The 72,089-nt window shown below is 40.5% G+C and overlaps 2 protein-coding genes across 3 annotated transcripts; one reads left to right on the top strand and one right to left on the bottom strand.

Annotated features, from left to right (window-relative positions):
* The first annotated feature begins 27,581 nt into the window (after nucleotides 1–27,581).
* On the top strand, nucleotides 27,582–50,347 carry adgrl4 (adhesion G protein-coupled receptor L4). The gene is made up of 16 exons (XM_023998212.2): nucleotides 27,582–27,679; nucleotides 28,200–28,349; nucleotides 32,799–32,948; nucleotides 35,677–35,823; nucleotides 36,088–36,158; nucleotides 36,476–36,655; nucleotides 36,890–37,073; nucleotides 46,421–46,534; nucleotides 46,782–46,981; nucleotides 47,322–47,501; nucleotides 48,321–48,524; nucleotides 48,753–48,973; nucleotides 49,061–49,127; nucleotides 49,394–49,485; nucleotides 49,775–49,943; nucleotides 50,213–50,347. The coding sequence occupies exons 1-16, from the start codon at nucleotides 27,634–27,636 to the stop codon at nucleotides 50,273–50,275; spliced, it is 2,238 nt and encodes a 745-aa protein (XP_023853980.1). The 5' UTR covers nucleotides 27,582–27,633; the 3' UTR covers nucleotides 50,276–50,347.
* A 6,241-nt stretch (nucleotides 50,348–56,588) lies between these two features.
* Nucleotides 56,589–71,692, bottom strand: zranb2 (zinc finger, RAN-binding domain containing 2). 2 transcript variants are annotated; one of them, XM_070446256.1, is made up of 11 exons: nucleotides 71,561–71,640; nucleotides 69,190–69,335; nucleotides 63,181–63,233; nucleotides 62,751–62,859; nucleotides 62,552–62,634; nucleotides 62,366–62,442; nucleotides 62,078–62,230; nucleotides 61,552–61,712; nucleotides 59,343–59,423; nucleotides 57,458–57,607; nucleotides 56,589–57,240 (listed from the first exon to the last, which is right to left on the bottom strand). In XM_070446256.1, coding segments are annotated over exons 2-11 (927 nt in total). In that variant the 5' UTR covers nucleotides 69,192–69,335; nucleotides 71,561–71,640; the 3' UTR covers nucleotides 56,589–57,182. The 2 variants fall into 2 exon arrangements, with proteins under 2 accessions (XP_070302357.1, XP_023853979.1); XM_023998211.2 differs by lacking the exon at nucleotides 69,190–69,335 and having other exon boundaries at nucleotides 71,561–71,692.
* Between the last annotated feature and the right edge of the window lie 397 nt (nucleotides 71,693–72,089).

Below are 72,089 nucleotides of genomic sequence, written 5' to 3'. Positions count from 1 at the left end.
ATAAGTCTATCCTGATCCCTGCTTACAAGCAAACGCTAAAGCAGGAAGTACCTGTGACTCGCTCAATACGGAAGTGGTCAGATGACGCGGATGCTACGCTACAGGACTGTTTTGCTAGCACAGACTGGAATATGTTCCGGGATTCATAATATGGCATTGAGGAGTATACCACCTCAGTCATCGGCTTCATCAATAAGTGCATCAAAGACGTCGTCCCCACAGTGACCGTACGTACATATCCCAACCAGAAGCCATGGATTACAGGCAACATCCGCATCGAGCTAAAGGCTAGAGCTGCCACCTTCAAGGAGTGGGAAACTAATATGGATGCTTACAAGAAATCCCACTATGCCCTTAGACAAACCATCAAACAAGCACAGCATCAATACAGGATTAAGATTGAATCCTACTACACCGGCTCTGACACTCGTCGGATGTGCCAGGGCTTTAAAACTATTACGGACTACAAAGGGAAACACAGACGCGAGCTGCCCAGTGACACAAGCCTACGAGATGAGCTAAATAAATGTTATGCTCGCTTCAAAGCAAGCAACACTGAAGCATGCTCGAGACCACCAGCTGTTCTGGACAACTGTGTGAAAACGCTCTCGGTAGCCGATGTGAGCAAGACTTTTAAACAGCTCAACATTCACAAAGCAGCGGGGCCAGACGGATTACCAGGACATGTACTCAAAACATCTGGAAAGTGTCTTCACTGACGTTTCGCATACCGCCCCAATTCGCATACTGCCCCAACAGATCCACAGATGAAGCAATCTCAATCACACTCCACACTGCCCTTTCCCACCTGGACAAAAGGAAGACCTATGTGAGAATGCTGTTCACTGACTACAGCTCAGCGTTCAACACCATAGTGCCCACGAAGCTCATCACTTAGCTATGGACCCTGGAACTAAAAATCTCACTCTGCAACTGGATCCTGGACTTCCTGATGGGCCACCCCCAGGTAGTAAGGGTAGGCAACAGCACATTTGCCATGCTGATCCCCAACACTGGGGACCCTCATGGGTGTGTACTTAGTCCCCTCCTGTACTCCCTGTACTCCCTTAGTCCCCTCCTGTACTCACCTACGACTGCGTGGCCAAACACGACTCCAACACCATCATTAAGTTTGCTGATGACACAACAGTGGTAGGCCTGATCACCGACAATGATGAGACAGCCTATAGGGAGGAGGTCCTGCCAGTGTGGTGCCAGGACAACAACCTCTCCCTCAATGTGAGCAAGACAAAGGCTCCCATGAAGAGGGCACGACAACACCTTTTCCCCCTCAGGAGACTGAAAAGATTTGGCATGGGTCCCCAGATCCTCAAAAAGGTCTACAGCTGCACCATCGAGAGCATCCTGACCCGTTGCATCGCCGCCTGCTATGGCAACTGCTCGGCATCTGACCATAAGGTGCTACAGAGTGTAGTGCATACGGCCCAGTACATCACTGGGGCAAAGCTTCCTGCCATCCAGGACCTTTATAATAGGCGGTGTCACAGGAAAGCCCCAAAAATTGTCAGAGATTCCAGTTACCCAAATCATAGACTGTTTTCTCTGCTACCGCACGGCAAGCGGTACCAGAGCGCCAAGTCTAGGACCAAAAGGCTCCTAATAGCTTCTACCCCCAAGCCATAAGACTGCTGAACAATGAATCAATTGGATACCGAACTATTTACATTGACATCACCCCCCCTCCATTTATTTTGTACACTGCTGTTACTCGCTGTTTAATATCTATACATGGTCACTTCACCCTTACCTACATGTACAAATTACCTCAAGTAACCTGTACCCCCGCACATTGACTCAGTATCGGTACCCCTGTATATAGCCTCGTTATTGTTATTTTATTGTGTTACTTTTTATTATTTTTCACTTTAGTTTATTTGGTAAATATTTTCTTAACTCTTCTTGAACTGCACTGTTGGTTAAAAACGTTGGTGTCTCTTCCACAGGACGGTTGAGCTAATGTAGGCTAATGCGATTAGAATGAGGTTGTAAGAAACAGGAACATTTCCCAGGACATAGACATATCTGATATTGGCAGAAAGTTTAAATTCTTGCTAATCTAACTGCACAGTCTAATTTTCGGTAGCTATTACAGTAAAAGAATGTCATGTTATTGTTTGAGGAGAGTGCACAATTTTGAACATGAAAAGTTATTAATAAAAAAAAATGCACATTTGGGAAGTCTTGGTACAACATTTTGAACAGAAATGCAATGGATGCAATTCATTGGATGCAAGGAATGCAATTCATTGGATCAGTCTAAAACATTGCCCATGTATACTTATGTATATGGACAACGTTTTAGACTGATCCAATGAACCATTGCATTTCTGTCCACTGCCATCTAGTGGACAAAATCTAAATTGCACCTGGGCTGGAATAATACATTATGGCCTTTCTCTTGCATTTCAAAGATGAAGGTACAAAAAAATACAAAATAACGGTTGTTTTTTTTCTTTGTATTATCTTTTGCCAGATCTATTGTGTTATATTCTTCTACATTCCTTTCACATTTCCASAAACTTCAAAGTGTTTCCTTTAAAATGGTACCAAGAATATGCATATCCTTGCTTCAGTGCCTGAGCTACAGGCAGTTAGATTTGGGTATGTCATTTTAGGCAAAAAAAAAATAATTAAGGGCGGATCCTTAAGAGGTTTCAAGGGCTTGTAAGTAAGCATTTCACGGTAAGGTTGTCTTGTTGTATTCGGCGAATGTGACAAATCATCAGGCATAATTATACATGGCCTTTTTTTACACCTGGAGTTGTCACAAAGTGCATTTACAGTAGCCCAGCCTATACTAGAGAAACACTTGACATACAGGGCACAATTGATGCTGCCATCTTTTCTCCCTGTGTAATGCCATATCCTCTTCCTGTTTAGGCAGTTGGATCTCATTTATAACCATTGCGTACATTTTTAAGTAAATATCTGCGTGCGAAATTTCTGAAAAGACTACACGTACAAAAATATTTCGCTAAGCTGTGCATGTGTGAACGTGCATTAAAACTCTGCCTGAATTACGCCCATCATTCACCTTTTATGGTGACGATAACGCCGTTATTTGCTATATTGTTTGGAAGTATTGGAATTAGGCTAAGACAATATATCTGAAGGAAATATCAATGGCGCAGTTGATCAAATGTCTGGAGATGTTGGCAGAATGTTTTTTTTTTCAAGTGACATTTGCTGTATCTGATGTTCCTGAAATACAAAACCAATTGCAAGTTTTTGTGGACCTGTAAACAGATCGTTTGAATTCAATTTTACATTTATTTCTCCCGAACCTAAATATGCTGCACTGCCCACGAATTCTGAAACATTGTCTACTCTGAAAAAATGAAAACAGTATGCCTACTTACAGTGGTAGCCTGTAAGTTTTTATTTAACTAGGCAAGTCAGTTAAGAACAAATTCTCATTTAAAATTGCGGCCTACCCCGGGCCAAACCCACACAACGCTGGGCAAATTGTCCGCCGCCCTATGGGACTCCCAATCATGGCCAGTTGTGATACAGCCTGGATTCAAACCAGGGACTGTAGTGACACCTCTTGCACTAAGATGCAGTGCCTTAGAGCGCTGCGCCACTTGGGAGCCGTTGCATAGAGCAAAAAACGTGAATAATAATAGCCTATATAATAGGCCCAATTAAACAAGAGATGTGCATGGCAATTTGTTGTATGGCTACTCATCATGGCCAGAAAAGGTGGTTATGATACACTATAAATACAAAAGTATGTGGGGACCCCTTCAAATTAGTGCATTCAGCTATTTCAGGGACACCCGTTGCTGACAGGTGTATAAAATCAAGCACACCACCATGCAATCTCCATAGACAAACATTGGCAGTAGAATGGCTTTACTCAGTGACTTTCAACGTTGCACCGTCAGAGGATGTCACCTTTCCAACAAGTCAGTTTGTAAAATTTCTGCTCTGTAAGTGCTGTTATTGTGAAGTGGAAACGTCTATGAGCAACAACGGCCCAGCCACGAAGTGGTAGGCCACACAAGCTCACAGAACGGGACCGCCGAGTGCTGAAGCGCGTAGTCCCCGCAGCAATGTTCCAACATCTAGTAGAAAGAATTCCCAGAAGAATGGAGGCTGTTATAGCAGCAAAGGGAGGGACCAACTCCATATTAACGCCGATGATTTTGGAAGGAGATGTTCGACGAGCATACTTTTGATCATGTAGTGTATGTATGATGTTTATAAATGAAATATTGTCTAGGCTACTCGAGAAATTTGACATTAGACGACAGTAGGCAATTCAGGCATAGCCTAAAAACGTCAGTGGATAAGGTGAACTGCATGTTCTACCTTTAAACTGAGCTTCGGATCAGATCACATAGAGCAAAATACTTTAAATAGCGGTAGCTTATCTATTTACTACTGTGAAGTGAGTCCAATTCAATGAGAGTTGTGAAAATGGCAGCCTATCCTAACTTGTTGTAGGCCTATAGGCGATTTAGTGAGTATGAACCCATCACAGTCAGAAAAGTTGAGAAATGTATTCCTCAATGATCATGGAAAATAAATAAATAAATAATCGAAAATAGATTGAATGAAGATGAAAATTAATTGATTTTCGCTTTTCTCACTAATGATTGCATTTTGTTATAATATTTAGCTACCAGTTTTTTTGTTATGAATAAGTCATCATATATCAATCCAATTTATTTAGAAAGCCCTTCTTARATCAGCTGATGTCACAAAGTGCTGTACAGAAATCCAACCTAAAACCCCAAACAGCAAGCAATGCAGGTGTAGAAGCACYGTGGCTAGGAAAAACTCCTTAGAAAGGCCAGAACCTAGGAAGAAACCTAGAGAGGAACCAGGCTATGAGGGGTGGCCAGTCCTCTTCTGGCTGTGCCGGGTGGAGATTATAACAGAACATGGCCAAGATGTTCAAATGTTCATAAATGACCAGCATGGTCAAATAATAATAATCACAGTAGTTATCGAGGGTGCAACAGGTCAGCACCTCAGGAGTAAATGTCAATTGGCTTTTCATAGCCGATCATTGAGAGTATCTCTACCGCTCCTGCTGTCTTTAGAGAGTTGAAAACAGCAGGTCTGGGACTGGTAGCAAGTCCAGTGAACAGGTCAGGGTTCCATAGCCGCAGGCAGAACAGTTGAAACTGGAGCAGCAGCATGGCCAGGTGGACTGGGGACAGCAAGGAGTCATCAGGCCAGGTAGTCCTGAGGCATGGTCCTAGGTCTCAGGTCCACTGAGAGAGATGGAGAGAGAGACAACAAGAAAGAAAGAAAGAAAGAAAGAAAGAAAGAAAGAAAGAAAGAAAGAAAGAAAGAAAGAAAGAAAGAAAGAAAGAAAGAAAGAAAGGAAGAAAGAAAGAAAGAAACAAAGAAACAAACAAACAAACAAACAAAGAAACAAAAAGAGAAAAAGAGAGAGAATTAGAGAGAGCATACTTAAATTCACACAGGACACCAGATAGACAGGAGAAATACTCCAGATATAACAGATTGAGCCTAGCCCCCTGGCACAGGGCCAAACAGGCAGGATATAACCCCACCCACTTTGCCAAAGCACAGCCCCCACACCACTAGAGGGATATCTTCAACCACCAACTTACCATCCTGAGACAAGGCCGAGTATAGCCCACAAAGATATCCCCCACGGCACAACCCAAGGGGGGGCGCCTACCCTGACAGAAAGACCACGTCAGTGACTCAACCCACTCAAGTGACGCACCCCTTCAGGGATGGCATGGAAGAAAACCAGTAAGCTAGTGACTCAGGCCCTGTAATAGGGTTTGAGACAGATAATCCCAGTGGAGAGAGGGGAACCGGCCAGGCAGAGACTGCAAGGGAGGTTCGTTGCTCCAGTGCCTTTRCGTTCACCTTCACACTCCTGGGCCAGACTACACTCAATCATAGGACCTACTGAAGAGATGAGTCTTCAAAAAAGACTTAAAGGTTGAGACCGAGTCTGCGTCTCTCACATGGATAGGCAGACCATTCCATAAAAATGGAGCTCTATAGGAGAAAGCCCTGCCTCCAGCTGTTTGCTTAGAAATTCTAGGGACAGTAAGGAGGCCTGCGTCTTGTGACCGTAGCGTACGTGTAGGTATGTACGGCAGTACCAAATCAGAAAGATAGGTAGGAGCAAGCCCATGTAATGCTTTGTAGGTTAGCAGTAAAACCTTGAAATCAGCCCTTGCTTTAACAGGAAGCCAGTGTAGAGAGGCTAGCACTGGAGTAATATGATATTTTCTTTTGGTTCTAGTCAAGATTCTAGCAGCCATGTTTAGCACTAACTGAAGTTTATTTAGTGCTTTATCCGGATAGTCGGAAAGTAGAGCATTGCAGTAGTCTAACCTGGAAGTGACAAAAGCATGGATTATTTTTCTGCATAATTTTTTGGACAGAAAGTTTCTGATTTTTGCAATGTTACGTAGATGGAATAAAAAGCTGTCCTTGAAACAGTCTTGATATGTTCATCAAAAGAGAGATCAGGGTCCAGAGTAACCGCCGAGGTCCTTCATAGTTTTATTTGAGACGACTGTACAACCATCAAGACTAATTGTCAGATTCAACAGAAGATCTCTTTGTTTCTTGGGACCTAGAARTAGCATCTCTGTTCTGTCCGAGTTTAAAAGTAGAACATTTGCCGCCATCCACTTCRTTATGTCTGAAACACAGACTTCCAGGGAMGGCAATTTTGGGGCTTCACCATGTTTCATRGAAATGTACAGCTGTGTGTCGTCCGCATAGCAGTGAAAGATAACATTATGTTTCCGAATGACATCACCAAGAGGTAAATATATAGTGAAAACAATAGTGGTCCTAAAACGGAGCCTTGAGGAACACTGAAATTTACAGTTGATTTTTCAGAGGACAAACCATCCACAGAGACAAACTGATATCTTTCTGACAGATAAGATCTAAACCAGGCCAGAACTTGTCCGTGTAGACCAATTTGGGTTTCCAATCTCTCCAAAAGAATGTGGTGATCGATGGTATCAAAAGCAGCACTAAGGCCTAGGAGCACGAGGACAGATGCAGAGCCTCGGTCTGACTCCATTAAAAGGTAATTTACCACAAGTGCAGTCTCAGTGCTATGATGGGGTCTAAAACCTGTCTGAAGCGTTTCGTATAAWTTTTTTGTCTTCAGGAAGGCGGTGAGTTAGCACTAACACTAAGTTAGCACTGCATCACTGACTGATATGGCAATTGCTCGGCCTTCGACCGCAAGGCACTACAGAGGGTAATGCGTACGGCCCAGTACATCACTGGGGCTAAGCTGCTTGCCATCCAGGTCCTCTCCACCAGGCGGTGTCAGAGGAAGGCCCTAAAAATTGTCAAAGACCCCAGCCACCCCAGTCATAGACTGTTCTCTCCACTACCGCATGGCAAGCGGTACCGGAGTACCAAGTCTAGGACAAAAAAGCTTCTCAACAGTTTTTACCCCCAAGCCATAAGACTCCTGAACAGGTAATCAAAATGGCTACCCGGACTATTTGAACTGTGTGCCCCCCCAACCCCTCTTTTACGCTGCTGTTATTCTCTGTTTATCATATATGCATAGTCACTTTAACTATACATTAATGTACACACTACCTCAATCGGCCCGACCAACCAGTGCTCCCGCACATTGGCTAACCGGGCTATCTGAATTGTGTCCTGCCACCCACCACCCGCCAACCCCTCTTTTACGCTACTGCTACTCTCTGTTCATCATATTTGCATAGTCACTTTAACTAGATCTACATGTACATACTACCTCAATCAGCCCGACTAACCGGTGTCTGTATGTAGCCTCGCTACTTTTATAACCTCGCTACTGTATATAGCCTAGCTACTGTTATTTTTCACTGTCTTTTTACTGTTGTTTTTATTTATTTACTTCCCTACTGTTCACCTAATACCTTTTTTGCACTATTGGTTAGAGCCTGTAAGTAAGCATTTCACTGTAAGGTCTACCTGTTGTATTCGGCGCACGTGACAAATAAACTTTGATTTGATTTGAGTTGCTGAGCAACAGCTTTTTCAAACAAGTAGTTTAGTTGGAATAGGGTCCAGTATGCAGCTTGAAGGTTTAGAGGCCATGATTATTTTCATCAATGTGTCAAGAGATATAGTATTAAATAAAAAAACTTGAGTTTCTCCGATAACGGTAACGGACCAGTTTCTCCGATAACGGACCACTTTTGTGCACGGACATGCATGGGTGTGTATATGTGCAGAAATTGTTCAGTAAATCCCCTGAAACTACCACACACATCCACCCACGTACGAAGACACATCTTGAAATTCCAGAGCACGTTTGCATGTCAGTTAATGCCTGTGCACTTTTTCAAGGCTGTGCATGCTTATTCGCCCCACTGAATGCTAATGCTAGTCATTGCTAGCTTGCCTTAGTGGCTGTCACTGGTATATTAAAAACACAATTTATTATTACATTAATTCATTACAGTGAATTATGAATGAATGAATACATTTTTTATTAATTTGTTATTAATATCAATATCACAAATCTGGGTTCCTACACCTTTTCAGAAATCAAATTTGACCACCACTATCAAGGTTTTCCCAGCACTCCGACGTAGCTATACTAATCGATAAACATCTCTTAGATCCTTGAATAAAACACACAAATCCACTTAATCACTCCTTGAAGGATGATAATTCATTTCAGATGAGCAGGAAAATACAGGTAATAGTATTATAATAGTATTTGCATTTTTGCTAAGCAGGGCCGAAACTAAAGTAACTCCCATGGAGGCTCGACCTGGGTCAAGCTGGATGACTCCTGCCAGTGCTCTGCTTAATTATTCTTTCATTAAACTTTGCATTTCGAATGTGGTGCTTACCTGCTTACATGGGTGGCAACAGGTAAGCCCAGATGAAAAATATACAGTTGAAGTCGCAAGTTTACATACACTTAGGTTGGAGTCATTAAAACTAATTTTTCAACCACTCCACAGATTTCTTGTTAACAAACTATAGTTTTGGCAAGTCGGTTAAGACATCTACTTTGTGCATGACACAAGTAATTTTTCCAACAATTGTACACAGACAGATTACTTCACTTATAATTCACTGTATCACAATTCCAGTGAGTTAGAAGTTTACATACACTAAGTTGACTGTGCCTTTAAACAGCTTAGAAAATTCCAGGAAATTATGTCATGGCTTTAGAAGCTTTTGATAGGCTAATTGACATAATTTGAGTCAATTGGGGGTGTACCTGTGGATGTATTTCAAGGCCTACCTTCAAATTCAGCGCCTCTTTGCTTTGATATCATTGGGAAAATGAAAAGAAATCAGCCAAGATCTCAGAATTGTTTTTTTAGACCTCCACAAGTCTGGTTCATCCTTGGGAGCAATAGTACGCAAGTATAAACACCATGGGACCACGCAGCCGTCATACTGGTCAGGAAGGAGACTCGTTCTGTCTCCTAGAGATGAACGTACTTTGGTGCAAAAAGTGCAAATCAATCCCAGAACAACAGCAAAGGACCTTGTGAAGATGCTGGAGGAATCAGGTACAAAAGTATCTATATCCACAGTAAAATGAGTCCTATATCGACATAACCTGAAAGGCCGCTCAGCAAGGAAGAAGCCACTGATCCAAAACCGCCAATAAAAAAGAAAGACTACGGTTTGCAACTGCACATAGTAACAAAGATAGTTCTTTTTGGAGAAATGTCCTCTGGTCTGATGAAACAAAAATACAACTGTTTGGCAATAATGACCATCGTTATGCTTGGAGGAAAAAGGGGGAGGCTTGCAAGCCGAAGAACACCATCCCAACCGTGAAGCACGGGGGTGGCAGCATCATGTTGTGGGGGTGCTTTGCTGCAGGAGAGACTAGTGCACTTCACAAAATAGATGACATCATGAGGCAGGAAAATTATGTGGATATTGTGGTAAACCGTGGGGTGTTGGGTTGAGTGTGCAGAAACTGACACAGAGACAGGGAGGCTTTAGTCCGCAAAAACAACTTTGCTAAGACAGAAAAAAAACAAAAGAAAATCACTGAGGTTTGGCTCGGTCCTTCTTCTCTCCGTTCACTTGGTGTCAGTCTTTCCACGTTCTCTCTCGCGGTGTGCCACCGTGCTCCTTTTATTTGGCCTCCACAGCTGGTTGGCACTTTCCTCTAATTACCTCCACTTAGAGCTGTCTGGGTGCCCAGCTCCCGTATTCCCAGCAGAGGGAGCCAACGTCGCCTCACGTACCTCCCCTCTATTACCATCCCCTGGGGTAGACCTCCTGGGATACCACAATATATTGAAGCAAAATCTCAAGACATCAGTCAGGAAGTTAAAGCCTGGCGGACCATGCACAAGCTCCACCACAGTCTGGATCTTCACTTCCTGATCACAGACCACACCAAGTTTGCCCCCAACTGGTGCTTCGGCCTCATCAAGCAGCGCTTCTGAAAAAACAGAATGAACACTTTGTCTGAGATTGCTGGTGTTACGAAGGACATCACTGTGACAGGGGTCAACATCCCACAGCTGGTTGGACTGGAGGATGATACGGTGCTGGTGAAAGCTATGGCTGGCAACAACACCTGACTCCGTATTTCAGGCCGCTGCCACAGATCAAGCAGTACCAGCACTTCAGGTGAAAATAATTTTCCTTGCATTGTATGAGGTTATTTTTCTTATATAAACTTGGGAGGTGAATTGATGTTGTGCAAGATTGTAATGTCTTCTGATTTTTGTTGTTGTTGTTATTCTCTGTTTTATAGCTGCGATGCTCTGGAGCCTGGTGTTGTTTTCACCAAGGAGCGTTCGGGCTGCTGACATCCTTCCTCCAATTGATGGTCTGCCTGTACAAGCACCACCTGGACTGGACACAGCTTGACAAACTTATCTTTTTGAGAAGATCAGGGAGTTTTACGATGAAGACATCACATGCCCTGCACCAAAGTCAAGGGCAGGACAGAAACAGGCTCTCCGAATGTAGATTCCCTTGTTCATGCGTGGTTTGGACAGACCACTCATCAGCATTATCTGCAGTGCCTCTATTCAAATGACTCTCTCCTAACACAAATGCCATATGTTGCTGCTACAATTTATTTTATGTATCCTGCTGCTCAGCCACTTTACCCCTGATTGTATGCATATAACTACCTCCTCTATCATTGATATTGATATTGTTCTTGTACATACTATATATTTTATTTATATGACACTATCTACTTCTGATATTGCTACTATGCAAGTAACCATTTGGCTGTACCGTTTACACCTTKCGTAGAGACCCATCCACTTAGAAAGACTTAGCTAAATATTTATACATAAAATTAATATTGATATGTGTGGTCGTAACATAATTTTGTGACATACCACAACAATATCATGTGACCGTATCAAGTGTCCACCACATAAATATATGGTGCATGCATCTGTTTATGCACTGTACATGTGCACCTCACTCAGGTTTCAACTCAGGTTGCATGGCCTTAACTTATGTATGGAATACTATGTGATACGTGCGTATGTAACAGTATATAAAGTATGCTAATGTACTGGTGTGAAGGCATTTGGGCAGTGGTGTAAAGTACTTCAGTAAAAATACTTTAAAGTACTATGTACGTTTTTTTGGGGGGGGGTATATGTACATTACTTAACTATTTATATTTTTGGAAACTTTTACTTTTACTTCACTACATTCCGGAAGAAAATAACATACTTTATACTCCATATGTTTTCCCTGACACCCAAAATTACTTGTTACGCTTGTTTGCACACACTGTATATAGACTTCTTCTATTGTGTTATTGACTGTACGTTTGTTTATTCCATGTGTAACTCTGTGTTGTTGTTTGTGTCGCACTGCTTTGCTTTATCTTGGCCAGGTCGCAGTTGTAAATGAGAACTTGTTCTCAACTGGCCTACCTGGTTAAATAAAGGTGAAATAAAAAAAATAAAACATTTTGACAGGAAATTTGTCCAACTCATTAAACAGCATATATATATATTTATTCACTATAAATCATTATAGTCTATAAATTGCGCATATAGGCTGTGACTTAGTTAGAATTAAATACAAATTAAAATGGCCTATTGTATAGATAAGAGAACGAAAATGAAACGTTTAAGAGATCAGATTTTTTGTTTATAAATACTTTGCTACAATGACACACTAGTTACAGTATCTACCCACCTCGTTCCTTTATTTTAGCATGTGCACGTAGTAAGCATACCACCATGCTTTTGGGATACGTGTCCTTTCAGATTTCAAAATTATTTTTACATCACCGGACTCCCTCTCTTGCTCTAAGTCACCTTGATTTAGCACCTGTGTGTTTTATACGTTTCTTTATGAAAATATTTAGCGAACTCCATGACAGTAGCTGAAGGAATGTCGCTCCACACTCCAGTCAAATTGGGCACGCTCTGCTCCTCGCTCCGCTCACATATTCTGACACAAACACACTTTTCCACTCATCATTTGCTGCTCTGTTTGTTATTTACCCATATTATCATCTATCCTGATACCTAGTCACTTTACCCTGCCTCCATGAACATACCTCAAATACCATGTACCTCTGCATATTGATATGGTACCTCTGCATATTGATATGGTACTGGTCTCCCTGTATATAGCTCCGTTCTTGTGCATACTTGTATATTTCTTGTGTTACTATTTTATTATTAAACTCTGCATTGTTGGGAAGGGCTTGTAAGAAAGCATTTCACTGTAAAGTCTACACCAGTTGTATTCGGTGAATGTGACAAATACAATTTTATTTCATTGATTTGATACAAAACTAGTTATTGGTTTATGGCCACAGCGTGAGGCTCTTTCAGGCCAGATAGGAAATGTCCCAACTGCTCCCCTCCCATTGTCTGGAGCCTTAAGGAAGCAGGCCCTGCCCTAACTCCTGACCATTTTAAATAAGTCATGAGATGAGCCAACTGCAGAGCACAGAGCCAATCTTTCCTTTTTCCATAGTACCACTGAACCAATAGGGACAATGTAGTGTGGGTGGAGAAGAAAAACTGTTGACAAAATGTAATTATATTTCATGAGTCATTTTGCTAATTTTGCTGTAGTCAGACCTCATGCTGTATTTCTCTCAACAGAAAATTTGAGTCATGCATAACACATTCAAGGCCATTCTGTTTCTCTGTAAAACATTGGGACAGACCAAATCAACGCCATTTTGTTTCTCTGTAAAACATTGGGACAGACCAAATCAACGCCATTTTGTTTCTCTGTAAAACATTGGAACAGACCAAATAAGGTGTTCCATTTCTTGTAACAAAGAAACATAATGTGGGCCAACTATAGCTGAAGTCGGAAGTTTACATACACTTAGAGTCATTAAAACTCATTTTTCAACCACTCCACAAATTTCTTGTTAACAAACTATAGTTTTGGCAAGTCGGTTAGGACATCTACTGTGTGCATGACACAAGTCATTTTTCCAACAATTGTTTACAGACAGATTATTTCACTTATAAGTCACTGCATCACAATTCCAGTGGGTCAGAAGCTTACATACACTAAGCTGACTTTGCCTTTAAACAGCTTGGAAAATTCCAGAAAATGATGTCATGGCTTTAGAAGCTTCTGATAGGCCTAATTTACATAATTTGAGTCAATTGGAGGTGTACCTGTTGATGTATTTCAAGGCCTACCTTCAAACTCAGTGCCTCTTGCTTGACATCATGGGAAAATCAAAAGAAATCAGCTAAAACCTCAGAATTTTTTTTTGGACCTCCAATAGACAAGTCCGGTTCATCCTTGGGAGCAATTTCCAAAATGCATGAAGGTACCACCTTCATCTGTACAAACAATAGTACGCAAGTATAAACACCATGGGACCACGCAGCCGTCATACCGCTCAGGAAGGAGACGCGCTCTGTCTTCTAGAGATGAACGTACTTCGGTGCGAAAAGTGCAAATCAATCCCAGAACAACAGCAAAGGACCATCGAAGATGCTGGAGGAAACAGAACAAGTACAAAAGTATCTATATCCACAGTCAAACGAGTCGTATATCAACATAACCTGAAAGGCGCCTCAGCAAGGAAGAAGCCACTGCTCCAAAACCGCCATAAAAAAGCCTGACTACGGTTTGCAACTGCACATGGTGACAAAGATAGTACTTTTTGGAGAAATATCCTCTGGTCTGATGAAACAAAAATAGAACTGTTTGTCCATAATGACCATCGTTATGTTTGAGGAAAAATGGGGAGGCCTGCAAGCCGAAGAAACACCACCCCAACCATGAGGCACGGGGTGGCAGTATCATGTTGTGGGGTGCTTTGCTGCAGGAGGAACTGGTGTACTTCACAAAATAGATGGGATCATGAGTGACGAAAATTATGTGGATATATTGAAGCAACATCTCAAAACATCAGTCAGGAAGTTAAAGCTTGGTCGCAAATGGTCTTCCAAATGGACAATGACCCCAAACATACTTCCAAAGTTGTGGCAAAATGGCTTAAGGACAACAAAGTCAAGGTATTGGAGTGGCCATCACAAAGCCCTGACCTGAATCCTATAGATAATTTGTGGGCAGAACTGAAAAAGCGTGTGCGAGCAAGGAGGGCTACAAAACCTGTCAGGCTCTGTCAGGCGGAATGGCCAAAATTCACCCAACTTATTGTGGGAAGTTTGTGGAAGGCTGCCCAAAACTTTTGACCCAAGTGAAACAATTTAAAGGCAATGCTACTGTCACGCCCTAACCTTAGATATCCTTATTATTCTCTATGTTTGGTTAGGTCAGGGTGTGACTCGGGTGGGAAAGTCTATGTTTTCTATTTCTTTGTTTTTGGCCGAGTGTGGTTCCCAATCAGAGGCAGCTGTCTATCGTTGTCTCTGATTGGGGATCATATATAAGTTGTCATTTTCCTTTTGGGTTTTGTGGGATCTTGTTTTCTGCTTAGTGTCTGTACCTGACAAAACTGTTCACTTTCATTTTTTGTCTTTGTTATTTTGTTTTGGTGTCATCAATAAAAATGACGATGTACGCATACCACGCTGCGCCTTGGTCCACTCTTCATTCTACAAACGAGAGCCGTTACAGAAGATCCCACCAAAAATGGACCAAGCAGCATGGCCAGGATGAGTGGACATGGGAGGAAATCCTGAATCGAGAAGGGCCCTGGACGCGGGTCGGAGAGTATCGCCGTCAAAGGGAGCAGATGGAGGCAGCGAGAGCGGAACAGCGATGATATGAGGAGTTAGATCAACAACGGAAGCCCAAGAGGCAGCTCCAAAAAACATTTGGGGGGGGGGGCACACGGGGAGATTGCCGGAGTCAGGGTTTAGACCTGAGCCAACTCCCTGTGCTTACCGTGGGGAGCGTGTGACCGGTCAGGCACCGTGTTATGCGGTGATGCGCACTGTGTCTCCAGTAAGCAGCCACAGCCCGGTGTGCTCTGTGCAAGCTCCCCGCAGTTGCCGTGCTAGAGTGGGCATTCAGCCAGGATGGATTGTGCCGGCTCAGCGCTCCTGGTCTTCGGTGCGCCTTCACAGCCCAGTGCGTCCTGTGCCAGCGCCCCGCATTTGCCGGGCGAAAGTAAGCATCCAGCCAGGACAGGTTGTGCCAGCTCTACACTTGAGACCGCCAGTGCACCTCCATGGTCCAGTGTATCCAGTGCCTGCTCCACGCACCAAACTTCCAGTACGTCTCCTCAGTCCGGTGAGACCTGTTCCGGCTCCACGTACGAAGCCTCCAGCGACGGTCCCCAGTCCGGAGCCTCCAGCGACGGCTCCCCAGTCCGGAGCCTGCAGCAACGGTTCCCAGTCCAGAGCCTCCAGCGACGGTCCCCGGTCCAGAGCCTCCAGCGACGGTCCCCGGTCCGGAGCCTGCAGCAACGATCTACGGTCCGGAGGTCCCGGCGACAATCCCCGCACCAGAGGCGCCACCGAAGTGGGGGAAGTTCAAAGTGGAGTGGGGTCTGCGTCCCGCACCGGAGCCCCCACCGAGAGTAGATGTCCACCCGGACCCTCCCCTATAGGTTCAGGGTTGCGGCCGGAGTCCGCACCTTTGGGGGGGGGGGTACTGTCCCGATTCTGCAAAAAGATATGTCTCACAATACATGATGCCTCAGTGAATACATTGCATTCAATGGGGGGGAAGATTAGCCTCACACTATTGATGCCTAGAGAAATGCATCAAGGATATGATGCATAAGTGAATACATTGCGTTCAATGGGAGGAAATAATCATTGCACTGTGGATGCCTAGGGCAGGCAGGAAGACAGACATAAACTAATCCCACTAACTCCTCTATTTCTTCTTTCTCTCCCTCCCTTTGCCTCCCTCTGTCTCTCTACCTCTTTATCCCCCCTCCTTCTTTTCTCTCTCCCTCCCCCTTCTTTCACCCCTCCAACCTCTAACCCCTCTCTCACTTCCTTCCTCCATCCTGCCCTCCATCTCGCCCTTTCTCCCTCCTCTCTATCTCTCAATCTCATGCATGTAAATTATGCACATGATGCCTTTCTCTAGGAATCCATATTGTGATGCTACTCTCACCCCCATTGAATGCAATGTTTAATGTCTTGTGAAGCCTATCTTTTTGTTAATTGTACCACTTTGGTGCTTTTTAATGATTTCATCATATCCATGTGGAGAAATGGAAAGAAGCTAAACATTTCAGAGCTTTATCTCCCAATGAGTTTTTACAATGTCATTGTGTATCAAGCACCTCCAAGAGGTTTTAGCATTTACAATTAGTGAGAGATTTCCTGACTTCAATGGACTGAAGAGGAAGGGAGCAAACAACATTGGTTTGTTCTAGACAACATCTCTTCCTTCCTCTCCGTTAGCACAGTGTCAGCGTGAGGCATTCAGATGTATTTTCCTTCAAAAATTTGACCCAGAACCAGACCTGGGATGACTATAGTTTTAACTATGCTTTGTGGAAATTAACTATTTTTCCGGGGGAACAAATAGTTACTTTAGGGGTGACTTCAACTATTTGAAAACAGATCCCAAAAAATGACTACTTTTGAAAACTATTTGAATACAGATCTCAGGAAGTGACAACTTTTCTGAAACTATTGGATTGGCTGTATCTGGAACTGCATGTTGAAGATAGAAATAMAATTAATAGAGCACACACAATCTCCTACACTATTCCAATCTATCTGAACATCATATTTGAACTACACAATACATTTCTATTTTTGTGAATGTCAATTTTCCTGAATGTCCATTGCCTCAGGTGTACATGATCAAATCAAACCAATGATATGTTGTACGCATTAGTATAAATAAGTTGTGACCCTCAACTACTGTATGACTCTTTAAACATGCCATTGAAAAGGTTGAAAGCTGCAACTCATTTTATGATACCTGAAAATACTGCAGAGTAATTCAAAGCCATTTGCAAACATTGCAAATAGCAAGTTGGATGCTTAGCAAAAACAACTTTGAACCTCTTTGTCCATTTGAGGGTAAGTGTTCTTGTTTTAAACACACACTATATCATTTTAAAAGGGGTAGTTTATTCAGAATACAAACTAACATYATTGCCCACCTAACTTGGCTGTAGTTGATTGAAGAATGGGATATTTAGTTTCCTTTAGACACATAATAGACATATTTTGTTACTGTTAGTATTCTCAACAACTCATAACATTCAACTGTTATTGTGCCTGTGTAATACAACTGTAATTACTTCTGGAGCAACATTTTATTAGCATACATACTACTTTGGTAATTGCATAGCAATGAGCTGAGAGTTTGTGTAACTACTGCACACAAGAGGAATGGTGACTGTTCCTTATTCCAATTGTAATAACTCCATTATTATGCAATTAAAAAGCCATTTCCAAAGTCCTATGTAACAACAATGTTGCTATTGTAATAATCACACATTTACTACACATGTATAAGAACGTGATGTCAAGTGTTACTGTATTACTCATTATGAAAATAKATTTCTTWGTCATTTTGAAGCTGCAAAAGTGGTCTACTCTAATGTTGAGGTGGTTCCATGTCCCTAATTTATTTCATACTCYGCTATATGCTATATTAAGATTCATATCTACGTAAATGTAGTTGTTGCACCACTAAATTACATTTTCTCTGGTAAACACAATAGATTTGTTCCCACATTTAAGTCACCAGTTCATATTCCTTATCTCATCATTTTGTTTTGTGTGACTCAGATGTTTGGCATGAGACTTTCTCCTCACCGCCCAAAATCCACCCATGTCTGTTTCCCACACAAAGAATAGGGTAATTTCGACATTAACAGTGTCAAATAACCATAAATAAAACCACCAAACTGAGTGTTATTTCATGCCTTATCTTCAAATGCACACTAGGTATAGAAACATGAGACAAAAGGCTTTATCGTTTTGCATGTATGGCTGTTTTTTAACACAACTAGTATTTAGACTCTGTTGATAGAAATATGCTATCATTCTAGGGCATAGCGGTGGCTTAAAAAAAATMAACAATGGCAAATTGACCGATATTTCAACACATGGCACATGACTACTCAATATGACAGTGCATTGTGATGTGTGTAATGTCTGACAAGAAACAGTGAAACACCATTCCATACAATGACATTTGGTATCACTAGAAAATGTGGTGTTATGGAGACGGTTTAGACGGTTTAACCTCAGCAGGCATTTCTCCCAAAGCCCTTCCTTGTTTTCTTGATTTCATTTAATCTYATTTAATTTTCATAATGTTTCTTTTGTTTGTGTTGCGGCCACTCTATCCTGTTGTATTGTTTGGTTTGGAATTAGGCCTATACAATGCTAATTAGCGAATATATTGTTATTACTCATGAGTACTCAAAAGTATATATGCTAAAATCCTAGTCAATGTCTGCTTTAGAAATGGTTATGAGCATTATGTATGAAGGTGTTTTGCCTGTGTTTATAAACTGGGTAGTTTGGATACTGATGCTGATTGGCTAAAACAGCATTCCTGCCGTGTGTATCTCAGACAATACACCATGGGTACGACACAAATATACTTCTTTACTGTTCTGAGTGTTACGTTCCCCAYCAAGAAACCAAAATGTMTGACTCAAACAGAAAGGAGAACTAACAAGGAGTCATTAACAACCAAAATGAAACAGGTGGGGTTCTAGAAGGGGTTCTGAAACACACTCATGGGAGTGTCCACTGAAAGTTGACTACCAACAACAACTGGAACCTAAAAGACACCCACCATGAGTGCCCACTAAATAAAGGATAGTTTTTTTTTWATCAAATAGGGAGAGCAAACTAAAAGGTGTTAACCCTCTACATCTCTCAAGGGTCAGTCTGTCTTAAATATAATCTGTGCCGGCACAGTTGTAACAAATATTGACTAATYAGGTGACACCAACCGGTGCGCCAAACGTGCTAACGTCAAACCTCAAAACATGAATGGAATAACCAATGCATGTAACACTATGATATTTGTGTTTCTATTTGTATTTATTATATTATGCTTCCAAGGCAGSAGCTACTCTTCCTGGGGTCGAGCAAAAATAATTWGTTTTTTAATGGCYTAMAATGCCCAGCYTGCTTTCRCTCTCAGTTTATTCACTGCCTCATGTTGGTGTCCAGTTGAGCTTYTTTTTAAACCAGTACATGTTTTCTACCAATTGAGAACTTTGGTCTAATACCGTGAGATCTGGATCTTCTCTGGAAAATTATTATTTGTGTATTTTTGGGGTATACTGCCAGGGCCTAGGTCTGTCAGTACTGCTCTAGCAGGCCTTGTGCTGTGGGTGATAGCAGACAGAGGTCATCTGCGAAGAGCAGGCATTTAACCTGAATTGTGGAGACTAACACKAGGGGCTGAGGATTTCTCTAGAATAGTGGCCAATTTGTTGTTGTAAATATTGAAGCGTGSAGGGCTCAGATTGCAACCCTGGCGAAGATCCAGCCCCTGGTTAAAGAATTCAGTTATTTTCTTGACAATTTTGATGCTGKACMTATTTGTATTTATTATGGATCCCCATTACTCTTCCTGGGGTCCAGCAAAAAAAAAGGCAGTTTATACAATTTTAAAAACATTGRAATACAATCAGAAATTTCACACCACACTGTGTGCCCTCAGGCCCCTACTCCACCACTACCACATATCTAAAGTACAAAATCCATGTGTATGTGTGTGTATAGTGCGTATGTTTTCGTGTGTGTGTATGCATGTGTCTGTGCCTATGTTTGTGTTGCTTCATAGTCCGCTATGTTCCATAAGGTGTAMTTTTATCTGMTTTTAAAATCAAATTTTACTGCTTGCATCAATTACTTCATGTGGAATAGAGTTCCATGTAGTCAAGGCTCTCTGTAGTACTGTCTGATGATATAAAAGCAATAAGGCCTTTATTAACACATTATTTCACCTAGCATTTGGTTTGCAACAGCGGGGTTTTTGTATGAACCTTGTTGTCTCCCGCTGCGACCCTCTGCAAGAATGTTGCAATTTAGAAACGCGATCTCCCATGTACCATAGAGAGTGAATGGTGTCCTGATGAGACAGCAATTTTTCTGAGACGTGAAATTATGCATCAGCATTATTATTATGGATACATCTGAATAAATGTCAATAGAAAACAGCTAAAACAAAATGAAATGCAGTCATTCCAGCTGCAGAGTTTGACATGGTTTTGTTAGCTGTAGATGGCTAGCTAGCAGTGGAGAAGAAAGTTAGCTAGCCTGTATAGCAACATTTCTTTGTTTGCATAGCAGAGATGGAAAAAGAACTAGCAACCAGATTTTTGTCCGGACTATATCCTTTGGTGGAAGGATTAAAAGTATGATTTTATTTGTCAAAATAAGGTTTTAATGAAAATATGCAATATATATTTTTTATGTAGGTAACCAGTTTATAAAAGTAGGAGCAGAAGCACTTTGGGGGTGTGTGGTATGCYCAATATATCACAGTTAACGGCTGTATCCAGGCACTCCTCTTCACTTCGTGCATAAGAACAGCCCTTACAAAATGACATTGGTTTCCTTACCCTGTAAGCAGTCTATGGACAAGGTATTGCAGCAATCCATACTTTGGCTGTGTTTCCCCTACCACGGTTTCCAAATACTCATGTTTTTGCATTTGTGGCACKAATCCCATGCAAGTTATGTTTCACTGGATGGATCACTCCAATATATTGGTACAGTTGAAGTCGAAAGTTTACATACASCTTAGTCAAATAWWTTCAAACTAAGTTTCTCACAATTCCAGACATTTAATCCTAGTTAAAATTCCCTGTCTTAGGTCAGTTAGAATCACCACTTTATTTTAAGAATGTGAAATGTCAGAATAATAGGAGAGAGAATGATTTATTTCAGCTTTTATTTCTTTCATCACATTCCCAGTGGGGTCAGAGGTTTACATACACTCAATTCGTATTTGGTAGCATTGCCTTTAAATTGTTTAACTTGGGTCAAACGTTTCGGGTAGACTTCCACAAGCTTCCCACAATATGTTGGGTGAATTGTGGCCCATTCCTCCTGACAGAGCTGGTGTGTCAGGTTTGTAGGCCTCCTTGCTTACACACGCTTTTTCAGTTCTGCCCACAAATTTTCTATAGGATTGAGGTCAGGGCTTTGTGATGGCCACTCCAATACCTTGCKTTTGTTGTCCTTAAGCCATTTTGCCACAACTTTGGAAGTATGCTTGGAGTCATTGTCCATTTGGAAGACCCATTTGCGACCAAGCTTTAACTTCCGGACTGATGTCTTCAAATGTTGCTTCAATATATCCACATAATTTTCCTCCCTCATGATGCCATCTATTTTGTGAAGTGCACCAGTCCCTCCTGCAGCAAAGCACCCCCACAACATGATGCTGCCACCCCCATGCTTCACGAATGGGATGGTGTTCTTCGGCTTGCAAGTCTCCCTGTTTTTCCTCCAAGCATAACGATGGTCATTAAGGCCAAACAGTTCTATTTTTGTTTAATCATTTTTGTTTCATTTCTCTAAAAAGTACTATCTTTGTCACCATGTGCAGTTGCAAACCGTAGTCAGGCTTTTTTTATGGCAGTTTTGGAGCAGTGGCTTCTTCCTTGCCGAGTGGCCTTTCAGGTCATGTCGATATAGGACTTGTTTTACTGTACCTGTTTCCTCCAGCATCTTCACAGTGTCCTTTGCGGTTGTTCTGGGATTGATTTGCACTTTTCGCACCAAAGTACGTTGAGCGGTATGYCGGCTGGTCCRATGGTGTTTATACTTGCGTACTATTGTTCGTACATCATCGTCATCATCATCGTCATCATTTTCTAGAATTTTCCAAGCTGTTTATAGGCACAGTCAACTTAGTGTATGTGAACTTCTGACCCAAAGGAATTGTGATACATTGAATTATAAGTGAAATAATCTGTCTGTAAACAATTGTTGGAAAAATGACTTGTGTCATGCACAACGTAGATGTCCTAACCGACTTGCCAAAACTATAGTTTGTTAACAAGAAATTTGTGGAGCGGTCGAAAAACGACTTTTAATGACTCCAACCTAAGTGAATGTAAACTTCCGACAACTGTATCGGAAGCATACATCCGAGGTGAGGATTTACAGATTTACTCCGGTGTACATCTGTGTCACGGCTGGGGTCCGCCCCTATATATAGACCCCATGCCCGCGACACATGTTCTCTTTCATTTTCTCAGCGGATGTCCATATGGTTTGAGGTACAACTTTTCTAAAGTTCACTTGGTAGGTCACTGGTAAGTGTAATATCTTAACYGAGTTACTACATCATATGGTGCTGTTTTCACTGCTTGGATATTAAACCGACTAGGTAATATTGCAGTTGGCGTAAAACAAAAACAAAAAATAATAAATCAAATCCATTACCTGGTTGCTGTTTCTTTGTCTGCCTGCTTTTCCCACACAGGTCTTCCCCATTTTTTTGCAGAGGTACTGGGTAATTTATTCCTCACCCGGTTCCTATTCCTCCAAGCGGGTCACGACATAAGCTCTCCCAGGGCGTCGGACCCCTGCTCCGTGGCCTTGTTGGCTTGGCTGAGCTTATGGCTTCCCTTTATGACMTGTGTATGCCCTGCCTGGGTTTGAGCCACAGCAAGCTGTTAGTCCCTCTACTGGGCCTAGTTTCCCTCCCAGGAAGCGTGGCCGGAGCCACCGCAGGCAGAGCCCATCTGCTGCCAGTCCTGGACGGGGGCAGGAGTCGGACCGCTGAGACAACCTTGAATGGAGGGCGTTTGCCCAGCGTCATGAGGTTGATAGCTTCGATGGCTATTCCCTGTTGGCCAGTGATAGGCTGTTCCTGGGGGACGATGCTGGCACTGTTTACCACCGTGAGCAGGTCTACCAGGCTGACAGGCAATCAGAAGCCAGCAACAGGGCTTCATTGCCCCCAGTGGCTTGAGAGGCTATGAGGAGCCTACTCACTCAGGTAGCCACTGCATTGGACATCAAACTGGTGGACAGTGATGACTCTCCATCTGTCCCCATCTCTGCTGAGTTCCGCAAGGCCTTGCAGGAGAMTACAAGGGGGTATATCTGTAAATCCTCACCTCGGATGTATCCCTCCGCCGCGGAGTGATACCAATATATTGGAGTGATCCATATAGCTTACATAACCGTGGTTACATACGTAACCTTCGCTATGGTACCTATTCTATTAGCATTTTTTGCACATAATGTCCAAATCATCCTGAAGTATCTACATTTGATTGTGTATCTCAACAAAGTCACTTATAGACAATTTGGACATGATGCGCGGAGATACTAATATAAGTACCATAACTTTCATGGGAGTTGTGCTACAAATTATAAAAGGTTAGCATWCGGAAACCGTGCCTGGGAAACTAAACCAAAGCATGGATTTCTGTCATACCTTGTCCAAGATATAAAGTGGTACCAATAATCCTTGTAATTTTGGACTTGCAGCAGTGTGTTTTGTTTGTTTTTTCAATCTTTCTGAGCATTTTCCTAAACAATTTTGCCAACCTTAAAACCTCTACCACTTCTCTCTCCCGGATCCGGGATCCTCCTCATCAAAAAAGCTGACTAGCATAGCCTAGCCTAACGGGACAGGGATATCATATAATATAATTTTCATGAAATCACAAGTCCAATACAGCAAATGAAAGATAAACAMCTTGTGAATCSAGCCATKATTTCCGATTTTTAAAATGTTTTACAGCGAAAACACAATATGTATTTCTATTAGCTAACCACAATAYCCAAACACACAACCGCATATTTTCCCCATGTTTCTACCGCATAGGTAGCTTTCACAAAACCGACAAAATAGAGATAGAATTAGTCACTAACCAAGAGACAACTTCATCAGATGACAGTCTTATAACATGTTATACAATAAATMTATGTTTTGTTCGAAAATGTGKATATTTGAGGTATAAATCATAGTTTTACATTGCAGCTACCATCAAAAATATCACCAAAGCAGCCAGAATAATTACAGAGAGCAACGTGAAATACCTAAATACTCATCATAAAACATTTATGAAAAATACATGGTGTACAGCAAATGAAAGATAAACATCTTGTGAATCCAGCCAATATTTCCGATTTTTTAAGTGTTTTACAGCGAAAACACAATATAGAATTATATTAGCTTACCACAATAGCCAAACACACAAATGCATTTATTCACCGCAAAGATAGCATTCGCAAAAACCAGCAAAAGATATAAAATTAATCACTAACCTTGAACAACTTCATCAGATGACAGTCTTATAACATCAAGTTATACAATACATTTATGTTTTGTTCGAAAATGTGCATATTTATAGCTACAAATCTTGGTTATACATTGTGAATACGTAGCATCGATTCCCCAGAATGTCCGGAGATATTTTGGACACTCACCTAATCTGACCAAAGAACTCATCATAAACTTTACATAAAAAMACTTGTTGTATGGCAAATGAAAGATACACTGGTTCTTAATGCAACCGCCGTGTTAGATTTTTAAAAATAACTTTACTATAACAAACAGCTTGCGTTATTGCGAGACAGCGCTCGCCAAAACGGCGGAGAATAGGAATCAACATTTTCCACAGAAATACGAAATAACATCATAAATTGTTCTTACTTTTGCTGAGCTTCCATCAGAATCTTGTACAAGGAGTCCTTGGTCCAGAATAAATTGTTGTTTGGTTTTAGAATGTCCTTTTCTTCTGTCGAATTCGCGCCACAATGCTAGCCAATGTTGATAACGTTCCCATTTTCTCTCGACGCAAAGAACGGAAAACTCCAAAAGTCCCAATAAACGTTGAATAATCTGATAAAACTCGGTTGAAAAAACCTACTTTACGATGTTATTATCACATGTATCAAATAAAATCAGAGCCGGAGATATTCGCCGTGTAAACCGAACGCTTATCAGAAGACAATATCGAGGNGTCTAGGGGGATTTGTTAGAGTGTATGGGTTTGTGTTGAGTGAATGTTTCTAGAGAAGTCTATGGTTGAGTGATGTGTCTAGGTATGTCTATGGTTGCCTGAGTGGTTCTCAATCAGAGACAGATGTTTTTCATTTGTCTCTGATTGGGAGCCATATTTTAGGCAGCCATAGGCATCATGTATTTGTGGGTAATTGTCTATGTTGAACGTTTGTTGCTTGTCCATGCACTTACGTCATTTAGCTTCACGGTCGTTTGTTGTTTTGGTTTGTTTTGTGTATAGTGTTCATTTTCGTGTTTTTCCTTTCTTCTAATAAAAGAAGATGTATTTTGCACACGCTGCGCCTTGGTCATCTCTTTCTCCACAAGACGATCGTGACATACTTTACGATGTTATTATCACATGTATCAAATAAAATCAGAGCCGGAGATATTCGCCGTGTAAACCGAACGCTTATCAGAAGACAATATCGAGGTGCTTCGCYCGCCTTGGTAGACAAAGGAAATTCCTGACCTGCCACTCCAAAAGCTCTTGTTCGACCTCAGATRAAGCTAGACACCCCATTCCACCTTCCACTGCCTGTTGACATCTAGTGGAAGGCGTATGAAGTGCATGCATATCMATAAATATAAGGCAATTGAATAGGCAGGCCCTGAAACAGAGCCTCGTTTTCAGATTTTTCACTTCCTGCATGGAAGTTTACTGCAAAATGAGTTCTGTTTTACTCACAGACATAATTCAAACAGTTTTAGAAACTTCTGAGTGTRTTCTATTCAATAGTAATAATAATATGCATATTGTTTGATCTAGAAAAGAGTACGAGGCCGTTTCATTTGGGCACAATTTTTTCCAAAGTGAAAACAGCGCCCCCCCCTATTGACAAGAAGTTAATTGTATATCACCCATCATTTAATGAACATACAACGAATTTTGCCGGCTAAAGTGTTGACACGATCGTCTTGATATGAGAGAGAGGACCAAGGCGCAGCGCGTGAAAAATACATCTTCTTTTAATGAAGGAAAAAACAAACACTTACAAAATGAACAAAACAAACGATCGTGAAGCCAAACCGAACTAAGTGCACACATGCAACATAGAACATAGACATAGACAATTACCCACATTAACCTAGTGCCTATGGCTGCCTTAAATATGGCTCCCAATCAGAGACAATTAATGACATCTGTCTCTGATTGAGAACCATTCAGGCAACCATAGACACAGCTAGACACCTATACTAAACACAAACCCATCTACTCTATTTAACCCCCTAAACCATACAACCACCCTAGACACTACAAAAACACATACATTCCCCATGTCACACCCTGACCTAACTAAAATAATAAAGAAAACAAAGAATACTAAGGCCAGGGTGTGACAAGTGTAGGGTACGTTACTTACATTTTCCACAAAATTTGTTTGGAAGACCCTTTACCCCAAAAGTCCTAATTTAATTCTACATGCATGTAAATGAAATGATAATGTGACAGGRGAATATAATACAATGAATCAGTCCAACTTGGCCAATTTCACTTTCCATGCAACTCAGCCAGTGAAATGGTCCACCATTGGGATCTTATCAAAGGGATGAAAAGTGAATTAATAGCATGCAGGAAACCATTACTTTCGTTTTCCATATTAAAACATTTACAGTATAAGATATTCATATTTCTTAATTAAATTACTTGGCAGCTTCAGAGTGGCTTAGTGGCTATCARCCTCTTGAGTACTAGTCTGGAGATCATCTGAATAAAATGAATGAAAAGATGCMTAAATACTGATGCAAGTTAGTCGAGTTCATTGAAATCAGTGTTACATCTGTAGGAAGCCATCTCTGGAATGTGTTCATTTTTGCACAGTGTCCTAGAAAGAGAGGGTGTTGTCCTTCGCTGAAGTCAATGTTGTTCAGCTAGTGTTTACACAGTGTGMGTTTCTGTTGAGAACAATGTCCTTGTGGTTTTGTAAAATGGCCACCCCAGATGCACAATAACATTACTACTTAAAAAACAGTATTGAGATGGAGTTGAAAGAAAAAGCCACCAAATTGCAAATCAAAAATTGTAAGAATGTATACTCTGTACTACAGCTACAATAACTTTAATTAGGAAACCAGACTATACTGGTTTATAAGCATTCTCTTATGCTGTTGATTAGACTCCATTGTCATGGGAAGGTGGCGTGTCCTCAGTTTAATGTTTGTGAAAGCTGATTAAAGATCAGGACAGGAAGGGTCAGGTTTAGGGAAACAGGAAAACTGATGCAAGGAAATGGACCACGTCACCAGCCACAGAGTTTCAGCTAAAAGTGTTTCTGTCCCAACGCAAGTATGGAGTCTTTGCTCAAGTCCCAGATGAAACTTGTACTTTTAGCAGGTAAGTGAGTCTATCCATTCTTCTGTCATATAGTATGCACTGTAGCATAGCAGACCCCTTGAACATGGTACAAATACACATATGTTCTTTGCCATTTCCATTATGTGTATGTGGGATTTACCAGAGAAAATAATCAGGATGCATGGCGGGATATTTTTTATCCCAAACTCCAGGTCTCCTGGCCTTTAGTGATCATAGTTGCATAGWTATAATTAGGAACTTTGCAGTTGTGCGAGTCCATTTCAATATCAGTCTAACATTACTTCTGAGTAGTTTATTGATGTTGAGTGGGCTTACATATGATTTTTGTCTTTCTGTTATTATATTACCATTTGCTGAAAACGTAAACATTCTTAGTCATAATAGCATAATATGATTGTATGCAACATTCAATACATACCATAGTTCGTGGTACCATTGTTCCTTCCATATTGATGAGTTAATGCTGATCTGGTAGTACATTTTTTTCACATATTTTATTCAATTCACAAAGCAAATGTATTCTATTTTTATCTCATAGCATGCCTTTCCAGTGTTATAGACCCATGCAGATTTTATGACAATTGTGGTACATGCCATCGACTTGCCACGTGTAAAGCCCTGAATGGATCCAATAATGCCTGTTACTGCAAGCTTGGATATACTGGCGATGGAACCAACTTTTGTAATGGTAAATATAAGTTCTAGATTTTTTACAAACCTATACAGAACATGGTTATGTAGGCCTGTGGAATACAGGTTTAGACCTGATAGGTAGTCTAATGCGTCAACCCCCAAATAAATGAAAAAAAATAAGCACTATTTTAAGCTAAATTGGGTGATTATCCTTGTATTAATTCAGGGTTAAAAGGGTGTATATTACTGGTCTGTAAAGTAAAGTTGCATGATGATGTCTGCGGCTAAAGGCACAATCCTTCATTTGTGTTTTAGTCAAACAACAGCCACCTGGTTGGCTGTAAAGCTGAGGGGGATGTAGGATTTTAACCATAATTCATAGAGGATGCTCTGGATGCAAGGACTGAGCGAGTCCATACGATCAACATGATTTTGCATAGTGTATTTTTGAGGCTATTCTTTATTTACAAAGACTCAAATGGACACCATTAATTTAACAATGGAAAAGTTATATTGAGTTATGATTGGGATAAGACGGTTGTACTAAGCTCATTTGGGATTTAGAAGTTATATTATTCAAGCATATATATTATTAAATGAGATAACCATTGAAACTTTTAAATCAACACGTTTAACACCAACACAAGAAGTATTAGCTTTTAACACTGAGTTTTTGTAACTCTAGATGAAAATATTCATGGCCAACACTGGTTATTGTTGCATTCAATCTACACTGGTGTAAAGTGTGAAAAACACTCCAACATTTGACTACCTTTTAACACTAGGAGTAAACTTGAATCATAATCAGCTGATTGTACTTGGATCCTTACTGCATACATGTATGTACTGCTTCACATGTATGGAAAATGTTCAGCCGGTGGTARCCATTTGTCTTATATCTTTCAATAGCAGGCGTACAACCATCATCAGGTCTGCAGGTTTGCAAAAATAAACACTCTCTCTGTCCTGTTTTACAATGTTAAGGCTGGATTTTAATTTACACACTGTCTTTGTTTACAAATTACTGCCTGAGAACACTTGCTATTCTTAAAATTTGAAGAATCTACAGTACCTGTGAGAGGAGTCCACTTGGTGGTAATTCAACGTTTACCCAAAACCAATGAGCCAAAACCAATCTGTAATTGAATTTGCGTAAGTACAGCAATGCAGGTTCAATTGAATTGAATTGAATTGAATTGAACCCGGGGTTCATCTGTCCATGTGGACTGGAAGTTACCCAAATCGAATTGGAAATATACACTTAGTATACAAAACATTAGAAACACCTTCCTAATATTGAGTTGCACCCCCTTTTGCCCTCAGAACAGCCTCAATTTGATGGGGCATGGACTACAAGGTGTCGAAAGCGTTCCACAGGGATGCTGGCCCATGGCGACTAATGCTTCCCACTGTTGTGTCAAGTTGGCTGGATGTCCTTTGGGTGGTACACCATTCTTGATACACACAGGAAACTGTTGAGCGTGAAATACCCAGCAGTGGTGCAGTTCTTCACACACTCAAACTGGTGTGCCTGGCACCTACTACCATTCCCCATTCAAAGGCACTTTCATCTTTTGTCTTACCATTTCACACTCAATGGCACACATACACAATCCATGTCTCAATTGCCTCAAGGATTAAAACTCCTTCTTTAGCTACACACCCAGTGAAAATACATTAGGACATTAATTAAATCAAAAAGGACCTATTTTTCGACAGCATCGCTTTTAATTAGAACAACACTTGACATACATGTATTCCCATGGTAGATATGGTCAGATTGAGAATTGAGAAGGGAGAAGAAAAGTATATCAACAAACTTAGCTGTTTTTGTGGCAAAAACAAAATCTAGACATGTTAGCAAAGGAAGTTAGCTAACAAATAATAATATTCTTAGCAGTGAACACAGCTTTTTAACAGTGTCACTAAAAATAACGGTCTCACTAATTCCTTATTATGTACTTAGTATTTTTATGCTGCATTTTGTGAATCAGGGCTTCCTTGTAAAAGGGACATTGGTCTCAATGGGACTTCCCTGAATAAATTAAGGTTTAATGACATGCTGAAGAAAGCTAAGACAGCTAACATATTGTTAGTGTAACAAACTAGTTGGCCAGTTTGTTTAGCTCCAATATTGACTTAACTTTATTACATACACTGATTGTACAAAATATTAGGAACACCACTTCTTTCCATGACATAGACTGACCTATGATCCCTTATTGATGTCACCTGTTAAATCCACTTAAATCAGAGTAGATGAAGGGGAGGAGACAGGTTAATTTTAAGGATAGGACCCTTTTTTTCAATTTTCGCCTAAAATGACATACCCAAATCTAACTGCCTGTAGCTCAGGACCTGAAGCAAGGATATGCATATTATTGATACCATTTGAAAGGAAACACATTGAAGTGTGTGGAAATGTGAAGTTAATGTAGGAGAATATAACACATTAGATCTGGTAAAAGATAATACAAAGAAAAAAACATGCATATTTTTTTTTGTACCGACATCTTTGAAATGCAGGAGAAATGCCATAATGTATTATTCCAGCCCAGGCGCAATTTAGATTTTGGCCACTAGAAGGCAGCAGTGTATGTGCAAAGTTTTAGACTGAACCAATGAACCATTGCATATCTGTTTAAACTGTTGTATCAAGACTGCCCAAATGTGCGTAATTGGTATATTAATACATTTTCAAGATCATAATTTTGCACTCTCTTCAAACAATAGCATGGTATTATTTTACTGTAAATTGGACAGTCCAGTTAGATTAACAAGAATGTAAGCGTTCTGCCCATATCAGATATGTCTACATCCTGGGAAGAGTTCTTGTTACTTACAACCTCATGCTAATCACATTAGCCTATGTTAGATCAACCGTCCCATGTGGTGGACACCGATCCCATAGAGGTTAATTAGCACCTTATGGGCACCATCCTCTCAGGCAACTAGCACAGTTATTGTAAACCTGGTTCAATCATGAATCATTCCTAGTGTTTCTTTCCCCCAACCTATCTACCCTATTGAAATTGTAAACCTCAAAGTGTGTTAATCATAACAAAAGGACTGAAATGTGAAAAATTATTGCTCCTGTTGAAAGTGGTCAAATTGTTTTATTGCTCAAGTTCGTCTGTCAGCCAACATTGTTGCATTTAGGTTTGTGGGGCACTTTTGCTTAGTATTCATATTTCCTTATCTGATCATAATCATGGGGGTTTACATATTCAAGAGCCAAATGTAAATTAAACTGTGGTAATATAAACATACAGTAAATGGCTTCTACACAGAAATACAGTACAAATATGGGTTTTTGAGAATTAAAAAAATTATTTTGAACAATATGTCACTTCATTAATATAGAGCAAAATTGATGGCCCCATTAAATAAAATATTCCTACTCTAAATTTAAAGATAGTCCATAATTTTAAGGTACATTATCATTTTTGCTCCACCAATGAAATGTTCTTAGATTCTCTAAATCAGACCCCATTCATTTTATTCTAGAGAATAGATATGATTGGGGAACTATCCCTTTAAGACAGTCAACTTGAGTACGTAATTTTGTTCATATCCCTAATGCATATTCATTTTGCTACCATTGTACTGTGAAATCCTATTGAGCTACCCATAGGCTACTCAGAGAAAATGGAAGCCAGTCATTTTCATTATGGAACCATTTCCTACACAGTGTTTGTGTTAACAATGGCGGTTCAGAGGTCTGGAATCTTATGGTCATATTTCCTGCTGAATATTGTCACCTCCCTTTCTCAGCGCTAAGGATATCCCTTCCCGGACAGTCTTTGTACACAAGGTACAGTGGGGAGGAAGACCAGTATATTCATCACATCTAGACAGATGAACACAACAATTAAAAGTCCTATCGGATCACTTCCAATAAACACTGTGAATATCTCATGCAGGTGTGTTTTGATGTGAACTGGCATGGTGAATATCTGCTGGTTGCCAGAATTGGCAAACCAGTCACAACCAGTATGAACTGTGTGCACAACAAGCTATATCATTGTAGTTAACTTGTATGGGGTCGTAGTAATGTTCATTGTAAATCTGACTATGACTTGTCTCAGTAATGTTTGAATAATAACCCCTTGTTGACACAGTTGATACTGATAAACAGCTCCTATCCCAAGGCCATCAGACTGTTAAACAGCCACCACCCTTCCCTCTGCCCAGTACCCTACTCTGCCCCTCAGTAACAATCACTAGCCAGCTACGATCGGGTATTCTACCCAGAACCGTAGGGACTGCTGCACTATGTACATAGTCAATGATCACTGGCCACGTTACTATACCTACCACTGTAAAAAAAWATATATATTTTAATTTTGTATTATTGTGTGCTTGTTGACATTTACTACATTGATTGATAGGTTCTAGGAACATAAGCATTTCGATGCACCCGCCATAACACCTGCTAAACTGTGTACGCAGCATCTACAATTTTAATTTATTTAGTTTCTGTGTCCTTCTTCCATCATGACAGATGACAATGAATGCCAAAAGGTCACTAATATCTGTGGAAACAACAGCAACTGTACCAATACAGAGGGCAGCTACAACTGCACCTGTGCCTCAGGATACACTTCAACCGGGGTGATTCCCTTTCAACCAAATGACGGGACAGAATGCACTGGTATTATATATATATATTTATATAGTACCAGTCAAAAGTTTGGACACACCAACTCATTCAAGGGTTTTTCTTTATTTTACTATTTTCTACACAGTAGAATAATAGTGAGGACATCAAAACTATGAAATAACACATATGGAATCATGTAGTAACCAAAAAAAGTGTTAAATAAATAAAAATATATTTTAGATTTTAGATTCTTCAAAGTAGCCACCCTTTGCCTTGATGACAGCTTTGCACACTCCTGGCCTTCTCTCGACCAGCTTCATGAGGAATGCTTTTCCAACAGTCTTGAAGGAGTTCCCACATATGCTGAGCACGTGTTGGCTGCTTTTCCTTCACTCTGCGGTCCAATTTATCCCAAACCATCTCAAAATGGGTTGAGGTTGGGTGATTGTGTCTTTTACCAAATAGGGCTATGTTCTGTATACCAACCACATCTTGTCACAACACAGCTGATTGGCTCAAAAGCATTAAGTAGGAAAGAAATTCCACAAATTAACTTTTAACAAGGCACACCTGTTAATTTAAATGCATTCCAGGTGAATACCTCATGAAGCGGGTTGAGAGAATGCCAAGTGTGTGCAAAGCTGTCATCAAGGCAAAGGTGGCTAATTTGAAGAATCTAAAATCTAAAATACATTTTGATTTGTTTAACACTTTTTTGGTTAGTACATGATTCCATATGTGTTATTTCTACAATGTAGAAAATAGAAGAAAAAAAACTGAGTAGGGGTGTACGAAATTTTGACTGGTACATTCCATTCGGAAAGTACTCAGACCACTTGACTTTTTACACATTTTGTTACGTTACAGCGTTATTCTAAAATTTATTAAATTGTTTTTTTCCCTCTCATCAATATACACACAACACCCCATAACAACAAAGCAAAAACTGTTTTTGCAATTTAAAAAATATAAAAATACAGAAATATTACATTTACATAGGTTTTCAGACCCGTTACTCAATACCATGTTGAAGCACCTTTGGCAGCGATTACAGCCTTGAGTCTTCTTGGGTATGACACTACAAGTATGGCACARCTGTATTTGGGGAGTTTGTCCCATTCTTCTCTGCAGATCCTCTCAAGCTCTGTTAGCTTGGATGGGGAGCGTTGCTGCACAGCTATTTTCAGGTTCAATTTCGGGCTCTGGCTGGGCCACTCAAGGACATTCAGAGACTTGTGTRGAAGRCACCCCTGCGTTGTCTTGGCTGTGTGCTTGTCCTGTTGGAAGGTGAACCTTCAGCCCAGTCTGAAGTCTCGAGCAGGTTTTCATCAAGGATTTCTCTGTACTTTGCTCCGTTCATCTTTCCCTTGTTCCTGACTAGTCTCCCAGTCCCTGCCACTGAAAAACACCAACACAGCATGATGCTGTCACCACCATTCTTCACCGTAGGGATGGTGCCAGGTTTCCTCAAGACGTGACGCTTGGTATTCAGGCCAAAGAGTTTAATCTTGGTTTCATCAGACCAGAGAATCTTGTTTCTCATGGTCTGAGAGTCTTTAGGTACCTTTTGGCAAACTCCAAGTGGGCTGTCATGTGCGTTTTAATGAGGAGAACTTCCGTCTGGCCAGTCTACCATGAAGGCCTGATTGGTAGAGTGCTGCAGAGATGGTTGTCCTTCTGGAAGGTTCTCCCATCTCCACAGAGGCACTCTGGAACTCTGAGTGACCATTGGATTCTTGGTCACTTCCCTGACCAAGGCCCTTCTCCCCCGATTGCGTAGTTTGGCCAAGCTCTAGGACGAGCCTTGGTGGTTCCAAACTTCTTCCATTTAAGAATGATGGAGGCCACTGTGTTCTTGGGGACCTTCAAAGCTGCAGAAATTTTTTGGTACCCTTCCCCAGATCTGTGCCTCGACACAATCCTGTCTCGGCGCTCTACGGACAATTCCTTCAACCTCATGGCTTAGTTTTTGCTCTGACATGCACTGTCAACTGTGGGACCTTATATAGACAGGTGTGTGCCTTTCCAAATTACATTTACATTTACATTTAAGTCATTTAGCAGACGCTCTTATCCAGAGCGACTTACAAATTGGTGCATTCATCTTATGATATCCAGTGGAACAACCACTTTACAATAGTGCATCTAACTCTTTTAAAGGGGGGGGTTAGAAGGATTACTTTATCCTATCCTAGGTATTCCTTAAAGAGGTGGGGTTTCAGGTGTCTCCGGAAGGTGGTGATTGACTCCGCTGACCTGGCGTCGTGAGGGAGTTTGTTCCACCATTGGGGTGCCAGAGCAAAAATCATGTCCAATCAATTTAATTTACCACAGGTGGACTCCAATCAAGTTGTAGAAACATCTCAACAATGATCAATGGCAATAGGATGCACCTGAGCTCAATTTTGAGTTTCATACCAAAGGGTCTGAATACTTATGTGAATAAGGTATTTCTGTTTTCTATTTGTACGAAAATGTGCAAACATTTCTAAAAACCTGTTTTTGCTTTGTCATTATGGGGTATTGTGTGTACATTGATGAGGAAAAAAAGATTAAATCCATTTTAGAATAAGGCTGTAACGTAACAAAATGTGGAAAAAGTCAAGGGGTCTGAAAACTTTCCTAATGCACTGTATATATCAGTTTTTTCTCAACATTACAACACATATTTAAGAAACTGATATCCTAAAAAAAAATCTGTTTGAAATTGTCATTCATCAGGGCCTATTTTATGTCTTTCATTCAGAAAAAATTACCCTGTTATTCTTTTTACTATTAGATATTGATGAATGCAAGAACGACCAAATCTGTGGACCATTCTCACATTGCACAAACACAAATGGATCTTTCTTTTGCACCTGCCAAAGAGATTACATTTCTACTTCAGGCACTAAGCGATTTCATACAAAGAATGGAATATGTCGAGGTAAGCCTATCAATTCACCCTCTAAATTTTGAAACRAAAGTTTTGAGGGAATTGGGAGGATACATTATTCAAATTATGTGAGGTTACCATATTATATAAAATCTTAATAAACAAATTGTGTTTATTAATTATCTTTTCAAAATTAAATATGTAACAATTTTGGTATGTCCTGGTGATATCATAGTTTAAACAAACAAGCAGTTTTGAGGTTAATCTAGCAGACTGTTACATTAATATGATGATTTTCCATATGTTGTATTCCAGAGCATCCCGAGAAAAATTGTCATGACAACGTTGTGTGCCTAACACAAAGTGTCAACAGAACACTTGAATATGTAAGTACTCCAACAAATGATCTAGGAAAGTAGTACCACTTATAATATATAATAGGACACCGCCCTCTGTTGGTCACTATATAGATATTTAATTGGTACATGTGTTTATCAATCAGGATCTCCTATTAGGAATATATGTTAATATCCATGTGTAGAAATGTGCATAGGTCTGAACACTTTTTGTGGGAATAACTTAGTTTAATTGTCTGCTTTGCTTTAAGATTTAGTAGACATTATTAAATTGACCATCCTATTTCTCCTATTTGGAGAGGAGGCATCCATTGGAGCTTACTTAATCTTGTCTCTTCCATTTGTAGATCAGAAATCTTACAGATCTTCAGAGCCTGCTGGTGGAGATTGAAAAACAGACGTCGGGAGAGCTGACGTCGGTGGATGTGATCTCCTATGTGGAGGCCCTCTCTCAATCGGCCTCGCTGTTGAGCACTGGGGAGAAGAATCAAACCGCCAAACCAACCGGGACCAAAGCAACTCTCAGAGTAATCTTTATTTCCACTAGCTCTGCTATTGCTTTTTTTAGAAGTAGGATACTAAATGTTCTTGGCCTAAGTTATATATATGGTTTCTGTCATAATTTGTAAGGCTGCTTAAACCTTGCTGCATATACATTAAAACAGAGAAGGGGTTGTTCAATCCATGAAAATAAACAGTATGATTTGTCTTGTTTCTTGATATTCATAAATATGTTGTTTGCCTTCCTTTCTATTCCACAGACATTTTTAAATGTGGTGAACAATTTGGTTGAGAAGGATGAGTTGGTGGCCTGGAACAGAATCAAAGAGGAGCACCGGGACCACACCATAACCAAACTCTTACACACAGTGGAGGAGAGTACTTTGACACTGGCCAGGAAATATAAAGCGACAACTGAGATTGAGATCAAAGAGAGTGAAATAGGTAAGAAGAACACCACAATCATGTCTCTTAGCACGGACACACCTGTAGCAGTTGTCGGCCGAGAGCAGGGGCATTTCTAGGATTTAAGGACATTGGGGGCTTAGCCCAAAGCCAGAGATAGAACACTAGTAGGGTCAACAACAAAAAATGAATTTGAACAACTAAATGCATCAATCTGGTGCACTTTGAGATGAAAATTGAGAGATTAGATATATATTAAGAATTTGTACAAAAAAAACTAATTATTATAATAAATAATAACTAGAAAAGTACATTTCCTGAAGAGAACGTTTCAAGAGTTACCAATGGTGGGTTATTTTATGCAAATCTATGCAAATGTATGTAGTTATAGTTTATAAAAGTGTTTAACAATTTGAAGTCAGGATAGCCTTAACATCTGAATGTTGGTTTGGGGTCTCTAGCTTGAACAGTTCAAGAGTTACTGTTGGTGAGTTATTTTATGCTAATTTAATACACATTTTTATAGTTTCAGTTGATACGTTTTTTATGAATCGTAAGTTAGGATAGCCTGAACATGTGAAAGTTGGTTTGGTGTCTCTAGCTTGAACATTTCAAGAGTTACTAATGGTGGGTTATTTTATGCAAATCTATGTAGTTATAGTTTATAAAAGTGTTTAAGAATTTGAAGTCAGGATAGCCTTAACATCTGAATGTTGGTTTGGTGTCTCTAGCTTGAACAGTTCAAGAGTTACTGTTGGTGAGTTATTTTATGCTAATTTAATTTAAAAAATTATAGTTTCAGTTGATARGTTTTTTTATGAATCGTAAGTTAGGATAGCCTTAACATGTGAAAGTTGTTTTGGTGTCTCTAGCTTGAACGGTTCAACAGTTACTGTTAGGGAATTATTTCATATAAATGTATGCAAATGTATAGAATTATAGTTAATTTACATAATTATAGTTGAATTTAACGTTAGGATAGCCTGAACATGTGAAAGTTGGTTTGGTGTCTCTAGCTTGAACGGTTCAAGAGTTACTGTTGGTGAGTTATTTTATGCTCATTTATATAGTTATAGTTGATAAAGATCTTAAAGAATTTGAAGTTAGGATAGCCTGAATGTTTTAAAGTTGATCTTACCAAGCCTACCTACATGAATGCCTACAAAAAGGCATAGCCTCTTGTAATTTATTTTCAAAAACACAGGTAGGCATATTGGATTTAGACATTAGATTTCAGGCAATAAGATACACCAGACAAATTGGGAAGAAATGTAATAATAAAAGAAGTATAATGAATGACACTACTGTTCTTTCTGACAAGCATATCCTATAATAGAATTTCTCAAATGACTTACATCAACTAGTGTGAAATAAATATATGAAACAGACAATCTCCTGAAGACAACATGGCATAACATAAATCTACCCAGGGCTACACCCAAATTAGGCTGTCTATCTATTTTCCCCACTCCCCCATAGGATAAAACATATACTTCTGGGTTCACAATCTCTTTGTCAATGTGCCATCTTAAACCAAATGTGTGCCTGTCCAGTTACCTGGGGGCTATTCCAAAAAGATGGTTTAACAAATTCAGGATTCCCTGAACATATCCAGCTTACCTTAACCAGATGAGGGAGTCTGTGATTTCTTGGTTCCAGAATGGTTGCCTCTCCTTGAAGTAATTAGACAAACCGTAGTGCAGATTGGTCGATCTGACAATTGGCGTGTGCACACGACATTCAAAAAGGTCCTCATGTCGATGACATAAAAAGATATAGATATGGAGTCAAAAGACAGAGCCCAATAAGTCTACAACAAGAAACACTTGTAACAACATACAACAAATATGTTCACTAATTTACCCCAAAATAGTAATACAGCCGCCACCGCAAAAGCCAGAGGGGGAGCCTGACAAAAAATTGCAAACAGAATAAATGTGATAGATATTGGAATTGTGCCGCTTCACTAATGGGCCTAATTTACACATATGGGTGATTAGTAATATGGCTTTCACTTTATAGAGCACTTTTATTGCAACGTTGGTGATATTACATGTGAAGGCTATAGCCTAATATATAAATTGTGGTAGCCTATGTCACAATTCCATTGGTGGGCCCCATATGATGAATAAGAATTGATTGAATTCAGAGTGCTTTTCATGACAACACGGGCAACAATATCTTCTACGTTTAGTTTTAACACCAGTGACCTTGGGAAAATCTGCGGGATTAGGCAAAAAATATATATCATGTTGCCTAGTGTTATTAATTTGAGTTTAGCGAAGCATCGCTGGCAGTCAATTGACCACAGCCTACAGTGCCTGCAATTCTGTAAAAGTCCTCCTTGATTATATGGACAGGTTGATGGCCAAAAAAGTATTCAATGCGAAGCAGACTCTTCTTATTGCTCTACACACAGTTGCCTTTCCAAATCGTTCTGCATCACCCAAATTGTACAGGAAACCTTGTGGGGGGGAAAAATCAAAAAGTAATGCACAGAGTTTGTAGGGCAGTCAAAGCAAAACTGTATTGGGTTACATTGGCTATGTAGGGGTTGAGTAAATTGGCCAGATATATTATTGTGTGGAAAAACTATAACGTTCCAAAAGAAAATCTTCTGAATGACCTAAAGGATCTATTCGAGATCCAATAATTCCTTCCATTTGTAATACACGGCGAACAATGCAGGCTCGGATGTCAATTGTATTTTCCGCAAAGGGACATGCCATTGTGACGGACAAGAATCTGATTGGCGGAGAAGCCCCGTCTTTATTCAACATTAAAGGCTAAGATCAACTTAACCTAGTAGGTAGCAGGTTTGCTTCAGAGTATTCGTTACCATTGCTAAAATTTTTGTTTGACTGGAATACCCCTCAGGTTCTTAGCTGATGAGGTAACATGACTTAACCAGCTTGTTTGTTATCAAACAAATAGGCTACAGTCCGTGAGTAGCATAGTTTTAAAACAGCCCACGACATGGTTTATTTATCTAATGTTCCCCTCAAATTTGCAATAGAAAAAAACAACAGCCTATCTCTGGTAAAATGAACCATATCTTTTGAACGGCTTGAGCACACGGTTTTCAGTAAAGTATTGAGGAAATCATGACAGTCACAAAGCTGTGCTTATTTTATCTCTATGGCATTCAGGTTGCACTAGGCAGGCACACATATTTTAAAAGATAGTTTATGACCTTTGAGAAAGTGGACTGCTGAAAATGAGTCAATGAACGTGAGTTGATGGGTCCAGAGTGGTCCACTGCGTTGTGGAATCTCGACCAATCACTGCAGGCACCGCTAGCTGTGCTTCATTCCAGGTGCTTCTTGCAGTGCCTACTCTTCTACTTATACCACAAGTGATGCAGGTTTATGGAAACTCATATTAGAGTACAGCTAGCCAGCAGATCTTCTTGTTGCAGATCGGACAGGCTTCCTGTGTAGATTACACACAGCGGAGCTGGTGCGAGATATGTCTCGGAAAACATACCTCAATCCAGGGATGATAAATGCGTTGTACTCCGAATTGTCCCATTATCCCAACTGTTACACTGAGGTGACAGCTCATTTTTCCGGAAAACTGTTATTTTTGTCCTCATGCTAGGTGGCAGAAGCCACAGCAACCATTTTTGGAATGGCAGTGTCAGCCAATCAGATCCTTTGCCAGTATGCCAAAAATGCCCACCCGCTTGCTATTTTCTGCATTCCCACATCCAAGGATATAAATTCCTACCACCAGCGGGTAAACGGGTTTGCTGTTCAAGACATAATTTGCATCTCTGGCGGGTAGCGCCCACTCATAGGACCGCAAATTATATATATTTTTTTATTGAACCTTTATTTAATTAGGCAAGTCAGTTAAGAACAAATGCTTATTTACAATGACAGCCTACCTGGGAACAGTGGGTTAACTTCCTTGTTCAGGGACAGAACAACAGATTTGTACCTTGTCAGCTCGGGGATTTAATCCAGCAACCTTTCGGTTACTGACCCAACTCTTTAACCACTAGGCTACCTTCCGCCCCTTGCCAGGCTGGTGTTGCATCTCTGGCATTTAGCCTGAGAGGACAGCTATAAACCTGTGGCAAGCCATCCAGCCATGAGTTAAATTTGAAAGACAATAGCAAGGAATATCTCATCTCAAATTCGGCCTGTCGCCTTCAAGCTAACCCCAGCCAACCAGAGGCTGCAAGCTGTTTTTGTTGTTTCTTTTAAGTACCTTACATTTGTTGTGATTTTAATTTGTTTCGATTTATTTGCCAATTTTAAAACACAATACAACTACACGTGGACATAATTAATTTAAAATCATCTAGGATGACACAAAAAGGGATACACCTAATAATTTACAGTTTAAGTAGAAGATATTGATTATGCCCAAAGATACCCTACATTTTTTCCATTGATTTAATATACTATATTTTCGGGGCAATCCAAACTGCTCCTTTTAATAAATGCCACTCCCTAAACCACCTCACTCACTTGAAGAAAGGTGTTTATCACTACGTTACAGTAGGTGGCAGCACCTCTTAAACCCCACAGAAGAAGCCAAAAAGCCTTCAACAGGAAGTTACCATCCATCCTTCGTATGCTAGCTTGGTAGCTAGCTCAGGCTGGCTAACATTAGCCACACCTCATGCTCTTTACAGACATTGTGGCCGTGTTGTGGGCTCAAAACAAAAGAGAAAATCATACATGTAGATGTGTAGTACTTCATCTGTTCTCCTTTTTGTTTTGTCAACTTTTTACCACCTTGGCTTTGTGCTAGTGCGCTAGCTGACTGACATCTGGAATCAATTTATTTGAGATTTTTCTTGCTATATACACTGTATATACAAAAGTATGTGGACACCCCTTAAAATTAGTGGATTTGGCTATATCAGCCACACCCGTTGCTGACAGGTGTATAAAATCGAGCACACGGGCATGCAATATCTATAGACAAACATTGGCAGTAGAATGGCCTTAATGAAGAGCTCAGTGACTTTCAGCGTGGCACCTTCATAGGATGCCACCTTTCCAACAAGGCAGTTCGTCAAATTTCTGCCCTGCTAGAGCTGCTCCGGTCAACATAGCTCAGCGGCGAAGTGGTAGTCTACACAAGCTTACAGAACAGGACTGCCAAGTGCTGAGGCTCGTAGCGTGTAAAAATTGTGGGACCAACTCCATATTAATACCCATGATTTTTTATGAGATATTTGACGAGCAGGTGTCCACATACTTTTGGTCATGTAGTGTAGCTACTGGATTTCCCTGACTCTCCCTCAGCCCGGTGAAGCGCCCCCTCCCCCTCGCTTTGGTATCTAACACAGCCTGCACTATTTTAAAAGTTTTACCATCAGATTGGCCCCCACCATCAATCTGTAACACGGAACCCAAACCGGCTGRGCATGTGCGCCATAGTGCAAAAATGTATTTTGTCCTCCTACACCAAATGTGATCACGACACGCAGGTTAAAATATCAAAACTCTGAACCAATTACATTAATTTGGGGACAGGTCGAAAAGCATTAAACATGTATGGCAATTTAGCTAACTAGCTAGCTTGCACTTGCTAGCTAATTTGTCCTATTTAGCTAGCTTGCTGTTGCTAGCTAATTTGTCCTGGGATATAAACATTGAGTTGTTATTTTATCTGAAATGCACAAGGTCCTCCGACAATTAATCCACACATAAAACGGTCAACCGAATCGTTTCTAGTCATCTCTCCTTCCAGGCTTTTTCATCTTTGAACTTACATGGTGATTGGCATCTAAACGTTCATAGTATTACCAGGATGACCAGCAACAAAGTTTGTCTTTCAATCACCCACGTGGGTATAACCAATGAGGAGATGGCACTTGGGTACCGCTTCTATAAACCAATGAGGAGGTGGGAGAGGCAGGACTTGCAGCGCGATCTGCGTCAGAAATAGGAATTAGTTCTATTTTAGCCCTTGGCGTCGCAGATGCTCGTTGGCGCGCACGAGCAGTGTGGGTGCAATAATTGAATAACATGGATTTCAAAATTTATTTTGCGACGCTCGCGCACGCGACGTGTCTGGTCTGGTCAGCATGTACCACGGAACCCAAACCGGCTGCGCTCSTGCGCCATCTTGCGCTATCGTGCATACATTTATTTTGTCTCCCTACACCAAACGCGGTCACGACACGCAGGTTAAAATATCAAAACAAACTCTGAACCAATTACATTAATTTGGGGACAGGTCGAAAAGCATTAAACATGTATGGCAATTTAGCTAGTTAGCTTGCACTTGCTAGCTAATTTGTCCTATTTAGCTAGCTTGCTGTTGCTAGCTAATTTGTCCTGGGATATAAACATTGAGTTGTTATTTTACCTGAACTGCACAAGGTCCTCTACTCCGACAAATTAATCCACACATAAAACGGCCAACCGAATCGTTTCTAGTCATCTCTCCTCCTTCCAGGCTTTTTCATCGTTGAACGTATATGGTGATCGCATCTAAACTTTCATAGTATTACCACGACTACCGGCAAAACAGTTTGTCTTCCAATCACCCACGTGGGTATAACCAATGAGGGTAGGGAGAGGCAGGACTTTCAGCGCGATCTGTGTCGCGATCTGTGTGGGTACCTGCTTCTATAAACCAATGAGGAGATGGGAGAGGCAGGACTTTCAGCGCGATCTGTGTCAGAAATAGGAATGACTTCTATTTTAGCCCTTGGTAACGTAGACGCTCGTTGGCGCGAACGAGCAGTGTGGGTGCAATAATTGAATAACATGGATTTCTACATTTATTTTGCGATGCTCGCACACGCGACGTGTCAGACACGTCGGGCACGTCGCGTGRGCGAGCGTAGCAAAATACATTTAGAAWTCCATGCATGTATGCTGACCAGACCGGACACAGTTCTTCCATGACCAGCATACTCACCCGACATGTCACCCATTGAACATGTTTGGGATGTTCTGGACGTGTACAACAGCGTGTTCCAGTTCCCGCCAATATCCAGCAACTTTGCACAGCCATTGAAGAGGAGTGGGACAGCATTCCACAGACCACAATCAACAGCCTAAACAACTCTATGCGAAGGAGATGTGTCGTGCTGCATGAGGGAAATGGTAGTAATACCAGATACTGACTGGTTTTCTGATCCACGTCCCTAACTATTCTTTGAAGGTATCTGTGACCAACAGATGAATATCTGTATTCCCAGTGAAAATGTGTGAAATCCATAGATTAGGGCCTAGTTTATTTGTTTCAATTGACACATTTCCTAAAATATTAGAAATTGTTGTATGCGCATTTATATTTTCCGTGTAGTTTATGAAATCAATTGAGGCATTGAACAAATACAAATAAGACAGCTAGATTCACCTATTTCAATCCAATAAAACATTGATATACCAGACTCACAACATTTTCCTTTCTTTCTCTGCCAACAAATGTTTATATACTGCTGGTAAAGTGAACAGGTTTGGCTAATACTGTAACATTATGCAACAAAGTTTGAGAGGATATATGGATATGGACAAATGTTGCACAGCTGAGAGCCGAGTGAACAGTGACAGGTAAGGAGGACATTGTCCCGGTGTTGTTGCGTTCATGCTCTCCCCATTTAGCATACTGTATCACTGGACATCTAGATGGCTACCAATATTAGTAATTTCTTTTGTAGGCTGTTATCTTACTTGACATATAATCCTGGGAGGAAAAATTATTGGCCACGTTACTACCTACCAATGGTGACACTGTGATAGAGCTCCCCAGTGGAATCACTTTAGATCGGAAAGCACCTGATACAACACCGGTGCACTGGTCATTCACTGAAGCTGTGGTTTATGTGTAAAATGCGGCCCTTCAATTCGAAAAACAATAATGTTGTGCTGGTAATAATAAACAATAATGTTGTGCCGGTAATATCTTTTGAACTGCTAGAAACGAGCCATTTTCTCTGTAGTAATGGTGAAAACATAATGGTCACGAATCTGCACTCAGTTTATTATCTATGGCACTCAGAGGCTGAGGTACAGCGACGCCTATCATCACAACAATCATTATCTGGGCGATTTTCCCCCCCCCTAGGTATCACAGAAATATATTTATGAGCAATTTAGAGCAGACCGAAATGGCTTGTGTCAGCTTGAGCTAGCTTATTATAGCTAGCTAGCAAATATAAGGCAGCTAGCTAGCTAGCTAGCTAGCTAGCTAGGAAAACATGTAGAAATTCTACATTGGTTAGCAATAAAGATAAACAAGTCAAGGTACCTACCCAGCAGCTGCTGAAAATATTCTTCCACTTCACAGCAGCTTCAAGAAGATATTATACTAAAATAGTCTAGCTTAATATCTCACCTGACAGTATGAGGTTGGCACCTGAAACCGATCATTTGAATCTACGATAGGACTAAGATATTACTGTAAAGAAGTACAGTATGTTGGATTATTTTTTACTGGAGGCTTCCAATTACAGATTAAACTAAATTACAGATTGACTTATTTTTTTCTGTGCATTCAGTGATATACTGTTGAAATGACTGAAAAGTCTTATGCAGGCCTAATGGCCGATTGTACTTGGCACCTCTGAACAGAGTGCCAACCGTAATTTGCAAACCGAATCTACATGTAGAAACCTGAAACTTGGTCCCTAAAACACACAGCGCTGAACGAATGGTGAACAAACAGCAGACGAACAGCAGACCGTCATTTGGTGCAATGTGTTTTCTCCTTTACATCCAACTCTAACACCAAAAGCTATTCAATGCCTACTTTATTTATTTTTTACTTTTACCCCTTTTTCTCTCCAATTGGTACTTAGTCTTGTCCCATCGCTGCAACTCCCCTACGGACTCGGGAGAGGCAAAAGTCAAAAACCATGCGTCCTCCAAAACTGCCAAGCCGCACAGCTTCTTGACACACTGCTCACTTAACCCGGAAGCCAGCCGCACCAATGTGTCAGAGGAAACACCGTCCAGTTGGTGTCCGAAGTCAGCTTGCAGGCGCCCGGCCAGGAGTCGCTGGAGCGCGATGAGACGTGTAAATCTCGGCCAGCCAAACACTCCCCTAACCCGGATGACGCTGGGGCAATTGTGTGTCGCCTCACAGGTCTCTTAGTCACGGCCGGCTGTGACACAGCCTTGGATCAAACCTGGGTCTGTGGTGACGCCTCAAGCACGGCGATGCCGTGCCTTAGACCGCTGCGCCACTCGGGAGGCCACAATGCTTACTTTTGACCATATCCATTTTGATTGTATCAAAACATTTCTGCAGGGGATGATGCTATATAGTTCATGTCAGTTTTATGCTGAAAAGTGTTTGTGTTAAGATCTTGGTTTATTGGAAATCCGTTCTCTATTGACGCAGATGCTGTATTAATCAGATAATTATTATTACACTCAACTGAATAATTTCTGTTCTTTCATTTACAGAAATGAAACTCTACACTTTTGATGTCCAGCAAACAAAGAAAACCGAGCTCTCTGTCTCCATGGGAGGAGATCGTATCAATTTAAATCCTAAAAMGCAGGAGGGAAACAAAAATGGTAAGAGATCAGATAAAAGGGAAAAAAACATTCACTATGACAACATTAAGGCATTATTGTCAGCTAAAGAATCATTTAAATGTGAGGAGAATCTTATCAAAGTAACAAGTCAAATGTTATTGTTTTTGGGGGAACCTCTACATTTGTCAAATGTAGAACCAGACACTAGCACTTACTGTATCAACACCTGACATAAACTTCAATAGTACAACATTCAAATTCAATGTAAATTTTTTCTGTACATCAGGAAGTGTGTCCATAGTTTTCCTGCGGTATGACAGTGTCGGTGGCATCCTGAAACCAAACACTGACCCTGGTGTTACAGACTACACGAGCTACGCAGAAACAGGGGAAATCACTGTGAACTCTCGGGTGATAGCGGCTGCCATCAAACCTGCTGACATGTACCAGCTGGACCATGTGACCTTCACTCTCAGACACACAGAGGTATGTTTGCAGTCACACAGACAGCCTAGACTCATCCATTAGCTCTCCAGTGGCAGACTGCTAACTTGTGACACACACACAAAATTACAACACTCCTGTAAATCCTGTTTTGATGTTAATGGGAGATTTGTGTTACAATTTAAGTTAAGTTATGTAGAGTTGTGATTAATGTGTATGGCCCTATGTTAGTTTAAAAGTGCATGCAGGCACGATATGGTCGTTCAGTATTTCCACAATCAAATTTACTTTAACCACCCCATTTATTTTGTACCTTTTTCGAAAATGTATTTTGCCATAACATATCCAATTCCTATCCTATTTCATTCCCTTTCTTTTGAAGCCTATTGACACTAAAGAGGATGTAACCAAATGTGCCTTTTGGGAGTACGATCCGGCCAGCATGCAGGGCCATTGGGCCACACAGGGCTGTGAGCAAACCCACGTCAACAGCACCACCACCACATGCTCCTGCAATCACCTCACACACTTCGCCATTCTTATGTCTTCTGGACGGGCCAACGTAAGTGTCCATACCATCCATATGAATGTATTCCAATCCCCTGTGGCTGTCTCGTTGGTGATCTGAACATCTTGCATGAAAGGCAAAATGGAAGGGATTTTTAATAGAAAAGACAAGCTAACTTGTATTTAGATGATTTTTTTTAAGGAGAGTGGAATTGCACCCTCTTTTATATTTTTTGTTGTTTATTCAGACAGCACACCAATATAGAGGGATATAGGGCAGGAGAATAGAAAATGTGAATGGTGATTGAACCCACAACCTTTTGGGCTCTATGCATAGTATTGGGGGCTATACCATTCATCCACACAGGCATAGTATTGGGGGCTATACCATTCAACCACACAGGCATAGCATTGGGGGCTATACCATTTAACCACACAGGCATAGCATTGGGGGCTATACCATTCAACCACACCTACTAGATTCCGGTGGCCTTTTCTAAACAACACATAAAATTGTATACTACCCTCATAAAGTACCGAGATACAGCAGGCCAAAAAACCCAGAAATTTACAGATTTTTTGTTTGAGGAAAAGGAGATATGAAAGTCTTGGTTTGAAATAATTGTTAATTGTTTACCTAATGGTGTCGCTCTAAACATGTGCAAATTCCCATAGGAACACACCCATTTGAAAAGCACAGGGCATTCTTATGACATTGCCAGCAGTAAGATTTGAGTTTGATTTCCAAAACCACAAGGGCTGAAGCTTTCAAATGATATGTCACTTTCTATTTTCTGACAACAACAAAACTAGGGGAGAAGCAGGGAGCTGTAAAAATGATTCACCTTTCCACTGTGTTGGTTCTTCTTTTCAGATGGCGGCCCATTACAACATTCTGACCAGGATCACTCAGCTGGGAATGATCATCTCCATCATCTGCCTGTCCATGTGCATCTTCACCTTCTGGTTCTTCAGTGAGATACAGAGTACCAGAACCACCATTCACAAGAACCTGTGCTGCAGCCTCTTCATGGCTGAGTTCATCTTTCTGGTCGGGATCAATATGAACACCCATAAAGTGAGCACTGACTGCACTTCGGCTCCAATACATATTGAACAGTATATTCTTGAACATAGCCAGACAGTATGTTGAATAAAGTGAACCTGTGTGTGTATTTGTGCCTCCGTCTGCATCTCATTTGCATTTGTTTACATGTGCAGTCACCCTTGTCTTATACGATTTCATAGATGGTAAGTCTGTCTAGTATGATAAAGGTCAATTTTGTTTCTCTTTGTCTGCCCTCAGCTTTTCTGCTCCATCATTGCTGGGCTTCTCCATTATTTCTTCTTAGCGGCGTTTGCCTGGATGTGCATTGAGGGGATCCATCTGTACCTGATAGTGGTCGGTGTCATCTACAACAAAGGATTCCTGCATCGCAACTTTTACATCTTTGGATATGGAAGCCCTGCAGTGGTGGTGGCCATTTCGGCTACACTTGGCTCCAAGTATTATGGTACCAATAAAGTGTAAGTAGAAAAAGGGAGTGTGCTTGTTAGGTGTTGTTGTAGCACTACACACCAGCATGTGGTTAAATTATGTTTTATGTTTCAAAGGTGTTGGCTGAGCACAGAAAATAACTTTATTTGGAGTTTCATTGGGCCTGCGTGTTTGATTATCCTGGTAAGGTTCAACATTTTAATTTCATCATATTATTTTCAATACATTTTCACAAATTTTATTGGACATTCAAGAATTTCCTTTCTTTCAGAAATGTCTGGAAACACTGATTAAATCATTTACAACATGTTAGCATTTTGCATGTCAGTAATGAGTAATAAAGTTTATGACATTCCACAATTACATCAAAAAGTTGTTAACTCCAAAGAACATGTTGCACTAGTCCTAGGTTGTTTCTCATGGTTTTGTATGTGTCTATCCGGTCTAAGGTCAATCTCCTGGCTTTTGGAGTGATCATTTACAAAGTTTACCGACACACTGCTGTGAAGAAGCCTGAGATTAGCCATTACCAAAACATAAGGTAAGCTTGATAAAAACATCCCAATAATGTATTGACTTTATGCCAAAGACCCAGTGTTTGTTGAGGAAAACTCAACATGTGTAAAAAATAAAATAAAGATTACTACAGTTAGTAAAATTGTCACACAGAAGTATTGAATATTGAGCAGATACTTTACGTTACTTTACGGCAGAACTTGAGCTACAGACGTTAGCATTAAGCTGATTGTATGAGCCTTAGTTAAGCACACATACTGTACATCAAGTCAGAATATGGCTCACAATGACAAAACCATATATGGTCCTTCCAGGTCCTGTGCTCGTGGTGCCCTTGCTCTTCTGTTCGTCCTGGGCGCCACCTGGACATTTGGCGTGTTGCACATTCTCAACGAGACTACCCTCACAGCCTATCTCTTCACCATTGCCAACGCTTTCCAAGGGATGTTCATCTTCATCTTCCTCTGTGTGTTGTCCAAAAAGGTAAAACCTTTCACTAAAATAGGTTCATAATTAAGGCCAGGAGTTTTTCCTGACCACATGACCTGACCAGGAGAAACGCAGGGCCCAGAGTTTTGCCTGGACATATCATATGGTCAGGAGATAAACAACTTCTGGCCCTATTTGTAATTACTTTAGCATTCCTTCATTTCATTTCTTTATTATAAAAATGTTGTCATATTTTACCTCATCCACACACTGAGGCTAACTAATGTGTGTAATACATTCGCCATTCCATTTGACTTTACCAGATCCAAGAGGAGTATTACCGGCTGTTCAAAAATGTGCCATGTTGTTTTGAGTGCCTGAGATGAACAAGGCTGCGAAATCCAGAGGGCCCATCATCGGCAAAAGTCACTGGGGACTCTGGAGCCTTTTTTTTTTTTAAGTAGAGTACAGCACTGCAATATCTTTACCCCCATGTATGCTTTGTTTACCAGGCAAAGAGAATAATAATGAGAACAGACTTGTTCAACTGATGCAAATTGTTCATGTAGCAATGAATGTTTTGTGTTTAAATCTCTTTTCTCCTTCTTGTAAGATTGACTTAAATGTAGACTCTGGGAAATGATATTGCCACAAGCAGCACCACAGATATTGCGATAAGCGAGATGCAAGACTTTTCTCTCACACACAGTCGCATGCAGTATCTGCGCATGTGCACGGGTTCGCTTCACCACGGGCCCAAAACAGCTGAGTTGTTGCTGAAATTGACCCACTATGCTTTTTACATCTACGTCACATCGCTGAGTCGACCTTAAATATTCTACATTTTGACTAGTTTTTTTAGCAATAAACATTTCACTGTCTTATCTTAAACCGAGAATCTTACTTCTGTTGTATTTTTACCTAATGACTGAGCATTCTCACATTACTTAACAGTTTCTCAGATACCTTATTAACTTAGTGCTCACCAGTTTGCACTTCTGTTTTCTATCAAAATCTCTCTTCATTGTTAGCAGATGGAGGATGAGGGTAGTACACACACACACGACATGATATGTCCTATTAAGTATTTACTTTTAATAAAGATTCAGCTTTTTCAGTATGTGTGTCATAAGTTTTGTGAATTATTCAAGTTAGTCAAAAACAAATAAAATGCATTAAAATATAGACATAATGACCTCTTCTGAATGTTTTCTTTATCTTCTCATCCCTTTAACAGTAGTTATTTGTGATCTGTTTCAGGAAACTAGGCGTATGTCGCGGGTCACTACTTCACAGGAGAGCCGTTTGAACCTAAACAATTTTTTAAATCAAAACACGTTTTTTTGGGCTGGCTCGCTAGCTAACGTTTCGTATATGCTCTCCACTTTCTGGAAGACCGAGTTTTGAAATGAGTGGAATTCGAGTATGATAGCTAAGGAGATGGAGAAAACGCCTGTCTCTGGATTACATCTTCAAACTAAGGGCAACCCTGACATCCGACAGGAGATGCGTCCATCCATGATGTATAAGATAGTCTAGCTAGCTACATTTACAGATATTACACATTTCTAATTTTGACAGTCTTTTCATTTCAAGTTAGTGTACTGTTAGCTAGCTAACGTTAGCTGGCTAGCTAACGTTACATGTATGATCTTTTTATTCATATCTCAGAGCCATTTGCTTGACTAGTTATAGCCTAATGTTAGCAACCTAACATTGAACCTGGTTGGTTAGCTACCTGCAGATTCATGCAGGGTAGTAACGTCATGAGTTGGATTTTATTGTTTACCTAGCTAAATGTCTTAACAAAAAACTCTCGTCTGAGTGTGCCAGAGCGCAGAATAACTGAATTTATGAACGCTCAATACCCATTGAATAGGGCCGGTGTCAGTAAACATCGGCAAAAAAGCGTAATTAAATTGTTGCCAGCAGCACAGTTGCAGTCACCAACACTCTGGATAACATGAAAACAGCCTAGGTCGAGAAAAATGGTCAGAGTGGGGTGTTCTCTCATCATGTGTCTGGAAGTAACTAGCAAGCTAGCCAATGTTAGCAAGTTAGCTTGGGTGCTTGACTGAGGTTAAAACGGTTAAAACGTTTGGATCAACCCTACTCATTAGCCAGAGCGTCCAGTGTGCGCTCTGAATGCTCCGAGAGCAAAACACTCTGAATTTACAGACGGACAATCTGACAGCAAAGTTGCAGTCACAAACACTCTGGAGAAAATAACAGCCTAACCAGCTCTGCTGGGTCAAGTAATGTTCAGTGAGCTGTTCTCTCATTTGTGTCTAGAGTAGCTAGAAAGTTACCTTGGGTGCTTGAGTGCTTTAAAAAATATGAACAAAATAAATACAAAAACTGAAATCTACAAACAAAAGTGCATACACCTAACAGGGGTATTACATATCAAGATATGTTTTCAATTTGTCAAAGTTTTATGGAAAGTATTGTTTTTACACTTACTGATCATTTCAAAATAATATTTAAATGATGTCTTAAACAATGTGGAGAGGGATTTGTTCTTCCCCCACTTCATTTCATGGATAAAGAATCTGCCATGAAAAATAAACAAATTAACAATGAAAGTTAAATCAGGGTCCATATAATTTGGATCAAAATAAATCAGTCTTTCAAATTAACATTAATAGAAGATCTTATTTTAAAAGAAACTACTAACTCACTCTAAAATGTTCTGACATAAGAACAGTTCCAAAATAAATGGTCAAGAGTCTCTGGGTCAAATTTTGCTACATAAGATCGATTTGAATCGGTCGTTCACATTCGATTTTGAAAAAAGGCCATTAGACTGTTAAATAGCAATCACTAGCCAGCTACCACCCCACTACTCAACCCTGCACCTTAGAGGCTGCTGACCTATATACATAGACATGGAACACTAGTCACTTTAATAATGTTTATAATAATGCCTTGTAAATTTCATATGTACTGTATTCTACCCTATTTTAGTCAATGCCACTGACATTGCTCATCCTAATATTTATAAATTTCTTAACTCCATTCTTTTACTTTAGATGTGTGTATTGTTGTGAATTGTTAGATATTACTGCACTGTTTGAGAAAGTGAAATGCTTGTGTTCCTACACCCGCAATAACATTTGCTAAATGTGTATGTGACCAATAAAATTGGATTTGATTACACCTAGGGTTAGGTTTAGGGTTTATTCAGCCAAAAACTGTATGGGTTTTGGCTGTTGCTCCTCCCCGTGGCCATCTGGGGGACTACATACCTCATTTGCAACACTAGCTGGGCTCATAATCTGAGGTAGCAACTGCGTCAGATCTACAAATCAATGAGCTAGACCCATCCATTTGGTTTGCAAACCAGTGAACCTGCTCAGCATACGCTCAATTCGATGCCTACGTACAAAGGAACAGATTGATGCATATCAAATTACCCAGCAACTAATTACCCAGAAGAAMAAAAAAATAAAAAAAATAAAAAATAAAAAAATTGTTCTGGAAATTTAAACGTGAGTCAAGAAACTATCATTACTGGGGGGGAAAAGACAGGGACACGCGTTTTGTTTAGGTTTTGATTTACAATATAGTCTAACGCAGTGTCCTGTGGAGGAGGTTCTACTGAACTTAAATCACAGCCAAATCAGATGGAGTGATTGTTCGGATGGAATACAGCGCAAATGCAGCCATACTGCACAATCCGTCTTGCTTTAGCGCAGGACCAGCACCAAAACTAGGAGAGAGTTTGTAAATAAACGATTAACATTAATTTGTCTATGTAGTTGTGTATGTAAATAGGCCTACTGTAAACGCACTACCTTTGTTGCGAAAAGAAAATGTGTGAAGTGGGTAAGAATTATTTTCATTTTCAGCATCAGACCTGCCCAATTCTCACTTGAAATATAGTTTGAGCCTACTATGCTAAATTACACATTTGGTTAACTGATTCCAGAGTGATTGGATTTGCTCTTGCAATTGGTATTATGACATTTCAGATTTAGATATAATTTATCAGTCATTTAGATAGTGAGCCACTTAATAATCTTTATTTTCTTAAGGGTAGCTTAAGATGAACTTCTTCCAGTGTGAAGTAATTGTTAAACTATATTTTCAGAGTAGCTTCCCCGACACTGCTGGCATCACCAAGACTTATCTGCAAAGCGACTGTGCATAAAAGCACAAGAGGCGAGCCTATCTTTCAACACTTATGACTCCAGTAGGACAATTTTGGCAGCTGGACAAGGGTCAATTAATTAAATACATTATTTTAATTCATGTTCACTTTTCAGCTGAAATTAGACACACAAAAAATTGTTGCATATGCTAGTAGGCAGCTATGCCTTAAATATAATATAGGCTATCAACGGCTTTGATAGTCCAGGTGAGATCAATCATGGGCCTAAGTGTTCTGATCCCTTCCGGGTTTATCTGAAAAGCTTTCAAATAGTCCAGGACACCTCAGCAAAATGTGTGCCAATTGTTCACACAAAATATGAAATTACACTATGCCAGTCAGTTCTTGCATTAAATGAGACATTTTGGCCTTGCTGCTGATTTCTTTTTTTTTTTTAAGGTCAATGGTTGGTCCAATGGTTGAAAATCACTGACCTAGCATACTTCAGAGCCATGGGCAAGCCTAGGCCTAATTGTTGCATTTAAGAAAATTAAGCAACCTATATCCTTCACAGTGCAGTTTTAATGCCATTTTCTGCCCTGGAAATGAACCCGAATCTGGGTTTAGAGGAGATGTTGAATATGGCAATTCTCCTTTAAGCCCAGGAAAGAGCCATTCAACATGCCATGCACCAGCTTTTCAAGCTTAATGTCAAAATATGTTCTGTATTAATCAAAGAATGGAGTTTCACTGAGCAACTATCATTACTGCCGTTACTTACTTCCAAAAAAGGTATAAATACAAGTTGCATGCAAAAAAAAAAAGTGTTGTCGGGAAAGACGTATCGTTTTTGACCAAATGTGCTCTGCCAACTCCACCGCTTCTGCACCTCCAATAAAATCCCTCATTACTGCCACGCACAGGTCAGCTGATTTAGCAGTAGGAAAGGTAATTGATTTTATCACCTACAACAGTATATAAACGCAACATCAATCTGTTGTTTCATCCATGCTACACGTAATGCAATATTTCATGCAAGTAGATTAAGTAGACAATATAGAGTACGTTTTTACAGTGATTGTATATTTCCAGATAAGCTTTATTTTGTGTATTCTAATTCAATTCTTAATATTGTAGGTGAGGAATAGATGGATTTGGCGCATACGCACACGCACTTGGTCAAAAACAATATTCTTTCCAGACAAGGCATTTTTTCAGTTGCATGGAACTTTTTATTTAGAATTGTTCTAAGTACATCCCAGCCGTAACAGCAGTAATGACAATAGTTGCTAAGCAAAACTCTTCGGTAAGTACCGAATCTATTTTGATATAATTAATGAAAAGCTGGTGAATGGCAAGTAGAAAGGCTGCTTCCTGGATTTAAAGTAGAATCGCCATATTCAACACATTTCCTGTAAACCTAGATTCCTAACCCTGAAGTGCGTTTCTACATAGCCTCCTGACGATATTACTTGGTCTGAAAATTAACAGTGGGCTCCACAATTTAGTCTGCTAGTATTTTAAGTGCCACCTAAAGACAAGACTGAACATCAATAAAATAGGATTAATCCATAACATGATGTGCTTTGATTTTAGTAGTGACCTCAAGGTCAGTAGAAGGTAGCATTTGAAATTCCTGTAGTTGGGGTTCAAACCGGGACATCTCAGACTTTTGAAGTCATCCAACTCGGAAACTCGGGCATCTTTCTAGAGCGCTGACTTTCCGACCTGAAGATCACTGACGTCGTGATTTGAACAATTTTTTACGAGTTCCCGGTTGTCTTAAGCTCCAATAATTTGCATACTTTCCCCACGAGGATGCATTGGCGTGCATCATGGATCACGTGGCACGTGTAACGGATGTGAAATGGCTAGCTAGTTAGCGGGTACGCGCTACTAGCATTTCAATCAGTTACGTCACTTGCTCTGAAACCTAGACTGTTACACACGCTCAGTCAGTCACCTGTGGTAGGTGACTATTGCGCAAACAGAGATACATTTCCCACCGTATTACGTTTACACAGGCATAGATCGAGCTGTCACACTGTCAATTAAAAATGGTCTCCTGACATTAACACCTCGTGAGTTTTGCATTTAAAAATAGCACAGCAATGATTGACAGGATTTTATTCATGCTGCTTACATTTCAGTTTATTTTTAGAGATCGAGATCTTAACATTCTATTGATACTGTCATTTTGAAGAGAAAAAATATATGTTTTTAAACGAATCCTTACTGCACAGTAATCATGAACTGTTTGAGTATACAACAGAGCAGAGAAACAAAGCAAAAAGATTTTAGCTTTCACAATAGAAAAAGTAATTTCATGAAAACCTGTTATGAGTTTCACATACACACTTACCAAAGTTGAGTAGTGATTTTATAGGCCCTAAACATAAATTACTGTAAGATATACTTAGTTTTACCTCAACTGTCATTGGTGGCCTAACAACTGTCAGCGCCAAATCATTTAGGGTTATTTCCTAAGCCTAAAACACCATTGGAATACCTTGCACTTATTTAAAACAAGAAATATCAGAAAGTAAAGAAAAATACTTACCTTCACTTTACCTCAAAACATAGAAAAGACTTAACAGTACATCAAATTAGTTTAGCAAGCTTATTGGTGAACACAATAGATATTTCAAGATGATGGTTTTACAGACCTGAGTTGGTCATTTTTGCCTCACTTATACAATTTCACACACAAGAATGTTCCTGAATCACTGGAAATCAGGGGTTAAGACCAACATCTGTAAAACATCCTTGGTAAAAAAAATGAAAGTTCATTCTATGCTATTTTCATTTCTCAAAACCTAACTGACTGGATTAAAATGTATCCTGCCATGATATTGTGCAGTTTGGATTAAAATTGGATGTTGCCTCTTCACAATATTATTCTGTTTCTCAACAACAAAAAAGGACCAGACACCATAAGCCTATTGAACACCTAAAGTTACACACTTGATACAGACAGGGAGCTTAGTGAGCTCTAAAAAGGCAGCATGTAATGAATGGTAAAAAGAGACATGTCACCATTTTCTTTTTTAAGGAAAATATTTGTTGTGTACTGCAAAGCTCTGGTAAAATGAACAGCATAATGAACGGATCTGTCCTGTTTCTTTTCTTTTTTCTCTCTTTTTAAACATCATTCACTGGCATTAAGATTCATTTTTCCCGTTTTACGGGCTGCTTTAAACTTATTTCTGTTTTGAACTTGAGCCAGAATGGGAAGATCCAGAGGACTGGCCACGGCGCCTGAAACGAAACAAAATACCAGAGAGGTGAGTAGGGTGGACAGGCACGACCCTCTAAGGCTTAAATTCAGCACATGCACCTGATATTACAGCATTAAGATAAGGTACTGTAACTGTAGTAAGTCACATCAAAATCTTGACTCGCGTAGTGAAAAGGGTAGTAGATGGCAAGGCTAATATTCAGTACACCATTTGCGGTATTCCACAGAAACCCAAACCTTTCGGACGATCGTGATCTAGAGCGCCTTTTTTTCCTCTCTCCAGATGAGGACCTGGAGCGACTACGCTTCTTTTCCCTCTCTGGCGAGGAGGAGGGCGAGCGAGTCCTCTTCCTGGGAGAAGAGGCCTTTCCAGACCTGGAGCTGGATCTTTTGTAGAGATAAATCAAGCAATCAGTGAGGCAAAAACAATAATGAACCAGGTACAGTGCATATGGAAAGTATTCAGACCCCTTAACTTTATCCACATTTTGTTACGTTACATCCTTATTCTAAAATTGATTAAATAAATTATCAATCTATACTCAATAACCCACAACGACAAGGCGAACAGTTTTTCTTTATGTTTGCAAATTTATAAAACAGAAATATCCTTATTTACATAAGTATTCAGACTCTTTGCTATGAGACTAAATTGAGCTCAGGTGCATCCTGTTTCCATTGATCATCCTTGAGACGTTTCTACAACTTGACTGGAGTCCACCTGTGGTAAATTCAATTGATTGGACATGATTTGGAAAAGGCACACACACCTGTCTGTATAAGGTCCCAGAGTTGACAGTGCATGTCAAAGCAAAAACCAAACCATGATGTCGAAGAAATTGTCCGTAGAGTTCCGAGACAGGATTGTGTCGAGGCACAGATCTGGGGAAGGGTACCAAAAAAAATTCTGCCGCATTGAAGGGCCCCAAGAACACAGTGGCCTCCATCATTCTTAAAACGGAATAAGTTTTGAACCACCAAGACGGTGAAGCATGGTGGTGGCAGCAGAGACTGGGAGACTAGTCAGGGCGGAGGGAAATATGAACAGAGCAAAGTAGAGCTCCCGAGTGGCACAGCGGTCTAAGGCACTGCATATCTCAGTGCTAGAGGCGTCACTTCAGACACAGCCTGGATTCAAACCAGGGTAACACAACCGACCGTGATTCCCATAGGGCGGCGCACAATTGGTCAGTGTAGGCCGTCATTGTAAATAAGAATTTGTTCTTAACTGACTTGCCTAGTTAAAGGTTAAATGTGTATAATTGAAAAATAAAGACATCCTTGATGAAAACCTGCTCCAGAGCAATCAGGATGTGTTGGAAGGTTAACCTTCCAACAGGACAACAAGCCTAAGCACACAGCCAAGACAACGCAGGAATGGCTTCGGGACAAGTCTCAATGTCCTTGAATGGTCCAGCCAGAACCCGGACTTGAAGCCGAACTAACATCTCTGGAGAGACCTGAAAATAGCTGTGCATCGACACTCCCCATCCACCCTGACAGAGCTTGAGAGGATCAGCAGAGAAGAATGGGAGAACCTCCCCAAATACAGGTGTGCCAAGCGTCATACCCAAGAAGAATCTAGGCTGTAATCGCTGCCAAAAGGTGCTTCAACAAAGTACTTAGTAAAGGGTCTGTATACTTATGTAAATGTGATATTTCAGTTTATTTTTTGTACATTTTCTAACAACCTTTGCTGTGTCATTATGGGGTATTGAGTGTAGATTGAGGAAAAAACTATTTAATCCATTTTAGAATAAGGCTGTAGCGTAACAAACTGTGGAAAAAGTTAAGGGGTCTGAATACTTTCCGAATGCACAGCAAGTGAAACAAGCGTACACAGCCTTAAAATGGATATGAAAAAGACCAACGGACATAGAAATAGTTGATTTAACATGACAATAAATTAAGAAACAGGGACAAACTTTCCATAATAATGTGACACGTTCCATAATTAAATTGGGGACATCCAAGGAAGGAACCGTATATGGAGAAACTGCAGGATTTGAGGTCATCAATGCACAGCCTCTTCTACACTTTAAATAGGGCACTATGGTTTCTGGAACATTCTGCCCAGTCACATACACTCTCTCCTAAGGGGAGTGCATGTCACCTCATTCACCTGGAGTTGGACCTGCGAGACCGGCCTCGCTCTTGGGAACTGGAGCGAGATCTGGAACTGGATGAGCTTCTAGATTGGGATCTGAAAAACAGAAAACAAGAAATGTAACAATATTTTCTAACGAGTGAAAAACAAGGGGCATGCACATGGATGAAAACAAAGAAGTTACATCTATCATACATTGTGTAACAGTCCGTCAATGGCAAAAGAGATCAATGTTGCACACCTTAATGTGAACATAAACCAATGATCACTGGCTACTTTGGACCAATGTGACAAATCAACTTAAAAACATCTAAAACTGACAATACAAGGGATTCAACTTTTTTTTTTAAGTATCTGATTCAAGCTAACATAAAAAGGTCAATCAACAATAAACCAAGTATTAAACTGGCAAGCATTAACCATGAAAAGATGCACACTTGTGAATATGCCGTCCCCCCCCCCCCCCCCGCGCCTTTTGATGTCATACGCCATCTTACATTGTTGTGTCCACTCTTAAGTCAAGGCAGTAACCTTCACTTTGTAACCAATTGACAGCAATACAGAAATCAATAACATATCTGAAAACATTAGTTGAAACAAGACAAAAAACAGATACTTAATAAAAAATATAAACGCAACATGTAGTGTTGGTCCCATGTTTCATGAGCTGAAAAATATTCCAGAAATGTTCCATACACACAAAAAGTTTAAAATTCTTACACTTTTATTTTTTTAACATCCCTGTTAGTGAGCATTTCTCCTTTGTCAAGATAGTCCATCCACCTGACAGGTGTGGCATATCAAGACTGAATAAAACAGCATGATCTTACACAGGTGCACCTTGTGCTGGGGACATTAAAAGGTTACTAAAATGTGCAGTTGTGTCACAACATGCCACAGAAGTTGAGGGAGCGTGCAATTGGCATGCTGACCGCAGGAATTTCCACCAGAGCTGTTGCCAAATAATTTGTTAATTTCTCTACCATTTTAGAGAATTTGGCAGTACGTTCAACCGGCCTCAACCGCAGACCACGTATAACCAGGCCAGCCCAGGACTTCCACTTCCGGCTTCACCTGCGGGATTGTCTGAGACAAGTCAGCCGACGGCTGAAGAAAGAGTTTGCATAACGAAGAATTTCTGCACAAACTGTCAGAAACCAACTCAGAGAAGTTCATCTTGTCATCCTCACCAGGGTCTTGACCCGACTGCAGTTCGGCGTCGTAACCAACTTCAGTGGGCAAATGCTCATTCGATGGCTATGCATTTGAGAAGTGTATTCTTCTCGGATGAATCCCAGTTTCAACTGTACCGGGCAGATGGCAAACAGTGTGTGTGGTGTAGGTTGAGCAGTTTGCCGATTTCAACGTCGTTAACAGAATGCCCCATGGTGGCGGTGGGGTCATGTATGGGCAGACATACGATATGGACAACAAACAATTGCATTTTATCAATGGCAATTTGAATGCACAGAGATACCGTGACGAGATCATGAAGCCCATTGTCGTGCCATTCATCCGCCGCCATCACCCCATGTTTCAGCATGATAACACACAGCCKCATGACGCAAGGATCTGTATACAACTCCTGGAAACATACCAGTTCTTCCATGGCCTGCATACTCACTAGACATGTGGCCCATTGAGCATGTTTGGCATGTTCAGCATGTTCTGGATCAACAGCGTGTTCCAGTTCCCACCAATATCCAGCAACTTCGCACAGCCATTGAAGAGAAGTGAGACAACATTCCACAGGCCACAATCAACAGCCTGATCAACTCTATGCGAAGGAGATGTATCGCGCTGCATGAGGCAAATGGTGGTCACACTAGATGCCGAATGGTTTTCTGATCAACGCCCAACCTATTCTTTTATTTATTTATTTCTATATAAATTAAAGGTGTCTGTATTCCCAGTCATGTGAAATCCATAGATTTGGGACTAATGAATTTATTTAAATCGACATTTCCTTATATGAACTGTAACTCAGTGAAATCTTAGAAATTGTTGCGTTTAGATTTTTGTTCAGTGTACAAATAAACACAGGTACCCTTTTTCACATTACGATTAGGTGATAAACCCACACACATACTGAATCACTTAAGACAAAACAGGAGAAAAAAAGTAGCACAAAAGTACATAATTCATGAGGATCAATAGGTTATAAGGAATATTGAGCTGATACTGACATTTTGCCTGGAGTTACCCTTGACCTGTACCCTTTTACCTGGACCTGGACCGAGAGCTGGAGGAGCCCGAGGAGGATTGGGAAGACCCCGGGGTGCTATCCTTTATTGCGACTGGCTTGTCCTTCTCCCCCTCATCACCACTGGCATCCAGATCGTACTTTGACAAATCCGCATCATCATCGTCGTCGTCATCATCGTCCTGGGGACCCAGAAATTACGGTTTCAAAATATAGCGGTGTGGTGCTAATTAGGTACAAATTATATTTTTAACTTTAAGGTTATGGACACTTCCATCCCTGTTCGTAACTGAGGTCCTCTCTGAAAGTGACCAATAAAAAGCAATTTTTCCTTCAACGCTGCAAAATATTTTACTGCAATATGGCCTATTAACAACTCGTGTGGCGAGCTTTCTGATGCAATGTGGGTTCTCCACATTGTGCTACATACTGATATTGGACAAGAACGTTAAGCTATGGAAAAGAGCCATATTGTCCCCAAACCTGTTCCGTTAATGCGGAGCACAGGTTGCATTTTATTTCCCAATCTCAGGGACCTTGTCCTCACATCTAGTTTGTATTTTGAAAGGTCTCCTTCCTCTTCGTCGTCATCCTCCTCCTCCTCCTCTTCTGGTTTTACTGGTTCCGCCTTCTTTTCACTCTCCTTCGAGGAAGACCTGCTACCAGGTTTCCCACGGTACTTTTTTTTTTTTCTCCCAAACTGGCAGATATTGAAATCCAAAAGTATTAGTGTAAATGGAATGGCAACATACATTGTTGTCTAAAATATACCAAATCATAAACCAGTATGACTTGACAGTTATAAGCCCATAGTGTGGTTTCTTAAGAGATTCACCTCGTCGTATTCTCCATCAGATTCCTCTCGGTCAATGTACTCCACATTCTCCCTCTCATTGAACCCTCCACCATATCCTGATAACAGGAAAGGGCAATGGAATTAAGAATTAACTAGGAATATCCAATGAGGCAATGCATTTCAAAACACGACAAAAAACGTCTAGGGCAGTGTTGTGTTATGTACCTGTTCTCTCCTCGAGCTTGGCATATTTAGGTGTGTTACACATGTTGCACTCAGACCTCCTGGCCCAGTTCACATTGCCGCAGCTATATATTAAAAAGGCATACCATAATGTGCTTATCAGACACAGTCAAAGCATAACCTGTGTCAAGATCCACCATGCACGAGTCAAAGTTTAATGAAGAGTTAGCTAGTCACTTACGTTTTACACTGCCAATCGTTTGCACTAAAGAGGCCCCGACTCTTCTCAGCCAGGGTCTTGCCAATCTCTGTCCCTCCTGCTTTCATCATCTTTGCCTCCGTTGTCTTTTCTGTTTTGGATAGATAGGGATTCACATTGGTGTGACAATCCTTTGACTCCGAAGTCAGTGAAACAAATCCTGGTCATGTTATTCCTTGATACCGCCTAACACATGAATTGTCAGTGGTTACTTTTCTGATGGACTCAGACTTCTTTACAGACTGACTGACATCAAGAGAACCAGAGTTTACAACTGTAAGTCTCATCAAACTGAATCTCTATTCCTCCAACCAAACGATTGTAAATTTGTGGAGCGATTAATCTTGACAAGTGTAAAGAGTCATGACAGGGTAGTAAGTGTAGTACTGGGTCATATAGAGACATAACTTACCACTGCCACATCTATTACAGCTTGTTCTTCTTGCAAAGTTCACATTTCCACACCTAGAGGAAAATAACAATGTGTCAAAATGAGCATATGTCCAATCAAAAACAACTCTTTTGAACAATGGGTAAAATGTTCCTGCGTTTTTGGACACCCTACATAAAGCACAATCCAACAATTATTTTACTGTACAGAGACAGCTCATCATTAGGACAGTGAAGCCATTTATTTTTTATTTTGGATCGATACTTCTGCATTTTGAAACACAGAATGTCAATCAAAAAACTCCTTGAGGCCATGGCCATAGTAATGCTGGGGTTTACTGGGTCTGAAGCCTGGGAGAAAGAAAAAAAAAAGTTCAAAAGTTTGGGATCACTTATAAATGTCCTTGTTTTTGAAAGAAGCACTTTTTTGTTCATTAAAATATAATCAAATTGATTAGAAAGTGTAGATATTGTTAATGACTATTGTAGCTGGAAACGGCAAATTTTTTATGCAACATCTACAAAGGCGTACAGAGGCCCATTATCAGCAACAATCACTCCTGTGTTCCAATGGCACGTTGTGTTAGCCTTTTCAAATGAAAGCCTTGGATTAGCTATTTGATCATACCAAACCCCTGCCTAGAAGCCAGCATCCCGGAGTCGCCTCTTCAGTGTTGACGTTGAGACTGGTGTTTTGCGGGTACTATTTAATGAAGCTGCCAGTTGAGGACTTGTGAAGCATCCGTTTCTCCAACTAGACACCGGTGCTCCTCCCATTCTTTCTATTCTGGTTAGCGCCAGTTTGCGCTGTTATGTTAAGGTAGTAGTACACAGCGTTGTACGAGATCTTCAGTTTCTTGGCAATTTCTCGCATGGAATAGCCTTCATTTCTCAGAACAAGAAGTGACGAGTTTCAGAAGAAAGGTCTTCGTTTCTGGCAATTTTGAGCCTGTAATCAAACCCACAGACGCTGATGATCCAGATACTCAACTAGTCTACAGAAGGCCAGTTTTATTGCTTCTTTAATTAGCTTTAGTTCAGCTGTGCTAACATAATTGCAAAATAATTTTCTAATGATCAATTAGCCTTTTAAAATGATAAACTTGGATTAGCTAACAACGTGCCATTAGAACACAGGAGTGATGGTTGCTGATAATGGGCCTCAGTACGCCTATGTAGATATTCCATTTTTTTTATTATTTTTTTTATCAGTAGTTTCCAGCTACAATAGTCGTTTACAACATCTACACTGTATTTCTTATCAATTTGATGCTATTTTAATGGACCAAAAACAAGGACATTTCTAAGTGACCCCAAACTTTTGAACAGTAGTGTGCACACAAACACACCGCAGTACCAGTCAAATTTGGACACCTCATTCAAGGGGTTTTATTTTTACTACATTGTATAATAACAGTGAAGACATCAAGACTCTGAAATTACACATATGGAATCATGTAGTAAACCCCCACAAAAAAAGGGTTCAACAAATCTAGATAGTTGTTAAATTTGAGTCTTCAAAGTAGCCAACCTTTGCCTTGATAAAAGCATTGCACACTCTTGGAATTATCTCAACCAGCCTCATGAGGTTGTCACCTGTAAGGTCAGTATAGGTGCATCAAAGCTGGGACCGAGAGACTGAAAAACAGCTTCAAGCTCAAGGCCATCAGAATTAAATACACATCACTAGCACATTACAGGCTGATGCCCTATATACAGTTGAAGTCAGAAGTTAACATACACTGAGGTTGTAGTCATTAAAACTCATTTTTCAACCACTCCACAAATTTCTTGTTAACAAACTATAGTTTTTACAAGTCGGTTAGGACATCTACTTTGTGCTCGACACAAGTACTTTTTCCAACAATTGTTTACAGACAGATTATTTCACTGTATCACAATTCCAGTGGGTCAGAAGTTAACATACACTATGTTGACTGTGCGTTTAAACAGCTTGGAAAATTCCAGAAAATGATGTCATGGCTTTAGAAGCTTCTGATAGGTTAATTGACATAATTTGATTCAATTGGAGGTGTACCTGTGGATGTATTTCAAGGCCTACCTTCAAACTCAGTGCCTTGACATCATGGGAAAAGCAAAAGAAAATCAGCCAAGACCAAAGAAAAACATTTGTAGACCTCCATAAGTCTGGTTCATCCTTGGGAGCAATTTCCAAACGCCTGAAGTACCACGTTTATCTGTACAAACAATAGTATGCAAGTATAAACACCATGGGACCACGCAGCCGTGATACTGCTCAGGAAGGAGACGCGTTCTGTCTCCTAGAGATGAACGTTCTTTGGTGCGAAAAGTGCAAATGAATCCCAGAACACCAGCAAAGGACCTTGTGAAGATGCTGGAGGAAACAGATACAAAAGTATCTATATCGACAGTAAAGGGCTTTGTGATGGCCACTCCAATACCTTAACTTTGTTGTCCTTAAGCCATTTTGCCTCAACTTTGGAAGTATGCTTGGGGTATGCATTGTCCATTTGGAAGACCCATTTGCGACCAAGCTTTAACTTTGACATGAAGGTCAGTCAATTCGGAAATTTTCAAGAACTTTAAAAAGTTTTAGCACAGTCGTAAAAACCATCCAGCGCTATGATGAAACTGTCTCTCATGAGGACCGCTATAGGAAAGACCTATAGTTAACTATGCTGCAGAGGACAAGTTCCTTTTAGTTACCAGCTTCAGGAATTGCAGCCCAAATAAATTCTTCAGGGTTCAAGTAACAGACATCTCAACATCAACTGTTCAGAAGACTGCGTGAATCAGGCCTTCATGGTTGAATTGCTGTAAAGAAACCACTGCTGAAGGACACCAATAAAGACACCTTGATGACACCTTTGCACACTCTTGGCATTCTCTCAACCAGAATTCGCACAGCCGACCTCAACACCAATAAGAGACTTGCTTGGGCCAAGAAACACGAGCAATGGAAATCTGTCCTTTGGTCTGATGAGTCCAAATTTGAGATTTTTGGTTCCAACCTCTGTGTCTGTGATGCAGAGTAGGTGAACGGTTGATCTCCGCATGTGCGGTTCCCACCGTGAAGCATGGAGGAGGAAGTGTGATGATGCTTTGCTGGTGACACTGTCAGTGATTTATTTTGATTAAAAAGGTACACTTAACCAGCATGGCTACCACAGCATTCTGCAGAGATACACCATCCCATCAGCTTTGCGCTTAGTGGGACTATCATTTATCTTTCAACAGGACAATGACCGAAAACACACTTCCAGGCTGTGTAAGGGCTATTTGACCAATAAGCAGCGTGATGTTGTGCTGCATCACCTGACCTGGCCTCCACAATCACCTGACCTCAACCCAATTGAGACGAGTTGGACTGCAGAGCGGCGTAAAAGCAGGCAAAAAGTGCTCAGCATGTGGGAACTTCTTCAGGAGTGTTGGAAAAGCATTCCTCATGAAGTTGGTTGAGAGAATGTCAAGAGTGTGCAAAGGTGTCAAAGCAAAGGGTAGCTACTTTGAAGAATCTTAAAATGTATTTTGATGTTTCACACTTTTTTGGTTACTACATGATTCCATGTGTTATTCCACAGTTGTGATGTCTTCACTATTATTCCACAAAGTAGAAAATAGTAAAATAAAATAAAGGAAAACCCTTGAATGAGTAGGTGTAAACTTGACTGGTACTGTGTACACAATGCATTCGGAAAGTATTCAGACCCCTTGAGTATTTTCTTTAATCTTGTTACATTACAGCCTTATTCTAAAATATATATATTTTTAATGAAATAACTTCTTTACATGAGTATTCAGACTCTTTGCTATGAGACTCGAAATTGAGCTAGGTGCATCCTGTTTCCATTGATCCTCCTTGAGATGTTTCTACAACTTGACTGGAGTCCACCTGTGGTAAATGTAATTGATTGGACATGATTTGGAAAGGCACACACCTGTTTATATAAAAAGGTCCCACAGTTGACCGTGAATGTCTYAGCAAAAACCAAGCCACGAGGTTGAAGGAATTGTCCGTAAAGCTCCGAGACAGGATTGTGTCAAGGCACTGATCTGGGGAAGGGTACACAAAATCTGCAGCATTGAAGGTCTCCAAAAACATATTGGCCTCCATCATTCTTAAATGGAAGAAGTTTTGAACCACCAAGACTCTCCCTAGAGTTGGCCGCCCGGCCAAACTGAGCAATCTGGGGAGGTCACTGACAGGACTCCAGAGTTCCTCTGTGGAGATGGGAGAACCTTCCAGAAGGACAACCATCTCTGCAGAAATCCACCAGTCAGGCCTTTATGGTAGAGTGGCAAGACGGAAGCCACTCCTCAGTAGAAGGCACATGACAGCCCACCTGGAGTATGCAAAAAGGCACCTAAAGACTCTCAGACCATGAGAAACAAGATTCTCTGGTCTGATGAAACCTAGTTTGAATTCTTTGGCCTGAATGCCAAGAGTCAAGTCGAAGAAACCTGGCACCATCCCTACGGTGGAGCATGGTGGTGGTAGCATCATGCTGTCTGGAATTTTTTCAGCAGCAGGGACTGGGAGACAAGTCATGATTGAGGGAAAGATGAACAGAGCAAAGTACAGAGAGATCCTTGATCCTCAGGACCCTCGGAGAAGCTTCACCTTCTAACAGGACAATGACCCTAAGCACACAGCTAATACAACGCAAGAGTGGCTTCGGGACAAGTCTGAATGTCCTTGAGTGGCCCAGCCAGAGCCCAGACTTGAAGGCGACCTAACATCTCTGGAGAGACCTGAAAATAGCTGTGCAGCGACGCTCCCCAACCACACTGACAGAGCTTGAGAGGATCAGCAGAGAAGAATGGGAGAAACTCCCCAAATACAGGTCTGGCAAGCTTACAGTGTCATACCCAAGAAGACTCGAGGCTGTAGTTGCTGCCAAAGGTGCTTCAACAAAGTACTGAGTAAAAGGGTCTGAATACTAATGTAAATATGATATTTCAGTTAATTTTATACAACTGCAAAAATGTGTCATTATGGGTTAGTGTGTAGATTGAGGAAAAAAAATCTATTGAATCCATTTTAGAATAAGGCAGTAACGTAACAAAATGTGACCGACCGCCTTGAGTCTTATGTAGCAAAATTTGAAAGTGTTATCTTTTTTAAAACATTGGATGAAAGCAGATATATGTATGTGTGAATAGACCCTTTTACACACACACACACACAGTTGAGGAACAACGGGAAAGTAATTCTGCATTGAAAGTTTATAAACTTGTAACCTCACTTTTGAGAAAACTGCCTTTGAATGTTTTGGTAATACTATTGGAGACCCCTTTTGTCTACACTCATTCAGCATTGTTCACACCGTCTTAAGCTTTAGCCCCACCCATCTCTTTAAGGGTTGATCCAAACATTCTGTCAAGCACCCAAGCTAACGTTGGCTAGCTTGCTAGATACTTCCAGACACATGAAAACAGCTCACTGACCATTTTACTCACCCTAGCAGAGCTGGTTAGGCTATTTTTATGTTATCCAGAGCGTTGGTGACGGCAACTGTGCTGCAGGCAACAATTGACACTTTGCCATATTCAATGGGTGTTGAGTGTTCGTAAATTATTAAAAAGCCACGTTAGACAGGATTACCTACATATACTGACCAGCTCAAATATACAGAAGCGTGCCATATGGCAGACCAATCCGACCTCATCTCTCGGCATGTCCAACCCACCCATTATCTCAGACAATTATAGCTAGCGGGAAGGTTGCTGGCTTTTTCTTTGGCTTAACCAACTATGCTCGTAATTTAACAATTGTATTCGTATTTACAGATGGCATACACTTTTGTTATTATGGCACATGAAAGTTCACATGTTCTAGAAGGCATTTCTGCCAAAAAACACATTTTGGGTTCAAACTGCTCTCCTGTGAAGTAGTGACCCTCGACATAATCCTAGTTTCCTGAAAAGAGACAAATGTGAAGGGGTCTGAATACTTTCCGAATGCACTGTGTGATATATACACAAACATATTTGCATGTATATCTATAAATATCTATATACACACACACATATATACATACATACATACATAGCAACCGCCAACCACAGGAGGATTCAGGAGCCTGCTCTCAAAGAGTGTAGACAGCCTGCTGCCGCTCTGCTAATCGTCAGATGGGGAGATGAGGTAGGGGGCCCGCACGTGGGTAAGTGGGGGGCCCTGCCTTGATTGGATAACTGATTAATAAAAATAATCCATTGAATAATAAATAAATGTGACTGGTTATGTGTGAGTTGAGCCCAAGCCCTATGCCCAAAAAACAAAAACACTTATTTTTACACAGGAACTTAAACTTATTATCAAAAAGCGGTTTTTGGCAGAAATGCCTTCTCAAAAGTGAAATTTCATTTGCCTTAATAACAAACTTGTATGCCATCTGTGAATACGAATACAATTGTTAAATTACGAGCCTAGTTGTTTTAGCCACAGAAAAAGACAGCAACGTTCCCACTAGCCATGATTGGCTGAGATAATGAGTGGGCTGGACATGCCGAGAGATGAGTTTGGATTGGTCTGCCATATAGCACGCCTCTATTTGAGCTGGTCAGTATGTCTAGGTAATCCTGTCTAATGCGGCATTTAAAAAAAGAATAATTGCGTAGTAAAACTGCATAAGTGTTGCTCTCCACTTTCTCGAGGACCAAGTTTTGAAACCAGTGGAATTCGATTATGATAGGCGTTTTCTCCATCTCCGGATTACATCTTGAAACTAAGGGCAACCATGGAATGCGACAGGAGATGCGTCCATCCATGATGTATACGGGTAAGAGTCTACATGCAGATATTACACGTTTCTAACTGACAGAAAGTGGTTTAATTTCAAGTGTACAGTTAGCTGGCTAACGTTAGCTGGCTGTCTCACTAGCTAACGTTACATGTATGATCTTATTATTCGTATCTCAGAGCCATTTGCTTGGCTAGTTATAGCCTAATGTTAGCTAGCTAACATTGAACCTGGTTGGTTAGCGACCTGCAGATTCATGCAGGGTAGTAACGTCATGAGTTGGGATTATGGTTCATTGTTTAACTAGCTAACAAAAGACTCCACTATGCATGTAACCATTTCGGGTGCGTTCATAAACTCAGTTTGGCCATCTACGCCTATTTCTGAGCTCTCTCACCTGAGTGTGCCAGAACGCAGAATAACTGTGTAATTTACTAACACTCAACACCCGTTGAATATGTCAGGTGTCAGTAAATGTTGGCAAAAAAACTTAAATTTTTGCCAGCAGCAGTTTGTCACCAACACTATGGATAACACGAAAACAGCCAAACGAGTTCTATTAGGGCGAGTAAAATGGTCAGCTTGTATGAGGGCTAAAGCTTAAGAGGTTTTGAACAATACTGAATGGGTGTACACAATGAAGAGCTCTTCAGTAGGTACCCAAAACATTCAAAGGCCATTTTTTCAGAAGTGAGGTTACAAGTTTATCAACTTTCAAAGCAGAATTTTTTTCTCCCATTGTTACTCAATTGTATGTGATATACAATTTTGTAGCTCTGTCTCTCTGCTCCAATGTAAACACACAATTTCGAATTTTGCTACATAAGACCGAATCAAGGCGGTCGGTCAAATGTTGGTACCCTGATTTGTTAATAGAAAATTGTGTGTTGGGAAAGAGTTAAGCCCCGGGGCCTATGAATTCTTATTTAAATACGAATTGGTTAGCTAGCTAGCTTGCACCACTTGAATTAGTGATATTGAAAAGGTTATCGTACAGTGTGGCCCACTTAATAGAGAATGTCCCTTGCAACGCCAAGGTTGTGGGTTCGATTCTCACGGGGAACCAGTATGAAAATGTATGCACTCACTACTGTAAGTCACTCTGGATAAAAGCGTCTGCTAAATGACTAAAGTATAACTGTAAATTGTGTCGAGAGGACAAATACATGACCAAAAATAGCGAGCCACCATCTAACGTTAAACCCCCACTTATCATTGGCTAAAATTAAACCAGTTTTGACATAACTAACTAGCCAACACTAGGATGTGTGCTAGCAAGCCATCCCTCTTTCATTGAACATCGGGGTTAGTTGCCCAACAAGCTGCACCACACATCAAGGGGAGTTAGGCTCGCAAACGATTTTATATGCACTGGCTGCACACACGTAACGTTAGTTGGCTAACTAGTGGGTTATGGTTAACAATACAGCAAACGAGATACGTTAGCAAATATAATTGTTGCTAGCTATAACTACCGTTAGTAATTTTAGATATGTTTTAGTATCAAGGTAGCTAAAATAGCAAAAATAGTATTGGGCCTTGTCCTTTGTAACGTTAGCTAGCTAATTCACGTTTCGCTAACATGTGGTGAAAGCTAGACACAGCAAGCCTAACATTTTATTTGAATGCTTCTCCAACAACATGTCTGTTCAAAATGTAGCTTGTTCGTTATCTTACTTCTTATCAGGGCAAATCCAGTCTCCGTCGCTCACGCGAAAACTCTTCCCAGGAATTTTTGTATCCATGGCTAATCGCTAGCTGGCCTCACGACGCCTGAAAGAAAGAACCTTCTTCTTCTATGCTATCGTGGCGGTCCACAAACAAACCTTTAAAGTGCATGCCGCCACCTACTGTGTTGGAATGTTATATCAATCATGATCTGCCAAATTCTGTACTACCATTAAAATAAAATGCTAAACCAAATAAAGGCGTCAGCGCTACCATGTGCCTTTTAATGCAGCGCTTTATGACAGTTGAAAGGTCATGTCAATATCATGTAAACAAAACCGATTGACCATTTAGCAGGATGGATTTCTGGTGAGTTTTATTGCAGATGGCTTGCCGTTCATTTTATTATATATTTTGAAATGCGCGAGTAACAGTCTTGTGGCCGTGATTACCCGTTGTCTGAACATTATGACAACTTATTACTGTGATGGAGTTGGCTAGTTATGACGTTGTGTGTGGTACTGTAGATCTGGACATA

This window comes from Salvelinus sp. IW2-2015, linkage group LG13, assembly GCF_002910315.2.
Source record: "Salvelinus sp. IW2-2015 linkage group LG13, ASM291031v2, whole genome shotgun sequence".
NCBI lineage: Eukaryota > Metazoa > Chordata > Actinopteri > Salmoniformes > Salmonidae > Salvelinus > Salvelinus sp. IW2-2015.
This window is presented reverse-complemented; position numbering and strand designations above follow the sequence as displayed.

Bases quoted from the DNA above. Each gene is read 5' to 3' on its own strand.
- zranb2 (XM_023998211.2), bottom strand. From the start codon at position 71,628: ATGGATACAAAAATTCCTGGGAAGAGTTTTCGCGTGAGCGACGGAGAC. The intron at 62,635-62,750 runs GTAAGTGACTAG...TTTAATATATAG, and splicing joins AACGATTGGCAGTGTAAAAC to CTGCGGCAATGTGAACTGGG. The intron at 57,608-59,342 runs GTGAATGAGGTG...TCTCTACAAAAG, and splicing joins TCTCGCAGGTCCAACTCCAG to ATCCAGCTCCAGGTCTGGAA.